Source organism: Papaver somniferum, chromosome 5, assembly GCF_003573695.1.
Source record: "Papaver somniferum cultivar HN1 chromosome 5, ASM357369v1, whole genome shotgun sequence".
Lineage (NCBI taxonomy): Eukaryota > Viridiplantae > Streptophyta > Magnoliopsida > Ranunculales > Papaveraceae > Papaver > Papaver somniferum.
In genome coordinates, this window is record NC_039362.1 from 184,273,153 (window position 1) to 184,345,241 (window position 72,089).

At 34.6% G+C, this 72,089-nt stretch overlaps 5 protein-coding genes across 7 annotated transcripts; all 5 read left to right on the forward strand.

Moving 5' to 3' along the window:
- Positions 1-14,259: 14,259 nt before the first annotated feature.
- On the forward strand, positions 14,260-14,697 carry LOC113280276. The gene has a single exon (XM_026528924.1). The coding sequence runs from the start codon at positions 14,260-14,262 to the stop codon at positions 14,695-14,697; it is 438 nt and encodes a 145-aa protein (XP_026384709.1).
- A 10,458-nt stretch (positions 14,698-25,155) lies between these two features.
- LOC113280277 lies at positions 25,156-25,593 on the forward strand. Its single transcript, XM_026528925.1, has one exon. The coding sequence runs from the start codon at positions 25,156-25,158 to the stop codon at positions 25,591-25,593; it is 438 nt and encodes a 145-aa protein (XP_026384710.1).
- A 16,358-nt stretch (positions 25,594-41,951) lies between these two features.
- On the forward strand, positions 41,952-44,499 carry LOC113280278. The gene is made up of 4 exons (XM_026528926.1): positions 41,952-42,814; positions 43,070-43,558; positions 43,806-44,070; positions 44,137-44,499. The coding sequence occupies exons 1-4, from the start codon at positions 41,952-41,954 to the stop codon at positions 44,497-44,499; spliced, it is 1,980 nt and encodes a 659-aa protein (XP_026384711.1).
- Positions 44,500-44,919: 420 nt separating this feature from the next.
- Positions 44,920-46,277, forward strand: LOC113280279. Its single transcript, XM_026528927.1, has 5 exons — positions 44,920-45,132; positions 45,278-45,382; positions 45,605-45,832; positions 45,922-46,004; positions 46,127-46,277. Exons 1-5 carry the CDS (start codon positions 44,920-44,922, stop codon positions 46,275-46,277), a joined length of 780 nt encoding a protein of 259 aa, XP_026384712.1.
- A 16,104-nt stretch (positions 46,278-62,381) lies between these two features.
- Positions 62,382-67,301, forward strand: LOC113283905. Of its 3 annotated transcripts, XM_026533292.1 has the most exons (6): positions 62,382-62,599; positions 63,059-63,159; positions 63,909-63,986; positions 64,116-64,187; positions 64,905-65,002; positions 66,458-67,301. In XM_026533292.1, the coding sequence occupies exons 1-6, from the start codon at positions 62,576-62,578 to the stop codon at positions 67,072-67,074; spliced, it is 990 nt and encodes a 329-aa protein (XP_026389077.1). In that variant the 5' UTR covers positions 62,382-62,575; the 3' UTR covers positions 67,075-67,301. The 3 variants fall into 3 exon arrangements, with proteins under 3 accessions (XP_026389077.1, XP_026389080.1, XP_026389078.1); XM_026533295.1 differs by lacking the exon at positions 63,059-63,159 and having other exon boundaries at positions 62,524-62,599; XM_026533293.1 differs by lacking the exon at positions 62,382-62,599 and having other exon boundaries at positions 63,058-63,180.
- The last annotated feature ends 4,788 nt before the right edge of the window (positions 67,302-72,089 follow it).

The following is a 72,089-nucleotide window of genomic DNA, read 5'->3' on the forward strand; positions in this document are numbered from 1 at the left end:
GTATAATGAGGATTTAACTTGTTTTGAAAAATTCAAGCTTGGAAACATATTTGATGGCCTTGGTGAAGGCTTTGATACTCTTACTAGAACTTTTTATGCCAATATTTATGATGTTGTTCGTGAAGACATGGAATTCAAGACCATGGTCAATAGAAAAAAGATTCTAGTTAATAGATAATTGATTTCGAAAATTACCGGAATTCCATTGGGTAATTTTCGCCTCCCTAGACCAAGCGATGAACGACCTTCATAAGAAGCTATTTCAAAGAAGCTTTGTGGAAAGAGTGTTGTGTGGAACAAAGGAAAATTTCCTGCTAACCAACTAGACTTTTCCTTATAGTCTTTTGGAAAATTGAGTATTCCTAACCTTTGTCCTTCCACGGTTGAAAACTCTTGTTGGAGTCGTGAGTTTGCGGAATTAGTCTATTACCTTATGATGAAAACCAAAGATCTTGATATTTATGGATTCATTATTCATCAAATGATTGACATGACTTTCGTTGACAATAAGTTAGGCTACCCATGCTTAATTTAACGTATTTGTCGCAACTTCTCCATTGAGCCCATTTGGGAATTCCATTGGAACCCCTAAGCTTGTTCGGCCGTGTACCTTCAGTCGGATGAGGGAATATGCTTGCAAGAGACAAAGGTGTGATACAAGTGATGGCTCGAATGATTCTTCTACGAAGCTTCTTCTCCAATACAAGGGTGTTTGTAAATTGAATACCAAAGTAAATTGTGTCCAAGAACAATTACTTGTGATTGCTACCAAGTATCACGATATCAAAGAAGACATGGACAAGGTTCGTTCCATCTTTATGGCATCTGAAGATGAAGATGATCAGTAGTTTCTTGTTCTTCTTTATGTTGGGATTATTTATTGTTACCTAGGAAACTTCTTATTTTTCGTTATTTTATTTAAGAAGGATTACTAGATTTTGGAATAGCCATTATTGTGATTACACATAGCTGTGTCCAATATTTTTGTCTTGCAATGTTTTTAGATATATTTGTTTAAATTATAAAATGATTTGGAAGATGATGGTTGCAGTATTAATCTTTATGGTTTTATATATTGCAATATGTTATGGAATATGTGTGTTTGCGTCCGTGAACTATTATTGTCCCATATGATATCAAAAGTTAGCTCTTCGTATGTCGATATCCAAGTATTAATAAAATATTGATGAACTTTTGACAAAACAAAAGTTAAGCCTATATTGTCAATTATTGATGGAAGATAGGTTAAAATCTTGTGTTTGCAAATATTATGTCTATTATAAATCGTTATGCAAATAGTGATGAAAGATAGAATGAATCTTTGTATGTATATTCCGCAGTATTGATCTTTCCCTGATCCATATTTTATGTATATACTGCAATGATCCATAAGTTTCTTCATGTGTTGAGCATAAGATGCTTGAGTTTATCATTCTTATGGTTAACTTAGTCGTAACTCCGTAAGTTCACTTATGTCGAGCATAATCTATTAAATTGATCATTTTTGTGTTTAATTTGATTGTGTATTCCGATTAAATTAATCATGGATTTACTTGTGGTTAGTCTAATTGATATTTTTGGATATAGAAAATCATTTCCTTATGGTTTTTGGTGTCCAATAAAATCCTTCTTTTTCATAAAAGTAAGTCGATCTTGTTGTTTTTTTGGGTAATGACATCAAATGGGGGAGAGTTCTTTTGAACTTGCGCTTAATCCGACCAAATGGTATGTGGAGACTTGAACTTATCTATCACTCAAAAGTATATCTACTCTATCTCCTACTCTTGAGACAAAGTCGTAAATATGATAGTTTTCATACATACACATTTGTTATTTCGAGCTGAGTTTACTCGCCTATCTTTTTCTCGAAATATGTGTTGGTAAGCTTTCGCGTTAACCATTGTTCATCTTATCCGTGACGCAAGTCATGATGACATTTCAATGTGAAAATAGATTTAATGACGATAGTCGTGAATAACGATTATAACATTACAAGAATTTTTCATTGATTGAAATGTAGAGTTGAGATTACGTAACCTACTATGGATATAAGCATATATAGTGTGTTCGCATTAGTGTATAAATCCATGTGCCGGAAACCAAGTGTGTCCATTCGTGCATACGGTATTGGCGAAGGAGACAGGTTGGGTACGCGTACTTGCGGAAGTTTTCGAATCGAAAATTTCTGCGGAGGCTTGTTAGTTTACAAACTGGAAAACCGTCACCTTATGTACGTGTACCCGTACGCGTACCCACAGTTTTTTTCGAACCGAAAATTTCTGCTGGGCTTTCAAACCCAATTCCGGTAAAGCTAAGGTACACGTACCCGTACGCGTACCCAAGCTGGTTATATCTCAAATCGGTATCTCATGAACTTAAAACAATAAATCATTAAGGAATGCAATCTTTGCAAACCGTGGCTATATTGTTCATGAATTGATTGAAGTGAATCAAACCGATTTGGTTTCAATTGTGTCTATTATAAAGATCTAAGCAATTGAACAACTCTTGAACTAGTTTTTTTGAAGTCATTTGAACTAGTTATGAAGAAGGTGAATATGGTTAATATGAAAGTTACTCATATGGCTAACCATTGGTCAACCATTTGTGAACCAACCAAATGCACACATTTAGGTACGATTACTCAAACCCAAACGAAAGCATTTCATTTGTGTGTGACAAGCTAAGTTTCGATCTAACTGTATTAGCTTGGAGAAATCAGGTTTTTCATCTAACGGTGAATATTGAATGCTTTGTTATAAGCTAAATTAGATTGCAAATCCTGGTGTGAAAACTATATAAGGAGAACTCTAGCATCTGTGCAAAACTAATTCCCACACCTCCTGTGTGATACTATTTGGTTTTGCTAGAGTCGTTTCTCCTTTAACCGTAGGTTTCTTCTCGAGACCCTGTCGGTTAACGACTAAATACTTCATTGGGATTATGAAGCCAGGCGAAACTACTTCTCTTGTAGTTGAGCGATCTAATCTTGTCATTTTCTATCGTACGAGTTCAATTTTAAGATTGGATTGAGATTTATCTCCGATAGGGAAACATATAAAAAGTAATCACAAACATCTTCGTCTCATCGTTTGTGATTCCGCAACATCTTGTTTCGCTACCATATGATTAAGATTTTTGTGAGGTGATTGATAACTCTATGATGTTCTTCGGGAATGTCCGGATTATCAATTGGTTCATGTTCACCTTGATTTATAAAAAGACTAAACAAAACCTTTGGGTTTATCTGTGGGAGACAGATTTATCCATTCTATAGACTTGTTTGTGTGATACAGATTTGTCTATTCAAGTCTTCGACTTTGGGTCGTAGCAACTCTTGGTTGTGGGTGAGATCAGCTAAGGTAATCAATTGCGCAGTATCCTGCTGGGATCAGAGACGTAAGGAGCGCAACTGTACCTTTAATCCGTGTGATATTTATTAGGGTTCAACTACAGTCCAGACCGAAGTTAGTTTGTAGTAGGCTAGTGTCTGTAGCGGCTTAATACAGTGTGGTGTTCAATCTGGACTAGGTCCCGGGGTTTTTCTGCATTTGCGGTTTCCTCGTTAACAAAATCTGGTGCCTATGTTATTTATATTCCGCATTATATTTTTTTACAAAATTGAAATAATACAGGTTGTGCGTTGTATCGATCAATTGTGAAATCGAACCTTTGGTTGTTGATTGGAAATTGATTGATCCTTGGATATTTGTCTTCTGTACCTTCCAAGTTTATTCCTTGTATTTTATAAAGACTCGCAAATTTCTATTTTCTTGAGTAATCAAATCAAGAGGTTGGATATTAACTCCTCGATATACTTTTATTAAGATTGAGTCTGACTGTCTAGTTGATTCTCTTGAAAAGTATATTGGAGTTAGTCCATACAGATTGCTAATTGAAATATTAGGTGTGGTTGTGAGACCCCTCTTTTTCATCAACAACTGCCAAAGTAATTGTTAAGACTATGCAATCAATACTTCGAATCACAAAGAAATGTATTGATGACGATCTACTCAACTAATCAATCAAGGTTATCATAAAGATAAACCGATTATAGTTGGATCCCCAGCCGATCAAGTTTTGTGCACACCAAAGATTATGAACCAAAATCATGAATCTTTTTCGCCTTCAACTCTTCTTAGATCTTCAATAAGCACCTGCACACAATCAACTTGAATATCTTGTGATCAATCACACACAGAACAGAGTCTGTTAACAATGCATTATCACAGACATCTTTAGATCTATAAACAGTTGAAAGATCCCCGTCGAAACTTCGGTCTAGTTTGAGTGAATCTTATATCATAAGTGAAGATTCTCAAGCAAAAACAAACTAAGTGCAATCAAATTTCAACAACCGTTAGTCAATCAAATCAATCGGAAACTAATAATAAACTGCAATTATCTAGTTTCCCACCAACGGTACTCGTAGAGCTTCCCAATCCCAAAGAAGTCTTTAAAACGAGCGGTCGTAAAGATTTCGCCTAATTAGGGTATTTTCCTCTCCGAATATACGGCTCCACCAGTAACAACAAAACTAGGTACTTTTTCTGGCTCTGAGGATTGGTTTTCTCGAAATGCAAACTTCAATATTTATAGAGCAAGGAAGTTTGGACACCAAGGAATTTCCAAAACCGAAAATATTCTCAAGATATGCAATATATTTCCACATTCGGTTTCCATAATTCCTGGAAATGATTTGTCCAAATAATGACCTAAATCTCTGTAGAAAATCGCCAATTAGTAAATGCACATTACCAATTTTTATTTTCTAAAGATATGCATTTTAATTCCTGTAAATTAAAAGCATATAAAACTAAAAACCTTAATTAAAAGATTCTCAACTTATTTCGATCCGGAATTCTCCTCTAGATATTAAGGAATATCTTTGAACAATAAAAGATATGAGTTACTGCACATCTTCAAAGTATGTCGATATCTTTACTTTGTAAATCCTTTTTCATATTTAAAATCTTGGAATCTGATAAGTTGGGAAACCTACAATAATATACTATAAGTGCATAGTGTCTAACTAGTAGAACAACGGCAAGTACATGTTGTTCCCACGAGGAGTGTGAAAATACTCTACCAACTAATACCAAAACTGAATAATCAACAAGATGATTTTTTAAGGATTTTTCATAAATTCAAACAAGATGAAAAAAAAATAACAAAGACGTAACCAAGAAAATGAAAGGGTTATTAGGGTCTTCGATTTCCACCAATTCAATCATATAAAACTCTACTAATCTCTATTTATTACTCAAGACAAATATCGAACTCAATCTCATGTCTCGGAAGATGGTATATTAAATTATAATATATAGTTTCTCCGTTGTAATCTCCTTCGCTTCATGGGTAGTGATTCTAAAGAATTACCTATCAATCCTAAAGCATATCACGTCAATGATTTTATCAAAGCACAAAATATCAATTGAAAAGCATAAATAATCAAGAAAATCACATGAGCAATTAAACGCCAAGCTATATGAAGAGAAAATCACTATTCAATCAAATCATTATTAGAAATATCATCATAGAGTTCATATAGATAAATTGGTTTCTATATAAACCCTACATGCCTCTAGTTAGGCATGGCTTTCTCAAAAGCCAAAAACAAAAATGGAAAAACGAAAACAAAACTCCAAACCCCTTTTCTCTTTACGGCCCTGTGGTCGGGCTCTCCTCTCAAATAGTCGACACCCCTTCTTATAACCTTCCATTTCTTTTATTTCATTAATCAAAGAATCAAAATAAATTATTCTATGAAAATATCTTGCATGCAAGTTGATGTCGTCATCAGTATTTTTCCCCAAATAGTATTGCCACCTCGTTCTTCCAATGAAATAATAATCTCTCCTTATTTCCAAAATCTCCCAAATGAAGAAAGAGTTACTTTATTTCCAAAATAATCTCACGTGGTAAAATCTTCCTCAAATTAAAATTCTTCACAGGCAAATAAATTATCTTTCCCGGTGGAATATATTTGTAATAAAGTAAGAAAGATAAAATACTTCTCATTTTCAGTTTGCATGTGCCAACCCCATTTTGATTTCAATTCTTTTGCGTTTGTGCCTCGCCCTATGAAAATTTTATGCCTGCTGATATATATGGAGATACCAGGCCAGCTACATTTTGGTCATTTTTTTTTCATTTGTGGTTGCTGATATATGGAAATACCAGGCCAACCTCATTCATCATTGTGTGGTGGATGATATATGGAAAATCCAGGCCAACCCCATTTCATAATTGTGGTTGCTGAGACATGGAAATACCAGGCCAACCCGGCGTGATACATGGAAATACCAGGCCAGCATAATAGTGCTGCTGATATATAGAAATACCAGGCAGCATAATGATCATTGTGGTTGCTGATACATGGAAATACCAGGCCACCACATTTCATCATTGTGGTTGCTGATATATGGAAGTACCAGGCCAAACCACATTTTTCCATTTTCGTCGCAAACACCATTAAGTCTCCATTTTGTGTTTATTCGCTGGATGATCGAATTCACTTGTACTCTACAAAAGCACTAAATAGATTAGTAACTAAAATGATCATAGCTAATATAAATATGGGTAATAAAATGTACATATACATGCTTATAAACACCCCCACATTATATTTTGCTAGTCCTCGAGCAAAACAAGATATTATGCAATTGATTTTTTATTTTTTTTATTCTAAAAAAGTGAAAACCTGCAAAAATATGGATAATTACCCACTCCCCCACACTTAAACATTACATTGTCCTCAATGTTAATTGAGTCATCAACGTAGAAATTAAATGGGAAATACAAAAATAAACAATAAAATAAGAGATAGAGTAGAGGGAACAAATCTGATGGGGTTGACTCCCATGAAGCGAAATGTATTTGTTTCCCACTTGCCAATAGCATGTAGTCTCAAACAAGGTGAGGTTTGGGACCCCAAAAGTAGACATCCAATCATATATAGAGTCTAAAAAGTTGAGGATCATCCCAACTAATCCGGCAGCTGAAAATATGCACCTGCAAATACTTATAAACCTCCAGAAGATGTTTAAATTCATTCCCACTAGAAAATTATAGTGCAAATACATCACTCCATAAGCAACAGGGTTCAGATTGTTTGACAATTTCTATTCGCAAGCACTCTCTAAATCAGGTTTCTAAATCAGCTGAAATGATTTCCGCAGCTAATATTGGTTCAAATTCATCCGAGGAACAATAGCTCAAAGGAGCAATAATATCACGACTCATAACCATTATCATTTAAAACGGTTTCATTATCAATATCATCGACAAAAAAATTCAGAACTTAATGACTTAAGGTCAAGGTCGGAGCTTTCTCGTCTAAATAGAACTAGTCGAGACCTCTGACAAAATTAGAGGTTCTAGTTTGGGTTTCCTTTTTAGTGTCTAGCGTGGTGTGGAGTCTAATAAGGCATTGACTTCACATATAACACTATCATCATCAAAATCATACCCAAAATGAGCTAAGCAAACCTCTAGTGGATCTTCCAAGTGGCTCTTGTAAAAGCTTTGCGAGTGCATCTTTTCACTGGTAGCACTTCAAACTAAGGTACCTGAAAAATTCCAAGCAAACCGCGTAAAAAGAACTAAAATAAAACTAAAAGAAAAATAAAAATAAATTATGTACAGAAAAAAAAATTAAAAATTAAAATAATTAAAATAATAAACTATGTACAAGATATCAATCAGAGAGTATTATGCAACCACTCCCCGGCAACGGCGCCAAAAACTTGATAGGTTGGGAAACCTACAATAATATACTCCAAGTGCACAGTGTCTAACTAGTAGAACAACGGCAAGTACAGGTCGTTCCCACGAGGAGTGTGAAAATACTCTACCAAAACTTGATAGGTTGGGAAACCTACAATAATATACTGCAAGTGCACAGTGTCTAACTAGTAGAACAACGGAAAGTACAGGTCGTTCCCACGAGGAGTGTGAAAATACTCTACCAACTAATACCAAAACTGAATAATCAACAAGATGATTTTTTAAGGATTTTTCAGAAATTCAAACAAGATGAAATAAAAATAACAAAGACGTAACCAAGAAAATGAAAGAGTTATTAGGGTCTTCGATTTCCACCAATTCAACCATATAAAACTCTATTCATCTCTATTTATTACTCAAGACAAATATCAAACTCAATCTCATGTCTCAGAAGATGGTATATTAAATTATAATATATAGTTTCTCCGTTGTAATCTCCTTCACTTCATGGGTAGTGATTCTAAAGAATTACCTATCAATCCTAAAGCATATCACGTCAATGATTTTATCAAAGCACGAAATATCAATTGAAAAGCATAAATAATCAAGAAAATCACATGAGCAATTAAACGCCAAGTTATATGAAGAGAAAATCACTATTCAATCAAATCATTATTAGAAATATCATCATAGAGTTCATATAAATAAATTGGTTTCTATATAAACCCTACATGGCTCTAGTTATCCATGGCTTTCTCAAAATCCAAAAACAAAAATGGAAAAATGAAAACAAAACTCCAAACCCCTTTTCTCTTTACGGCCCTTTGGCCGGGATCTCCTCTCAAATAGTTGACACCCCTTCTTATAACCTTCCATTTCTTTTATTTCATTAATCAAAGAATCAAAATAAATTATTCTATGAAAATATCTTGCATGCAAGTTGATGTCGTCATCAGTATCTTTCCCCAAATAGTATTTCCACCTCGTTCTTCCAATGAAATAATAATCTCTCCTTATTTCCAAAATCTCCCAAATGAAGAAAGAGTTACTTTATTTCCAAAATAATCTCACGTGTAAATATTCCTCAATTAATTATTCACATGGAAAATAAATTATCTTTCCCGGTGGAATATATTTGTAATAAAGTAAGAAAGATAAAATAATTTTCATTTTCAGTTTGCATGTGCCAACCCCATTTTGATTTCAATTCCTTTGTTGCGCTTGTGCCTCGCCTATGAAACAATTTTATGTTGATGATATATATGGAGATACCAGGCCAGCTACATTTTGTCATTTTTTTCATTGTGGTTGCTGATATATGGAAATACCAGGCCAACCTCATTTCATCATTGTGGTTGCTGATATATGGAAATACCAGGTCAACCCCATTTCATAATTGTGGTTGCTCATACATGGAAATACCAGGCCAACCCGGCTGCTGATACATGGAAATACCAGGCCAGCATAATAAGTGTTGTTGATATATAGAAATTCCAGGCAAGCATAATTGATCATTGTGGTTGCTGATACATGGAAATACCAGGACAACCACATTTCATCATTGTGGTTGCTGATATATGGAAGTACCAGGCCAACCACATTTTTCCATTTTCGTCGCAAACAACACTAAGTCTCACATTTTGTTGTTTATTCGTTGGATGATCGAATTCACTTGTACTTTCTACAAAAGCACTAAAATAGTATTAGGAACTAAAATATTGTATCATAGCTAATATAGATATGGGTATAAAATGTAGCATATATAGGCTTATCAGAATCTTGGTTCATCTAACTTTCAAGATCTATGTGATTGATTATCCTATCAAATCACAAATCATGGGTTTCACGGTTCTACCAAAACAAGTTTCGGTTCTACCTCCATATGGGTACTAGGATCGGTCACACTAGATTTCCAAAATTTGGTAGACTAAGTACTAGGAGCGGTTACCACATTATTATGTATTTAACTTGTATTCAGTTGCACAAGTCATAGGATCGGTTACCAATATCTAAGACTTGTTGTACCACTTACAAAGATCGATTCCCCTTTGCTTGTGATCGGTTGCACCTCTTACTAGGATCGGTTCCCTAATGTCTAGAGTTGGTCATACCAATTACAACAAATCGATCATACCATCTCAGGTGATTACTTAAGATCGGTTGCACTAATAAAAGTCATAACAATAAAAAAAAAGTCAGTCCTTGTGAATAGTTTTACCAAGATACATAAACAAGTTATGAGCGGTTATATTAAACCCACATATTGGTAGTCCAAATATTTCCAGTGAATAACAATACGAATAAGCCTAGCGATTTCCATTTCGATTCACAAAATAAGTTTATGAATTGTACTTCCTTTAAACGAATGTAAAACATTGTTTCCTAGGAAAAAATCTTCACCCATGCCCATACATAATTACAACAGGATTCATACGATTATGTCGATGGCTTATATACGAAGTTCAAAAGATAGGCGTTATACTTTGTATTGTAATTCCTTAATACCGTGTATAACTAGAGTATCATCATTCACAGCTTCGCAGTTATGTTTTCAATATGCACGACTTGAAAGATATGTTAGGAATGAAACAGTTCAACTCAAATATTACTAACCTCAAGAGGAAGGATGATGTCGTCATTGTAGCTCTTTACTTATTCACATTCTTCAAGTCTTCAAGTATTCGCGTAATACTTGTAAGCCTCATATCCTAATAACTTTCTAGTAAACCTATACGAAGCTGACTCTAGTAAATAATCAAGCGACTCTTTAAATGAGTTTTGGTTCACTAAAATATGACAAACAAACTTGACATACCAACGCTTGGTGGGTTCAACCGAGTTATGCTCAAACAAAGTCTGATACCAAGTGTGGTCGTCTATGGACAATAGTCGAGACAATACGAAAACAAGTTATACACTTGATAAATAATTTCGGTATAAAACCGATTGATTATTGGATCACTTATCAAGTGTCTTGGATTAACGTACAAGTGTATTTACTTTATTATAATAAACAATTAAAATGTTGAAGTAAAATAAATGACATAAACAATATTTTGTTAACGAGGAAACCGCAAATGCAGAAAAATCCCGAGGTCCACTCTATTTTTGAATACTCTCATAATTAAATCGCTATATGAAGAACATAAGCCAACTTCATATAGTTGAGGCCAAGTAAACTACCGCTAGTTACTTAGTTTCCTCAGTATCCCTGCGTCTTCGAATTTTTGGTCATGCATGTGAATCTCAAGACAGAAGTCACTATCTCAAGTTGTTTTACTCCTTTTGATCGTATTCCAAACAACAACGGAATGAATTATCACAAGATATATTTAGATCTAACAACAGTTCTAAAGATCCCTTCGATACATTGATCTAGTTTGAGTGACCCTTATGTCAGAAAATAAGGATGCTCTTAAGAATAATAAAACTAGGTGCAATCAAAGTTTCAACAATTGTTAATCAATCAAATCAATAATCGAAAACTAAAATAACAATGCAGTTATCTAATTTCTCACCAACGGTACTCGCAGAGCTTGATCCCACAAAATTCTTTAAACGAGCGGTCATTAGATATTTCACCTAATTAGGTTACTTTCCTCTCCAAATAGACGGCTCCACCAGAAACAACAAGAATGGAGTTTTCCTGACTCTTACAATAGTTTGAAAAAAATGCAAACTCAAGTATATATTGACCAATGTTGATTGGGCAACAAAGAAATTCCAAAACCAAAAATATTCTCAAGATATGCATTAAAGTAACTAATTTCGGTTTTCCTATCTCCAATAAATGTTAACCAATATTTCCAAAATCTCTCTTAAAAAATTTCTATTATTAGTTTATCACATAATAAACCTTTTCCAGAGGTTATGCTTTAATTGCCGGTAATTTAAACATATAAATTGAAAATCATAATTAAATGCTTTTCAATATTTCAATTTTGGATTACCTTGAGCATCAAGGAATATACTTGAAAAATTAATGATAATAGTTGTGCACATGTTCAAATGATGTCACAATCTAGAAGATTCCTATCTTTGCAAACCCTAGTTCAATATTCACGCAAAACATAAAGAATTATGCGAATATTGGGAAATGGGTTTTGCTCTTGGAACCAGTTATGCGAATATTAAAAAATCGGTTTTGCTCTTGGAACCAGTTATACCATGACTCCCAACTAAGTTAGGATCGGTTGTACCATGTTTCCCAATATAGGTTATCAATGGTTATACCATGCTTCCCGAAACTAGTTAGGATCGGTTATACCATGTCACACAATATAGGTTATGACTGGTTATACATGATTCCCAATACCAGTTAGGAACGGTTATACCTTTCCACACAATACAGGCTATGACTGGTTCTACCATGATTCTTAATATAAGTTAAGATTGGTTCTACCTTGTCATATTGCATTGGTCATCAAATAATATTCAATGAAAAACTTGACCAAGTACACTTATGATTTCCCTTTCAATTATGAAACAAGTTCATACATATACTTCCTTAAATCAATGTAATAATACATAGTTTTCTAGGATAAATCATACTTATATCCCACACATAATCAAATAACTATATACATATATTGTGTTGATATCGTATGTACGAAGTTCAAAAGATAAGCGTTATACTTCGTGATTCAATATAATTCCTTGACACTTTGATCATAATGATATGACCAAGACTAATCACTAGAGTATTAAATTAATATAGCTTCACATGTTAATTATGTTTTTTATATAAAACGGCTGCAAAGATACGTTAGGGATGGAAACAAGTCAAGTCATTATTACTAACCTAAAGTGGAAGGATCGTGTCTTCGTTGTAGTCATTAGTTCTTCACATTCTTCAGGCCTTCAGAGTAATATATATACTTGTAAGTTTCAACATTCCTAGACTTTCTAATCTAACCTAAACGAAGTTGACTCTAGTAATTAATAAAGTGACTCTAGATGAGTTTTGGTAATAAAATATGACAACCAAACTTGACATACCAACACTCGGTGGGTTCAACCGATCTATGCTCTAACAGAATTTAAGAAAGAAGAATTATAGGGATAACAAGGGAGGTGAGGCCCAGTTTTTGAAAGCCACCACCACATAATTTATTGGTCCTGGTTATAATTCATAGTCACTATGCATATGTGGGTTCGCATTCATCCAACCATATATGTATCCAAAGATGTTTGTTCTTAGTTGAATACTTGTATCCATCGTATACCTACACCACAACTTAATGCAACTAATAGGGTTCTCACATTCGAATATTATTTTACAGAATGATTGAGGGAATATTACTACAGTCAAATTGTGAAGAATAAAAACGGTATCAAAGATACTCATTCCATGTAATGTTAATTTCTGAAAATTTTTACTTTTGATCATGTTTCAGGTTCATTAATGGATATTACAAAGTTAATGGATATTGTGTAGTTATCTTTAATTAAGGTCAGCTTGATCTTAAATGGAAACAAACCATTAGACAAATAAAAAAAAAATAATATGTTTGAAATATTTATCCAATCCCAACAGTTTCCAACATGCCATATAATTGATGAGCGTACATGTATATGTTGTGCATGTAAGGCGCTAAATCAATGTTCTAGTCATTTTTCGAGTAAAAAGTGAAAAAAAAATTATCCTACATGAATTCACCATAAGATATTGCATGGAAAACCTAGATCTTTCTCGAATCCAGTGTAGAGTCTCTGGTCACAAAATAAACCTAATCACGTTTTTCAAACACATATTATGTACCTCAATTACATTATTTAAGGCCTTCGTTCAATAGCACATTCCCTTTATTTGCGTTAGAGATTTTCAAACATCTTAGGCCCTCCTTTTTGTCCACTTTAGTGTCGACAACTTCCTCTTTTGGACAATCTTATATGGAGACTCTAGATATGTTTCTCTTATTAAACTCTAGATTCATATAAAAAATAAGCACAATCAGAGACATAAAACACCACCATCTACCACATTGAATATAAACAGTTGAAAATTAATGGTCGGATTTTAAGTCGGTAGATGGTGAGGTTTGGTATAATGAAATATGCTCATTTTTGGTAGGAATCTAGAGCTTAATAAGAGGAACATATCACCAAAAAAGTGGGTTTAATTTCATTATCATTTTGACTCTAAAAAAATGGTTTTATCTTGTGTAGATAGTGTACATATAATTGTTCATAGATCATTCTTTTTAAAGAGTTACAACATGAGGATGCACGCCCAAATGTATTGTTCCACGGCATGATGTTTCTACACTCAACAGGAAAGAAAAAATAAAAAGAATAAAAGCAGTAAATCTTCAATAGATTCCCTAATGAATGCACCTCTTATCTCATATTTAATGCAAAAGAGAAGGAAGAAAATTCTCATTAGATTTTGATAAAATTTATGAAGAAATCATAATTATATTTCATTTTCCAAATAAAGGCGTGTATGTAAGATATATATATATATATATGTTGTGTGTGTACAAATAAGGAGATACATACATAGATAGAATCATCTTCAAGTAAAACAGAATGGCTAGTCTTAGAAATAGCAGCAACAGTGTTTACATATTTGCTTACTTCCTTCTGTTTGCAGTATTATTTCGTGAGTGTTCATCCTCAGAAGAAAACTTTGGAAAAGTTCGTGTAAAAGTTATGAACCAACTTAACAATGGCCAAAATTTGTGGTTACACTGTTGGGTGCAAAGAGGATATAGAAAAATAGAACAAACTATTCCTGATAACCAATCTGTGACGTGGTCATTTGGTCTTACATTTATCGGTAAAACTTACTATGATTGTGATTTTGGATGGAATAAACAAGGAATTATGATTTATAAACGTCAACAAGTCTATAACGAGAGAGTAGATGGATACTGTGAAGATGATATTTGTAACTGGGCAGCACGTCAAGATGGAATTTATCGACAGAATGCTGGTTGGGGCTGGAGCCTTGTTGTACATTGGTAACAGTTGAATAATATAATTTAAGAATAAGAGTGGAAATGCAAAATTATTTGTGCATTGATTCATGAGAAATAAAAATAAATAATGTAGTGCAATTGATTAATAAAAAGATACAATTTCAACTCGTTTTTTCATTTTTATGGCATTCACTAGTTTTCCTAGAGGTTAGATATGGTGTCCAAAGGAATTTGTTGTTATGGTTTTTTTTACTTTTTTAATTAGTAGATTTTCGGCACACTGTGGGTCTCTTACGCATGTAATGCATCTTGCAAATCAATTGTATATCTATTAACTAAATTGAATACCTTGCATGCATGGTAGTGAGGCAGCATAAAAGAAACATGTAAGTCCTGCTCTTGTTAAAAACATACTCCCTCTTTTCCGTTTTAGATGATGTTTTTGGAGTTTTCACGCAAATTAAAAAATAGAGATAGATATGAAGATTTTTCATCTATACCATTGAGAAAAGGCTTCAAAGAGTAATTACTATTAATGCATTTAAAAATAAACTTATAGTTTCAAGAAAAATTGTTAGGGTGTTATTGGAAGTTTTGTGGAAAAATATGAAAATTGTGGAACAAAAAAATAACCCAAAAACATCATCTAAAATGGAACAAAAAGAGTATTTATTTTCAATAAAAAGTTATTTTTTTATTCGTTCCATCTTTATGGCATCTGAAGATGAAGATGATCAGTAGTTTCTTGTTCTTCTTTATGTTGGGATTATTTATTGTTACCTAGGAAACTTCTTATTTTTCGTTATTTTATTTAAGAAGGATTACTAGATTTTGGAATAGCCATTATTGTGATTACACATAGCTGTGTCCAATATTTTTGTCTTGCAATGTTTTTAGATTTATTTGTTTAAATTATAAAATGATTTGGAAGATGATGGTTGCAGTATTAATCTTTATGGTTTTATATATTGCAATATGTTATGGAATATGTGTGTTTGCGTCCGTGAACTATTATTGTCCCATATGATGTCAAAAGTTAGCTCTTTCATATGTCGATATGCAAGTATTAATAAAAGATTGATGAACTTTTGACAAAACAAAAGTTAATCATATATTGTCAATTATTGATGGAAGATAGGTTAAAATCTTGTGTTTGCAAATATTATGTCTATTATAAATCGTTATGCAAATAGTGATGAAAGATAGAATGAATCTTTGTATGTATATTCCGCAGTATTGATCTTTCCCTGATCCATATTTTATGTATATACTGCAATGATCCATAAGTTTCTTCATGTTTTGAGCATAAGATGCTTGAGTTTATCATTCTTATGGTTAACTTAGTCGTAACTCCGTAAATTCGCTTATGTCGATCATAATCTATTAAATTGATCACTTTTGTGTTTAATTTGATTGTGTATTCCGATTAAATTAATCATGGATTTACTTGTGGTTAGTCTAATTGATATTTTTGGATATAGAAAATCATTTCCTTATGGTTTTTGGTGTCAAATAAAATCCTTCTTTTTCATAAAAGTAAGTCGATCTTGTTGTTTTTTTGGGTAATGACATCAAATGGGGGAGAGTTCTTTTGAACTTGCGCTTAATTTCCATATCTTTGTGGGGAGTGCGGCTGTGGAATATTTTAGGGGTTATCTTGTATCTTCATAAACTCCTTGATGAAAGCATTTAGCTTCGGCTATATGATTGCATCTAAATTAGTTGGTATGTACTTTTCTTTGGTCTTGAAGCATCTCCGTGGAAATTTCATTAGGATCCCGTTTTCGTACCTTTGCCAATTTTATAGACAAAAAGGGGGAGAATTAACATGTAGTTCACACTACAAATACATATGGTTTACGTTCTTTACGGGCCATTATGTAAGGGGGAGTGGTTTTCATGTTGAGATGAAAGTATTCACTAAGGGGGATTGATACATATCACCATAGTATTATTTTCGAAGTTGTGATATAATAACTTTGATATTGTGGAATGATACTATGACACTGTATAACAATGATCGAAAGATTTTGTTTTCTCATTGTAATGGCTACGGAACTTCAACAACTATGATGCTGAATTGAACATCTATGGAATCATGGGAGTACTTGAAAAGACGAAGTTTTTGAGTAATGTTGAAGAACCAAGGAGATCAAGCATGTGGACGAGAAGCTACAAAGTTTTATTTATTTTGTAATCCATATGTATTGATAGTTTTTCCACTAAAATTGACAAAGAGGGAGATTGTTAGAGCATTGCTCGGTCGAACTCGCATACGTTGCTATCTCAAGCATGTTTTTCAAGTTTAGTTGTCAAAACTATATGTCTTGATTTCTAGACTACTTATAGTTGAGTCTCGGTTAGGATAGATTAGTGTAGTTGAGCTCCAGACTCCATGGAGATTATCTTACGAAGACAAAGAACTACTCAAGGAACCAGTGGAACTTCATCCGACCAAAAGGTATGTGGAGACTTGAACTTATCTATAACTCAAAAGTATATCTACTCTATCTCCTACTCTTGAGACAAAGTCGTAAGTATGATAGTTTTCATACATACACATTTGCTATTTCGAGCCGAGTTTACTCGGCTATCTTTTTCTCGAAATATGTGTTGGTAAGATTTCACTTTAACCATTGTTCATCTTATCCGTGACGCAAGTCATGATGACATTTCAATGTGAAAATAGCTTTAATGACGATAGTCGTGAATAACGATTATAACATTACAAGATTTTTTCATTGATTGAAATGTAGAGTTGAGATTACGTAACCTACTATGGATATAAGCATATATAGTGTGTTCGCACTAGTGTATAAATCCATGTGCCGGAAACCTAGTGTGTGCATTTGTGCATACGGTATTGGCGAAGGAGACAGGTTGGGTACGCATACTTGCGGAAGTTTTCGAATCGAAAATTTCTGCGGAGGCTTGTTAGTTTACAAACTGGAAAACCGTCACCTTATGTACATGTACCCATACGCGCACCCACGAGAGTTTTCAAACCGAAAATTTCTGATGGGCTTTCAAACCCAATTCCGGTAAAGCTAAGGTACACGTACCCGTACGCGTACCCAAGCTGGTTATATCTCAAATCGGTAGCTCATGAACTTCAAACAATAAATCATTAAGGAATGCAATCTTTGCAAACTGTGGCTATATTTCTCATGAATTAATTGAAGTGAATCAGACCGATTTAGTTTCAATTGTGTCTATTATAAATATCTAAGCAATTGAACAACTCTTGAATTAGTTATTTTGAAGTCATTTGAACTAGTTATGAAGAACATGAGTATGGTTAATATCAAAGTTACTCATATGGCTAACCATTGGTCAACCATTTGTGAACCAATGCACAAGTTTAGGTGCGGTTACTCAAATCTAAACGAAAGCATTTCATTTGTGTGTGACAAGCTAAGTTTTGATCTAACGGTATTAGCTTGGAGAAATCAGGTTTTTCGTCTAACGGTGAATATTGAATGCTTTGTTACTAAGCTAACTTAGATTGCAAACCCTGGCTTGAAAACTATATAAGGAGAACTCTAGCATCTGTGCAAAACTAATCCCCACACCTCTTGTGTGATACTAGTTGGTTTTGCTAGAGTCGTTTCTCCTTTAACCGTAAGTTTCTTCTCGAGACCCTGTCGGTTAACGACTAAAGACTTCATTGGGATTATGAAGCCAGACAAAACTACTTCTCTTGTAGTTGATCATGAGCGATCTGATCTTGCCATTTTCTATCGTACGAGTTCAACTGTAATATTGGCTTGAGATTTATCTCCGATAGGGAAAGATATAAAAAGTAATCACAAACATATTCGTCTCATCGTTTGTGATTCCGCAACATCTTGTTTCGCTACCATACGATTAAGATTGTGTGAGGTGATTGATAACTCTATGCTGTTTTTCGGGAATATAAATCCGGATTATCATTTGGTTCATGTTCACCTTGATTTATAAAAAGACAGAACAAAACCTTTGGGTTTATCTGTGGGAGACAGATTTATCCATTCTATAGAATTGTTTGTGTGATACAGATTTGTCTATTCAAGTCTTCGACTTTGGGTCGTAGCAACTCTTGGTTGTGGGTGAGATCGGCTAAGGGAATCAAGTGCATAATATCCTGCTGGGATCAGAGACATAAGGAGCACAACTGTACCTTTAATCCATGTGATATTGATTAGGGTTCAACTACAGTCCAGACCGAAGTTAGTTTGTAGTAGGCTAGTGTCTGTAGCGGCTTAATACAGTGTGGTGTTCAATCTGGACTAGATCTCGGGGTTTTTCTGCATTTGTGGTTTCCTCGTTAACAAAATTCTGGTGTCTATGTTATTTATATTCCGCATTATATTTTTTTATATAATTGAAATAATACAGGTTGTGCGTTGTATCGATCAATTGTGAAATCCAACCTTTGGTTGTTGATTGGAAATTGATTGATCCTTGGATATTTGTCTTTGGTACCATCCAAATTTATTCCTTGTATTTTATAAAGACTCGCAAATTCTATTTGCTTGAGTAATCAAATCAAGAGGTTGGGATATTAACTCCTCGATATACTTTTATTAAGATTGAGTCTGACTGTCTAGTTGATTCTATTGAAAAGTATATTGGAGTTAGTCCATACAGATTTCTAATCGAAATATCGGGTATGGTTGTTAGACCCCCTCTTTTTCATCAACAACTACCAAAGTAATTGTTAAGACTATGCAATCAATACTTCGAATCACAAAGAAATGTATTGATTCCGATCTACTCAAATAATCAATCAAGGTTATCACAAAGATAAACCGATTATAGCTGGATCCCCAGCCGATCAAGTTTTGTGCACACCAAAGAATGTGAACCAAAATCATGAATCTTTTTCGCCTTCAACTCTTCTTAAATCTTCAATAAACACCTGCACACACAATCAACTTGAATATCTTGTGATCAATCACACACGGAACGGAGTCTGTTAACAATGGATTATCACAAACGTATTTAGATCTATAAACAATAGAAAGATCCCCGTCGAAACTTCGATCAAGTTTGAGTGAATCTTATATCATAAGTGAATATTCTCAAGCAGAAACAAACTAGGTGCAATCAAAGTTCAACAACCGTTAGTCATTCAAATCAATCGAAAACTAATAATAAACGCAATTATCTAGTTTCCCACCAACGGTACTCGTAGAGCTTCCCAATCCCAAAGAAGTCTTTAAAACGAGTGGTCGTAAAGATTTCGCCTAATTAGGGTATTTTCCTCTCTGAATAGACGGCTCCACCAGTAACAACACAACTAGGTACTTTTGCTGGCTCTGAGGATTGGTTTTCTCGAAATGAAAACTTCAATATTTATAGAGCAAGGAAGTTTGGACACCAAGGAATTTCCAAAACCGAAAATATTCTCAAGATATGCAATATATTTCCACATTCGGTTTCCATAATTCCTGGAAGTGATTTGTCCAAATAATGACCGAAATCTCTGTAGAAAATCTCAAATTAGTAAATGCACATAACCAATTTTTATTTTCTAAAGATATGCATTTTAATTGCTGTAAATTAAAAGCATATAAAACTAAAAACCTTAATTAAAATATTTTCAATTTATTTCGATCTGGGATTCTCCTCTAGATATTAAGGAATATCTTTGAACAATAAAAGATATGAGTTACTGCACATCTTCAAAGTATGTCTACATCTTTACTTTGTAAATCCTTTTTTATATTTACAATCTTGGAATCTTGGTTCATCTGACTTCCAAGATCTATGTGATTGATTATCCTATCAAATCACAAATCATGGGTTTCACGGTTCTACCAAAACAAGTTTCGGTTCTACCTCCATATGGGTACTAGGATCGGTCACACTAGATTTCCAAAATTTAGTAGACTAAGTACTAGGATCGGTTACCACATATTTATGTATCTAACTTGTATTCGTTTGCATAAGTCATAGGATCGGTTACCAATATCTAAGACTTGTTGTAACTCTTACAAGGATCGATTCCCCTTTGCTTTTGATCGGTTGCACCTTTTACTAGGATCGTTCCCTAATGTCTAGAGTTGGTCATACCAATTACAAAAAATCGATCATACCATCTCACGTGATTACTTAAGATCGGTTTCACTAATAAAAGTCATAACAATACAAAAGTCAGGCCTTGTGAATAGTTACACCAAGATACATAAACAAGTTATGAGCTGTTATATTAAACACACGTCTTGGTAATACAAATATTTGCAATGAATAACAATACCAATAAGCCTAGTGATTTCCATTTCGATTCACAAAACAAGTTTATGAATTGTACTTCCTTTAAACGAATGTAAAACATTGTTTCCTAGGACGAAATATTCACCCATACCCATACATAATCACAATACATTCATACGATTATGTCGATGTCTTATATACGAAGTTCAAAAGATAGACGTTATACTTCGTATTGTAATTCCTTAATACCGTGTCTAGCTAGAGTATCATCATTCACAGCTTCGCAGTTATGTTTTCAATATGCACGACTTGAAAGATACGTTAGGAATGAAACAGTTCAAGTCAAATATTACTAACCTCAAGAGGAAGGATGATGTCGTCATTATAGCTCTTTACTTCTTCACATTCTTCAAGTATTCGCGTAATACTTGTAAGTCTCATATCCTAATAACTTTCTAGTAAACCTATACGAAGTTGACTCTGGTAAATAATCAAGCGACTCTTTAAATGAGTTTTGGTTCACTAAAATATGACAAACAAACTTGACATACCAACGCTTGGTGGGTTCAACCTAGCTATGCTCAAACAAAGTCTGATACCAAGTGTGGTCGTCTATGGACAATAGTTGAGACAATACGAAAACAAGGTATACACTTGATAAATAATTTAGGTGTAAAACCGATTGATTATAGGATCACTTATCAAGTGTCTTGGATTAACGTACAAGTGTATTTACTTTATTATAATAAACAATTATAATGTTGAAGTAAAATAAATGACATAAACAATATTTTGTTAACGGGAAAACCGCAAATGCAGAAAAATCCCGAGGTCTACTCCAGTTTTGAATACTCTCATAATTAAATCACTATATGAAGAACATAAGGCAACTTCATATAGTTGAGACCAAGTAAACTACCACTAATTACTTAGTTTCCTCAGTATCCCTGCGTCTTCGACCTTTTGGTCATGCATGTGAATCTCAAGACAGAAGTCACTATCTCAAGTTGTTTTACTCCTTTTGATCGTATTCCAAACAACAACGGAATGAATTATCACAAGATATATTTAGATCTAACAACAGTTCCAAAGATCCCGTCGATACATTGATCTAGTTTGAGTGACCCTTATGTCAGAAAATAAGGATGCTCTTAAGAATAATAAAACTAGGTGCATTCAAAGTTTCAACAACTGTTAATCAATCAAATCAATAATCGAAAACTAAAATAACAATGCAGTTATCTAATTTCTCACCAACGGTACTCGCAGAGCTTCTTGATCCCACAAAATTCTTTAAACGAGCGGTCATAAGAGATTTCACCTGATTAGGTTACTTTCCTCTCCAAATAGACGGCTCTACCAGAAACAACAAGAATGGAGTTTTCCTGGCTCTTACAATAGTTTGCAAAAAATGAAAACTCAAGTATATATTGACCAATGTTGTTTGGGCAACAAGGAAATTCCAAAACCAAAAATATTCTCAAGATATGCATTAAATTAACTAATTTCGGTTTTCCTATCTCCAATAAATGTTAACCAATATTTCCAAAATCTCTCTTAGAAATTTTCTATTATTAGTTTATCACATTATCTAATAAACCTTTTCCAGAGGTTATGCTTTAATTGCTGGTAATTAAAATATATAAATTGAAAATCATAATAAATGTTTTTCAATATTTCGATTTGGGATTACCTTTAGCATCAAGGAATATGTTTGAAAATTAATGATAATAGTTGTGCACATGTTCAAATAATGTCGACATCTAGAAGATTCCTATCTTAGCAAACCCTAGTTCAACATTCACGCACAACCTAAAGAATTATGCGAATATTGGGAAATGGGTTTTGCTCTTGGAACCAGTTATGCGAATATTAGGAAATCGGTTTTTCTCTTGGAACCAGTTATACCATGACTCCCAACTAAGTTAAGATCGGTTATACCATGTTTCCCAATATAGGTTATCACTGGTTATACCATGCTTCCCAAAACTGGTTAGGATCGGTTATACCATGTCACACAATATAGGCTATGACAGGTTATACATGATTCCCAATACTAGTTAGGAACGGTTATACCTTGCCACACAATACAGGCTATGACCGGTTCTACCATGATTCTTAATATAAGTTAAGATTGGTTCTACCTTGTCATATTGCATTTGTCATCAAATAATATTTAATGAAAAACCGGACCAAGTACACTTATGATTTCCCTTTCAATTATGAAACAAGTTCATACATCTACTTCCTTAAATCAATGTAATAATACATAGTTTTCTAGGATAAATCATACTTATATCCCACACATAATCAATTAACTATATACATAGATTGTGTTGATATCGTATTTACGAAGTCAAAAGATAAGCGTTATACTTCATGATTCAATATAATTCCTTGACACTTTGATCATAATGATATGACCAAGACTAATCACTAGAGTATTAAATTAATATAGCTTCACATGTTAATTATGTTTTTTATATAAAACGGATGCAAAGATACGTTAGGGATGGAAACAAGTCAAGTCATTATTACTAACCTAAAGTGGAAGGATCGTTTCTTCGTTGTAGTCATTACTTCTTCACATTCTTCAGGCCTTCAGAGTAATATATATACTTGTAAGTTTCAACATTCCTAGACTTTCTAATCTAACCTAAACGAAGTTGACTCTCGTAATTAATAAAGTGACTCTAGATGAGTTTTGGTACTAAAATATGACAACCAAACTTGACACACCAACACTCGGTGGGTTCAACCGAGCTATGCTCTAACACAATTTAAGAAAGAATAATTATAGGTATAACAAGGGAGGTGAGGCCCTATTTTTGAAAGCCACCACCACATAATTTATTGGTTCTGGTTATAATTCATAGTCACTATGTATATGTGGGTTCGCATTCATCCAACCATATATGTATCCAAAGATGTTTGTTCTTAGTTGAATACTTGTATCCATCGTATACCTACACCACAACTTAATACAACTAATAGGGTTCTCTCGTTCGAATATTATTTTACAAAATGATTGGGGGAATATTACTACAGTCAAATTGTGAAGAATAAAAACGGTATCAAAGATACTCATTCCATCGAATGTTAATTTCTGAAACTTTTTACTTTTGATCATGTTTCAGGTTCATTAATGGATATTACGTAGTTAATGGATATTGTGTAGTTATATTTAATTAAGGTCAGCTTGATATTAAATGGAAACAAACCATTAGATAAACAAAAAAATAATAATCTGTTTCAAATATTTATCCAATGCCAACAGTTTCCAATATGCCATATAATTGATGAGCGTACATGTATATATTGTGCATGTAAGGCACTAAATCTATGTTCTAGTCATTTTTCGGGTAAAAAGTGAAAAAAAATTTATCCTACATGAATTCACCATAAGATATTGCATGGAAAACCTAGATCTTTCTCGAATCCAGTGTAGAGTCTCTGGTCACAAAATAAACCTAATCACGTTGTTCAAACACATCTTATGTACCTCAATTACATTATTTAAGGTCTTCGTTCCATAGCACATTCCCTTTATTTGCGTTAGAGATTGTCAAATATCTTAGGCCCTCCTTTTTGTCTACTTTAGTGTCGACAACTTCCTCTTTTGGAAAGTCTTATATGGAGACTCTAGATATGATTCTCTTATTGAACTCTAGATTCGTTTAAAAAATAAGCACAATCAGAGACATAAAACACCACCATCTACCACATTGAATATAAACAGTTGAAAATTAATGGTCGGATTTTAAGTCGGTAGATGGTGAGGTTTGGTATAATGAATTATGCTCATTTTTGGTAGGAATCTAGAGCTTAATAAGAGGAACATATCACCAAAAAAGTGGGTTTAATTTCATTATCATTTTGACTCTAAAAAAATGGTTTTATCTTGTGTAGATAGTGTACATATAATTGTTCATAGATCATTCTTTTTAAAGAGTTACAACATGAGGATGCACGCCCAAATGTATTGTTCCACGGCATGATGTTTCTACACTCAACAGGAAAGAAAAAATAAAAAGAATAAAAGAAGTAAATCTTCAATAGATTCCCTAATGAATGCACCTCTTATCTCATATTTAATGCAAAAGAGAAGGAAGAAAATCCTCATTAGATTTTGATAAAATTTATGAAGAAATCATAATTATATTTCATTTTCCAAATAAAGGCGTGTATGTAAGATATATATATATATATATATATATATATATATATATATATATGTATATATATGTTGTGTGTGTACAAATAAGGAGATACATACACAGATAGAATCATCTTCAAGTAAAACAGAATGGCTAGTCTTAGAAATAGCCGCAACAGTGTTTACATATTTGCTTACTTCCTTCTGTTTGCAGTATTATTTCGTGAGTGTTCATCCTCAGAAGAAAACTTTGGAAAAGTTCGTGTAAAAGTTATGAACCAACTTAACAATGGCCAAAATTTGTGGTTACACTGTTGGGTGCAAAGAGGATATAGAAAAATAGAACAAACTATTCCTGATAACCAATCTGTGACGTGGTCATTTGGTCTTACATTTATCGGTAAAACTTACTATGATTGTGATTTTGGATGGAATAAACAAGGAATTATGATTTATAAACGTCAACAAGTCTATAACGAGAGAGTAGATGGATACTGTGAAGATGATATTTGTAACTGGGCAGCACGTCAAGATGGAATTTATCGACAGAATGCTGGTTGGGGCTGGAGCCTTGTTGTACATTGGTAACAGTTGAATAATATAATTTAAGAATAAGAGTGGAAATGCAAAATTATTTGTGCCTTGATTCACGAGAAATAAAAATAAATAATGTAGTGCAATTGATTAATAAAAAGATACAATTTCAACTCGTTTTTTCATTTTTACGGCATTCACTAGTTTTCTTAGAGGTTAGATATGGTGTCCAAAGGAATTTGTTGTCATTGTTTGTTGTTTTTTACTTTTTTAATTAGTAGATTTTCGGCACACTATGAGTCTCTTACACATGTAATGCATCTTGCAAATCAATTGTATATTTATTGACTAAATTGAAGACCTTGCATGCATGGTAGTGAGGCAGCATAAAAGAAACATGTAAGTCCTGGTCTGGTTAAAAACATACTCCCTCTGTTCCGCTTTAGATGATGTTTTTGGAGTTTTCACGCAAATGAAGAAATAGAGATAGATATGAAGATTTTCCATCTATACCATTGAGAAAAGGCTTCAAAGATTAATTATTATTAATGCATTTAAAAATAAACTTATAGTTTCAAGACAAATTGTTAGGGTGTTATTGGAAGTTTTGTGGGAAACTATGAAAATTGTGGAACAAAAAAATAACCCTAAAACATCATCTAAAATGGAACAGAGGGAGTACTTATTTTCAATAAAAAGTTATTTTTATATTTGTACTGTCACAGAAACAACAAAACCACACATACTACAAGATGATGTCAAGCTGACACATTATTCAGATATCGGTGATGGTTACAACCTTGCTCGTACTCATGGTTAAATCATATGTATACACGAATAGAGGACCTCCCGTATTAATTACTTATGTATCATGGCTAGTTTGGTTCCTATAAAAATTATTTGAGATATACACAAATTTTGTTCCCAACTAGAAGAATGATAAGCGGCATCTAGATTGGATGAAACTACCAATTTACCCTTTATTAAATATTTATGCTACCAATTTATCCTCATTAAATCTTAATACTAAAACATAATCGTCTATTATATTTCATTTCCATTAGATTTTCGTCTCCACAATAACTGATTCTTCTTCTCTTGTTGGATGAACTTTCCGACAAAAGCAAAAATGTTTACCTATCCATTGCGATCAAGTTGTAAATGCCATAATAGAACCAGAACGAGACGGAGATCGAGATGGTGTAATGCGGCGATCATGATAAGTTAGAGTAAACAAACATCTTATGTCTTTGACTCTCTATAAGCAAAAGTATACTTCCCTTGCACAATTAAATTCTTCTTTTTTAAGAAGTAGACGGTAAGATAATGTTCCTTTAAAACCTGGCATTGTTAGGGGCGACCCCGAAAGAATTAGGGGCGACTTTTTTATACCGATCGAAGGAAGATGGCTACGGGGTGTCTTAAAAATAGAAATTGTCTATATTAACCTATATCCTTTGTTTTCATAATCGTAATATTACTCTTCTTCTTCTTAATTTGCCATCGTTTTAGTTTTGACTCAAACAAAATATCGTCGATCAAACTTTAGGGTTAATTGTTTAGAATCAAAACCCTAAATTCATTGACCTTAAAATTGAAACTTAGAACATTAAAAAAAAATCGAGTTAAGCAAACAAAATGGATAAATGATAGTAGTTGTGATCCCAAATTAGGATTTGATTGTTTGAAATAAAAAAATTAATCGGAGATTTTTCTAAGATCTACAGTTGTTGAAACATAATCGGTACTGATTTTATCTACCGATTCTGGTTGACGTTCTTCATTTCTTAATATCCACCCGTGTCTACTGATTGTGACAACAGAGAAATTCAATTTCTATTGGTTTTTGAAAATTTTGAATTTGGGTATGCTATTGTTCATCCTCTCCTTTTGAATAGGCGAATAATCATTATAAAGATCCAGAGTTGAAATAATTGTATCAAAGGTTTCTCATCTTCATCATAATCTTCGTCATTCATAGCAATTTCGGAATTTTTTTGGTTTTGAGGCCATACCTCTTCCTCATCCATGTATTCTCCGAGTTGAGCAATGTGATTCCTCGGGATATACATAGTCCTTTGAAGTTCTTGGAGTGTATCTTCAATCTTTTTGTTGTGCTCATCCAGACTATTCAAAAATTGGTGATTAGATTTTCCAGATTAGAAGCATAACTATCCTCCCATCCTTATCATTGTTCATTTACATGCCCTTCATAAGGTTATTGACATGTATGATAATATCCGTAAGGTTCTATGGAATATTTATCATAGCCAAAAGATTGGTTTTGATTATACCCATAGGATGGTTGTTAGTTGTCATATGAACGAGATTGAAAATCAAATTGATTACCACTGTTATATGTTTGATTTTGTGCTTCGTACATGTTATTTCCGTAAGGAAACATGACGACTCACAAAAAAGAGAAAATCAAAAAAAAAATCTAAAAACAAAAAAAAACAAAAACACAAAAAACAAAAAAAAACAAGCTAAACAAATTAAAAATCAATTATCAACTGCTCCCCAGCAGCGGCGCCAAAATTTGATGCGTGTCGTAAGTGCAACAAATTATTCGATATATTTCCCACTAAATAACCGGTAATATAGCTGTAATAAGGATCGTTCCCACATAGAGCTGTGTAACTGATAGGTTATTTGATCAACAAAACTATAATAAAATAAAATCACAAAAAGGGATTGGTTGTTTAAAGTAAATAAAAAGAATAGCAAATAAAAGAAAGCAAAGATAATTAGGGGATCATTCACCGCCAGTGAACAAAAACTTGATTAAAATACTTGTTTATTCCTTGTCAAATTTCTATTATCACCAACCGTAAAATAACAATAAGCTCTGTTATCCCCGGAATTCTTGTTGTCACTTGATACAGAAGCGCTCGACTACAAGATTCTATCCATCTGAGCCACCTTGAATAAGCTCTCAGGGTGTAACCTAGTCGGATGCATTACATTTTGTGAATTAGATTGATCCTAGCATCAGATGCATACGCTCGGTCTACTTACTAGTGTCATCTCTATACACAATCAAGTAACGGAATCCCTCTGTCATATTTTGCGATGTACTACTTGTGAAAAAAAATTGAGTGACAATTACGTGTATCACCAACTCTAATACTAGTAGAAGAATTATTATTAGGTTAATTTTAAATGGCCGATTAAACAACCCAGTAATAATTCTTAGACGATAAAAACAATAGGGACAATCGACAAGAAACATCAACTTAAAAATAAACTTGTAAGAAGAATTAGAATTCCACTACGAAAATTCAGGACTTTGAAATCATCTCTAATCAGTGAAAACTAACTACACATAGATTTACTCAAACCCATAAAAAATATATATAGAAGAGGAAAATATCTAGGTTTCCCCTTCAAAGGGTAAACCCTAAAATATAAAATAAATAACTTTTATATCCTCTCTATTTTTCTATTTTTTCTCTCGGTGTAAAAGTTGAATATAGGCCTTCAACTACGGAGAACTCTATAACTTGGACAACTAACATAGTCCAAATTTAGGACAATCAAACTTTTGATCATTCCCATCTTCACCCGCCATCAATCCCAATGTTATGATCATTCCCCTTTTCAGCATTAAGATTGTGTCACGCCGTGTCCCAAAACTGGACAAGCCGGCTGTGGCAAAGTCCTCAACGAACCCTACTCCGCGTGAAAATCTGATTAGACAAGGACTGCATATTCGGTGGACAGAGTTTCTGGCTTTTGGAAGTCATGTGTCTTTGATTCGGTATTTCACGAAGTAGTTTAGAAAAATAGCTACGGACTCTGATTGGCTCCAACTCTAATGGGGTTTTCGTGGGCAGACGAGTCTTCTCAACAATGAATTATACGTCTAACTTGATGTTGTAAGCAGCACCGAATTGACATTTTTTAACTGCTGCATAAAGTTCAAAACTCCAGCACAGTATAACTGCCAAAAAAAGATTAAAAACTCCTTTAAAATGCAAATAACAATTTCAAACACACAGATTGGAAGGTGAGGTAAGTTTTTCGGTTCACATCGATTTTCCTAAAAACACCCAAAGGAAAAGGAAAGATTCCATACCATAATTTTCATTTTTGTGTTTTATGTGCTCCATTTCCGCCATACCATAATCCAGACAAATATTTCGATAAATGAAATGCCAAAGTCCAGCAGGCCACCAATGCCATGATCTGCTTTTTTTAATCGCTCGAGAGATTTAGGCGTAAGTCTGCCTTGCCCCAGATGAGGAGATGAAGATACTGGACGAGAAGGATTGACAGGAAAATCCTCTACATGCAGACCACCATCTAGCATGGACCTCTGAACTAAGAACATTTGACTTCACAAGTACCAATTTGATACGAACTCTACAAGATTTGGATAACCATATAAAAAATTCATGAATAGAATGAGGAAACAAATACTCACACGTAGAAAAAATTCTTGATTAAAATTTGATACGAACATTTCAAATAACATCTTACAGACTACAAGTTAACCCCTTTTCAACAGATCATTGCTACGTCTATTTGCCCAACCCTCAAATCTGTACAGAGTCGGGAGAAAGTGGTTTACCTGCAGTCCTTCAGATGATAAAATGCATCTAAACTTGTGGTAAGAAACATTAAGTATGTATCTACCTTCCAAGACACGATATAAAGACATCACGTACAGAACCAAAACCTTAGCAACGTAACACAGTATCAGTTCATTTAAAAATTAGATAACACAGTATCAGTTCATTCAAGATTTAGATAACCATATACGGACATCTGAAGTGCTTTTTAAGAATCCTGGAATCATGATTACGAAGTAAACTTCGTCATTTGCCACACTCGAACCAACCTACAGTTTATGTTCGGGAACATTAGTACCTTGTCTAGGAATTCGAACGCCAAGTACAATATATAGATCCGGCTTACACAGAGGATGCTAATAACTAATAAGTAATAATACACAACCGAAGATTCTCAATACAGAATCAGCACCTTCTCTACTCTGAACCAACAAGGTTGACCTCGCCATGTGTAAGAATTGTCCATCATATCATCTAGAACAAGAAAATATGCCTGCAGCTGGAAGTATCAATCAATAAAAGAGTTCATATTCCTAGCTCTACCATACTCAGACGAAGAAATAAATGTGATATTAGTGTAACAACGAAGTGTTTGTCGTAGGAGGTGTCTGCAAACTATACCCGTTCAATGCACCAGCCAAGCGCGGGATCGAGAAAATTTTCATCCTTAGACAAATCCTTCTTTCAAAAACTTGTAGCTATCAATCATAGAGAGCCACAATTCAGCTTCCCTGGAAAAATATGTTTCAGCCAATCTCATTAAGAAGCTTACTAAAGTAAGATTGAACGTCAGATTTAACTCAAACCAAATATGATTCAAGAGTTTTATAACTACAGGTACATTTGTAGTTCAGCATCTGAAATAAAAAGAAAAGAAGATCAAAACCCCACACGACAAAATGAGAAACAATGAGAATATGCTCCTGTAGTACTACTACACATCAAACCCCGACCCACTCTCATAAACACTAAAGAAAAAGAAGCAAATATCATGTGATGATTCAGGTCAATTATATAAGCATGCAATCATCGAGGCATTCGAAGGATAACTGCACTAGGATATATGATTCCATCTTTTCCTTTGTGGCCCTCCATCCGACTTCCAGGATGCCCATCTAAAACCACTCCATCTTTTAATTTCAAGTTGCAACAATCCTGCGAGTGCAAGTGATGCGAGTCATCCTATATACAAGCTGAAGTTCAATGCCGGAGTTCACCAACCATTGAAAATATCTAAGTTCCACTTTATAAAGAGACTATGACTAGATGCTAAAAGCAGCCATCATCAGTATAAAGAATCAACTATCTTAAAAGTCACACACATCCAGTGCCAACCATTTCAAGGGAAACTATCATCATTATAAAACAACCAATGACTTATAGTCCAAAAAAGTGCAGTGGAAAAACAAGAACAACTCCTTAAGTTATTCAGATACAAGCGTAAAAATACTCCACAAATCCAGTGGAAGCACTAGCATATTCCATGCATTTGAAGTACGATATAGACAGATTAATCTCATAATTTAACAACATTGGTCCATAGATCAAAACCCTAGCTTTAATATTTGCAATAAATGTACTGAATTTCCAGGTTCTAACCACAAAACAAAAAGAAAAACAGATGAACTTGAGCTGAAGAAACTCAAGTACTTCCTCTGCATCAATGCAATTCCAATTCTACCAGTATTTTAGAGTGTCCTAGAAAGCATGTGCGAATTAAGTTCCATGATACCAGCAGCGGCGAAGCTAGAAACAGGACTAAGGGGAAGCAAAATTCTATTAGGGGTAGCAAAAATGTAAAATTAGGCTTAGGAAATTAGGATTGGAAGCCCAGTGTGGAGGGGTCGCAACTGCGCACCCTTGTTGCACACTGGATACGCCACTGGATACCAGAGCTTTACAAATCAGAGTTGTAGCACTGAGATATCAGTTTCTAGCTCTGACAAGCATCATTTTATTTTCCCTGTCATAGGATGGCAAGTCAACCAACAATAGACTCTACCAAACCAGACAATATGTAAGATATTTAACCTAAAATGGTGTTAAGTTCATAGCATCTGTAAAACAAAATTTCCGAAGAGAGTTTACTAGTAAACTGTTAATATTTCAGCCTGACAGACCATCAGTATGCAACTCCTGCAAACTGCATATTAACTATGGAATACAACGATAACAAGAATCTAGATCAGTCCGAGGCTGCTGAGCTTTCCACTCGTTATCTGATTCACAAAATCAGCCTGAAATTAGAGTCCGAAACTAGTGTTTGTCGTTTGATCCAGATCGACAATTTGTCAAGGTTCGTAAGATTTTTAAATTTATCATTCTAACACTAAGTGTAATCTGCAAAGCTAAAACTAGACAAAATATGCATATGTAGGCTTTAAGAGCCGATTGGTAAGTCCCCTGCTCCTGCTCAAACGTCATGTGGTGGTATACTCTTGAAACACACTAAACATTCCCTATAATTTGGTGTGTATCAGCTTAGGCTTCAATACCAAGACAGCCGAATAAATGATCTAATCTTTAACACTGACTGGCCACAGGTCACTTGAGAGTTGAGACCAAAAACTATTTCATCGCAATAATTTAAAAGTAATAGTTAAAATCCAAATAGTATACAATTGAAAAGGGGGACGAAAATGACACCAATAGAAGGTCAAACAGAGTACTTAGAAGGTTCTAACACTTTTGTGCATATAAATAGCTCCCAAGTGTGTATCAGATTGATTTTTCTTGCAATTTCTTTATACTTTACACGATTTTCTTTAAAAAGCAGGGTGGCACCCTAAAGCATTTGCTTTCAATTTGTCTTCAGTGGTAACTTTTTCCCATTGGGAAGTGTCTTTCTTATCCTGTATTTAAATGACCTAAGCTTCTATGAATAACCACTTGCTGCTTGTCGTAGACTAGAGGTCTAGGATGGAGACGCTGAATAGAGCTTATCAACCTTAAATTGGGTAATTAGCAGCAGCATATTATAACATCATCAGGTATATGAAAAAGGGAACAAGTATCATAAACAATTGAATGATCGAAAACCAAAACAAAGGAAAAGTCAAAACACATCCATTTTGTATTTGATACTAAGCTTCATCAAAGACTTACTTCTGAAACAAGCAGACAAACTTATCTCACCCTGCCAAGTGAAGTAAATTCCATACTTAAAGTTATTCTTCTCGAACAACATACGCCCCTGTAAAGCAATTTCAGTTCCAATTCAGTACAATCACAAATTTAATCCCTGCCAAATAAGAAGCCAATTTTACGACAAAAGCACCAACAATCAAAACCCAGTTCTAAATTCAATCAATACTGACTGACATTTAGGTCTAGAGATCTAACTTTTACAAAATCCCTAATTTTTGCCGTCATCTTCCCCCCAATTTCATATCACAGAAAAAGAGAACTCATAAGAAGTTACCTCATCAAAGAAGAAGGCAAAGATTGAAAGTAGCATCGGCAGAATCAACTCTGGACCGTCTTCTTCATCGTCATTCATATTTTAGGTCAAATGGATAGACATGAGTAACAGAAAACTTAAACCTAGATAAACCTAATCGATTTTAAACTAGGGCCTTGTCTTGATGGCTTATTTTGAAACTGAAACCGTTGCACTCACAGGAGTGTCGATGGCGGAATGAACGAGGTATAGAGATGAAGAGGTGTTGTTGTGGGACGATGGAGCGAAAGGGGGATTAGATTTTGTCTCGAAGAGCATCTCCAACCGTAACTTGGTGTGCATTTTTTGTGGAAGTTGTTTTTTCTCATGTAAAGATGAAATTTTCCTTAATTTGGGGAGAGGAAAGAAAAACATCTCCAACCACGAATCGTGTTTTTCTAGTTTTGAATTTTTTTAAATGTTGATCCAAATTATATATCATAACCATTAATAATGATGAGTAGGATGTTTCTATCCTCCAGGAGCATCTCCAAGAGAATGTGGAAAATTTATTTTTTAGTGACACATAGGATTTTAGATCTTCATTTTAACTAAATTCATTTCTAACAGCGGGTCTTATAACATAGGAGGAATGAAATATTGATTTTGAAGGTTTCGAAGAAAGTCTTATCTTGTCCTCCGGAATGACCTCCATGTCATATTTTTTATTTTTAATAATAAACTAAAAAACAATTAAACAGTTAAGATTTCATCACACAAGATTTTCTAAGGGTCAAACCTCAATATTGCTGGAGATGGTATACTAGTCTTGGGGTCCTATATTTACTATATGTACAAATTCTTTTAAATAAGGGTCTGGAAAAAAATTCCACGTAGGATTTTTAAACCCGCTGTTGAAGATGCTCTAAGAGAATAGCATTGAGGATGTCTACACAACTACCTTACACATCATTTTTACATTCTCATTGGAGATGATTTTTTGGTTAAATCCTTGAAAATCCTACGTGCCCTTATATTTAAGTCCTGAATTTTCGCCAAGTCAATGATATTTTGACTAGTCTCGATTATTTTTGGGCACAAAAGGTAATTTTTTTATTTTTTATTGAGGGGTATAATTATAAAAAAAAATTTATAAGAAAATTATTTTTGTGAATTGTACAAGGCTTTGGTTGGCAGCCTAACTACGAGCTGGGCACCAACCCCTTTTTGTTAAAGATTATAATTATAATCATTTTTTTATTATAATTAGAGAAATAAAATGAATTGTGATATTTAGAAATTGGGTCTTGTTAATTTTTATACCAGGATACATGATACATATTAAGCTCTAGAAAAACAAGGTGATACTTTTTCAGTTACTCAAACACCAACCATATTATTTGAGCTAAATCAAAACCATATCCAGGAAAAATGAAACAAAAACTCTGTTTCAATTTGAAATTGTTAAATTTAGTTTTCATTACTCTTTGCATTTCCAATCTCGCCCTTCATTATACACATATGCATATAAATTTTTCTTTCTTCTCTCGTAATTCATTTCTTTTTACTCCTTTCCTAACACCACCACCACCTCCAACCGCCGCACCACCACAAACCACCACCAGTTTTAGATTTAATACCAACACCTCATTCCCTTCATCCTCTTACATATCCACCAACACCTCCTTCTTTTTTCTGCTACTACCATTTTACTCCGCCACCAATAGTACCTCCGCGACCACCAACTGGTTACGATGTTCAGATTTGACATCAACACCAGATCCTCCATACCCTCCTCCTCCTCCCCTTTGACCAGCAGCAGCACCTTCTCCTCCTCCTTATGTACCTCTAGCAAACCCATAACCATCTCCATCAACACCGCCTTCTTTCCTTCTTCCCTCAACCCCACCAGCAACACCTCTTCCTCTTCCTTTTTTCCTCCACCACCATAAGCAATAAGTTGAATTGACTAGTAGTAATACGATTGAATCTGAGAATGAGCCGAAATTGTTCAGGTATTTGATTATTATTACAAAATCAATTAGTGAAACCAAGATAGTTATGGTGGCTAATTGATCTCATGGTGGAAATGAACCATTGACGGGGATTCAATTTCATCTACTTATTGTGTTGCGAGGAACGATCAATTTTAATGATAATTTGAAATTGATAAATAATTAAAATCTTATTATTTCACTGATTTTTTTAATTAAATTAGATATTGGATCTTGTTTTGTTGTGATTTTTGTTGAAACTGGGAATTGAAAATCAAAAAAAAAAAGATTAAATTTTTCTTTTTGGCGTTAACAAATTTGTTGGTGGAATGGTATTAAGTGAATACTGCGAGGTTTCAGATTCATAGTGTTTATATACGATCTCTGAAGTGGTTACTTGTATTTTGCCTTAGGAAGGTTTATCAACCTGGCGTTTTGTTACTCTATTTCTCTCAACATATAATGGTAGTATATTACATCAAAAAATCAACAAAAAATGATAGTATGCTCACAATATTTTGTTTTGAACCATTTTGTGACAGGTTTAGTGGTCGAGAGGACTTCTCTTTGGCTCGTTTTGGTAGTGTCTTGGTATTTCGGGGCTTTTGTTTTTCACTTGGATGGCCGTTGTTAGCTAGTACCCTTGCTAGTAACATGGACTTATATAAGACCACCATTAGGATACAAATGTAACATAAATGTCAATCTCAAAATTGAGTGGTTTGGGAAACTAGTCTTGGAATCAATCCTTTGGGTTTCAATAGACTTAGAATTGTACAATCTAATATGTGCTAATTATACAGTGGTTTGGTAACCTGAGGATTCTTGACATGGCGGAATTCAAGTTTTATTTGTGAGCTGCCAGTAAGATCCAATGTTTGTTAACCAGGGTTTTACTACACATCACCAAAGAAATCAAAGATGTGGATCAACATCGACAGTCTCTCCTATAGGTAGATTTCTATTTTATAATGAGTTCTAAGCAGCTGACATTTAATTAAATTTTCTATTGATTTTTCCACTTGTGAGACATCTTTTTAAGTTTATTGTTGATCACAGCTTAAAAAAAAAATTATCTGCCATTATGCTGACATTGTTTAAATCATAAAACACGGTAATGTTCAATATGTCTATTTGGTTGTACTGTGTCTAGATGCTTATCGAAAGTTAAATTTTGTAGTTCTCATTTCACGGTGAACTGAATTGCAAAGAGTGGTACGTGGTGTGTTGCTTTTCTTTTTCGTAAAAAGCTTACGGAAATTTGGATATGCTTGTTTACGGATATAGGTATCTTGTGAGAAAAGCGGTAGCAAAGACCATCTGTGCAATCAAAGTTTCAAAGAAGGATTTTACAAAATATGCACTGGCAAGAGTATAATTTTATTTTTATAAATAATACTGCTGGCAGAAGGATGCGATTTTTATAAAGAAATTGACGGTGCAACCAAAAAATGGAACTGCACAAAGCTTAAGAAGTGTTAGATAATTTACCAATGTATGAAATACTCAAGAGTACATTTATAATGAAACCAATTTCGATTTCATCTAATCTTGGTTGAACCGATTTTGGTTTCATCTAATTCTGTTTTATATTTTTTAACACTTTACCCATATGTTGAGATTTTGGTTTCATCTAATTTTTTTTTTGATTTTGTTTCATCTAAGTATTGATACCACATTATGGTGGTGAATGATTGAGTGACCGGTGTAGGTGGTCAGTGTTGAATGAGTAGTGCAGTTGGTGATTAAGTCAGTAAGTGGTGATGGTGGTGAGTGGGTTTTTCATTCCTTCTTATCTTAGCTTATATAAGTGCATTTTGAGCATTATATTGTACTTGATAATTTGGCCAAGTTTTTGTCTCAATATATAGTTTTGAGTTTTCATTGTAGGCAGGTCAGAATTGCGGATGGAGTTCAATGAGAATTGAACAATCAACGACATTTGTCTTGTTCGTGAGCTATATTAGCTTGTCGTGTTGAGATCAAAAACTTATAACACAAGGTTATTTAATATAATCTACCTTAGCAGTATTTATATTCCACAAAAATTTCTAACAAATGCATGAGACTGTATAGTTTAAGGTTTTGGACATTCTTGTTTGCGTTAAACTATTTAATTGTCGTCTGGACTTGTATAATACCTCCAGTAATTTCTCCTACAGTTATACAACAAGTACACATCTTTTCAGTGGAGATGATGAAGAGGTATTTGCACGAAACCAATTTTGGTTTTATCAGTATTTTTTTCATTTTGATGAAACCAATTTTGGTTTCATCTAATTTTTGCTAATTTTTTTAGTTTTGTTGGTTTTTGTTGAGATGGCTTTAGTATTACTGTAGTAAGTCATGTTGAAAGGTTTCAATGAGATACCCTATTATTTCCAGATGTTCATTATGCTGAAACATCATTGTCAATATATATGGTCGATGGCCATATGAGTTTTATTGTTGGAGGCAATATTCATGGTTTTCAAATTTAAAATGTTTTGTTTTCTGGGTGTTAGGCTTAATCCCTTGTTCAGAAGTCTTGTTTGGTGAGAATGTTATTGGCCTGTGATGGAAATATATACACCATCACAATAGTTCTTAGAAAAACTTTGAGTCCAGAAAGTATTGAAAAAGGCAAATTTATGATGAAACTAACTTTAGTTTCATCTAATTTTGTTGAAACCGATTTTGGTTTCATATAATTTTAAACTTTTATCGGTACCAACATTGTTGGTGACAAATAATTTTCTACAAGTATTGGTTTCATCTGGATTTGTTTTATTTTCTGAGATTTTATCGCCGAAACTAAATTTTGTTAGTGACATTTTTTGTTGAAACCAATTCTGGTTTCATCTGATTTTCTTTCATTTTCTACGAAACCAGTTTTGATTTCATCTTATTTTCAAGTTGTTGTCAACGAAACCACTAGCGATGTAATTATTTTATGTTTTGGTGGCGTCTGGTTGATGGCGGTGGTGGTGGTTGGCGGCGGCGACGATGGTCGGCGGCAGTGATCGGAGGCGGTGCTGGTCGGAAGCGGTGGTGGTGGTGGTGTGATGGTTGTCGAAGGCGGCATTGGTGGCCAGAGGTGGTGGTAGTGCTGGTGGTCGGCGGTGGTTGGTGGTCAGTGGTGTTCGGCAACGGTCGATCGGTGGTGGTGTTCGGCAACGGTCGATCGGTGGTGGTGGTGTTGCTAATTGTTGGTGGTGGGTTTTTATTGGTGGTGACAATTTAATAAAAATTAAATGTCGCGTTGATTCTTGTTTTTGTTGGGATGATTTAAACTAGAAGGGTAATATAGACAGTTTATATTAAATGGGTTTTTTTTACATCATTTAATTCATTGGAGTTTTTGTGTTTGGATGGTGACAGCTCTGGGGATGTAACCCGCGCGTTAGATAGGATGAGCATTAATTTCTAGCACACCATCATATTGATTCTACGACTTTTTGTGTTGGGTTTAGCAGATTTTCTCGAAAGTGAAATAATCTCGACAAACTAAATCAATTTAATCAATGCTTACAAAAATTCTTTAACTGTCCCTTATGGGAAAATTAGGGGGAGACCGCAAAAAAATATTCTCATTGTCAGGCCCACAATTAATTTTGGATACCGTGACACCCATAAATATTTCTGTGACACCCATAATTATCCGAAATTATTAAAAATGTTTGCATGACGGTTTATGCATCCGCATGACGGATTATGCATACTATTTTTTCAGAGATAACTCGTTATGCATCCTAATTTTTCAGGGGTATAATTGGCAACACAACTTGGATATAACATATATAAAAAACCGCGCCTTGGAATTTAACAAATTTTATATCGTTGGAAATCTTTTAAAGAGAGCTATGCAACGAGTACAAACAACAATATCAAAATTTTGTTTTTCACGAAAAAATCGGAGATGATCATCATTTTAGGAAAAAGTTTCGAAAACTGACTACATATTCATTATGCAGCCTCCAAAAAAGATGCATAACACATTATGCAGACACATAACGAATTATGCAACCATTTTCTTCATTGCATAACAAATTATGCATCTGTATACAAAGTTATGCATCTATAACAAGTTATGTAGCCATTGTTTTGGTTGATTTTAGTGCATACATAAAAAATTGATGCATAATGCATTATGCAACCATATTTTCGGATGCATAACAAGTTATGCATCAATTTCCTCGATGCATAAAAGATTTTGCAACAATTTTCTTGATGCATTATGCAATCATATTTTCGGATGCATAACAGGTTATGCATCAATTTTCACGACTGCATAACATGTTATGCAGATATTATTGTAAGTGCATGACAAGTTATACAGTCTTTGTTTTTGTTGGTTCCAACAATAACAAAAAAGTTGATGCATAACATGTTATGCAAACATTTTCTGGACTACATAACAAGCTATGCAAAACTTTTCAAACTGCATAACAGGTTATGCATCATCCATTTTCATAGATGCATAACAACTTTTCGAAACCGATTGGAACAATAACTTTTTGAAACAACAATTGAAGGTTCAGATTATAGATCCATTTTCAGCCAATCCAAGTACACCATTTCAGTTTATTCATCCATAGCCCATTACATATCCAGATGCTCTCACTTCCCTGTACGTCCCAATACCGACACCAATACCATGAGCATCTGTAACACCATCTTAACCACAGAATCATCACGCACCCTTGCATCCATTTCAGACCATTTTCCTCCATACCAGGCCTTCCACAGTAACCAACACCACTAGCAAATCTGTATGTTCTCAACAACAACAAATGCTTCATCTCCAGAATCTGTTCTTAACTGACTTCTCATCACCATCTTCAGTAACACCCACACAATGACCATCTCCATCTCAGAAACATCCTCTGCAGCTACAAAAGGCCATCATATGCTTCATACCAAATCTCCAGTGCCAACCAACTTAAACTGCATCTGCTTAGCTTCAACACCATTATTTTACATTCTCTTTGGCAACAACATCAGTACCATCTCGACATCACCAGCTTCAGTAAAATGTCTCAGCTGATTCTCATCACTGTCTCATACCAAAACCCATTCATTCAAATTGATTGCACCATTGAACATCTTTCCCTAGCCATCCAAGTTCAGTCCCATCAAAACCTGCAGCACCAGTGCATGCTCACTGTAACTGCATCTTCTGTTCTTTCATAGACCATCAGAAGCAACATAACACTTCCATAACCTTCTCAACATTAATAGCACAACCTGCAATTCTTTGTTAACAACCACCAGCAAAACCTCCAATCGAATCCATTGCAAGACCATCTTCATTCCCTGATTTCAAACCTACAGCAACATCACTTCCTCCAACCGTTGAGTCTCTTCACTTTCTGTAGCTTCTTAACCAGATTCAAACCAAATCAGAACTCATCTATTTTGCAGCCAATCTCAAATTCAAATCAAACCCATGACTATCATCACCTTTATCCCCTCAAACCCTATCTAATCACACAAGTTCTTCATTAAATTTCTCCACATAATCAAACATCTTACAAACCCTAACTTCTCTGTCCTCAACCAATTCAGCTGGATTGACACCCAATTTCTCAAATTCACCGTGTCAGTCTTAAAATCGAAGAGACCCATCTACGAATTTCATCGATTATTCCCTGATTCTTGCATCAAGAATTCTTTGGTTCCTCATCTCTTTCTCATCACAGACACACAAATTCATCTCTCCTTCCTTCAGTATCCACCAACACAACATCTTCTCTGGTTTCTCTTCGACTTCACGTGAAGAACAAGCTCAACACTGTAATGATTACCGAGTAATTAACGGAGTTATTCTTTCTTTTCCTCGATTTCTTTTTTTATTTAACCTCGATAAAAATAGAGAAGAAGGAAAGAAGAAAGAAAAAGAAGGTGAACATGTAAAACTTTGGGTCCGAGAAAAAACTTAATATCAATAATTTTGGGTCCGAGAATAATTTTTCTTCAGAAAATGGTTGCGCGCATTTAGATTTCTGAGCGTGGTTTTCATAGTGGGAGAAATATGAAAAATGGGTGTGACTGTAATTTTCACTTATTTAATTATTATTCTCTCGGTTTAATTATCCTCTCTCTCCCACAACTCTGAATCATATTTTTTTTGCGGGTTTTTTCTGCTTTGCGAAAGTAAACAAAAATTAGATTGTTCGTCCCTGGTTTTCCATTTTTATTTTTATTTTAAGCAAGTCTCCAAAATATATTGCCTCTCGTTCTAGGGTTTATCAAGTGATTTGTTTATAGAATTTTACACTTTCTTTCTTTGCGACATAAGGTTCACTATAATGCCGGAAACTGTGACCTTCACTTGGAGATGAAATTGAACCCACTTAATAGTTAATAATTTAATACCATGATGTTTTTATAAGAACATACAGGGGTTTCAAAGAGGAAAAACCAGAGAGTTGTGGAAGTTAGCAGGGAAGATGCGGATTTTGGATATGGGATGTGACTTTTTTTATGTTCAAATTCGAAAGGCCTGAGGATTTCAAACACGCTCTTCGTGAAGGTCCGTGGTTCATCAATAGAAGAAACCTCTCTTTGAGAAGATGGACAACAAATTTCAAGTCATCTGAAGCATCAATTCATAAAACGGTGGTATGGGCTAGACTATCGGAGCTTCCACTCGAGTACTTTGATAAAGAAGTATTATTCAAGGTGGCTGCAAAGCTGGGAACTCCAATTAAGATTGATAACACAACTGAGTTTGTTTTGAGGGGAAGATTCGCAAGAATATGTGTTGAGATTTCAACTGATCAGCCTTTCATACATGCCGTGAGGATTGGCAACATGGTGCAAAAGATTGAATATGAGGGAGTTGGATTAATTTGTTTTCATTGTGGTAAAATGTCCCATAGGAAGGATCAATGTCCAACAATTATTCGTCCTAATGTTGTTAATTCTGATTCTGCGGATACAGTAACTGGAAATGAGTCTGTTGATGTTTATGGTCCATGGATATTGTCGACAAGGCGAAGTCGCAAGGCACAAAATAAACCAACTGGTCTAGTTCGTGAACAGAATCTGAAAGGGCATAGGGCTGGAGTCTTTAATAGCTTTACAATTTTACAGGTTGAGGATGTTGATGGGTTATTGCAGGAAATGAGTAACAGAAGGAATGGTGATAATGGGAGAAATCAAAGGTCATTAAGTAGAAATGTTGATTCTCCTAATGGTGGCCAGAATGTAACTGCTGATAGAATTACTTCTCGTGCGTTAAATGTCAATAATAGCAAGGATAGTGGTATTAAGTTACAGAATCCAAAGAGCAAACAAGTTACTCGATCATTTCATAGTGACGCCTATTCCTCATCACCAGTGGGGTTACAGATGGTGTTATGATGGACATTAATTTGGAGCATAAAAACAAGAATCAAGTTAATACTAATGCTAGGATAAATAGTAAGGAAAAAGAGGTGACTACTCATTCTTTGTTCACCAAGTATGCCAAACAATGGAACACCAAATAGAGATTCTCAATATCTTTTCACTAGAGTCAATAATGCCATCAGTGGAGGAGTTTGTGAGGGATCTGCTAGTGTATAGAGCCCAACAAGAGCTGAATGAAATGGAAACAGACTTGATGGAGATATTAATGGAACAAATATTAAGAGGGGATCAACTAATCCAGCTGACAGAGGAGATAGAGGAGCTTTACAATCAACTCAGTGCAAATCTTCCAGAGATAGTACACATGCCAAACCAAGTGAATGTGCATGGGTTTTTGGAGCTGATCAACAGCATTTTGAGGACAATCCGACTTTCAAGGTCCAATTGGAACCATCAAGAGCCGATAATGTTTCTCGAAGAATGGAGGGAAGAGGAAAATTGCGACTCAAAGATGTGGTCAGAGGCAACAATACTGGAGGTCATAATGGCTCCACTAGTGGAGACTCCAGCCCTTGTAAGAAGCCCAAAAGGACTGTGGCAGTTCGAGATGCAGATTTTTACCAGGTTGGATTTGTATCTGAGCGATCGACGAATGTTCAAGACAAGACTTTGCCCAATGATGTCGATGGACCAACAGTCTGCAGAGAATTGGACAGACTTCCAGAGTTTGGCTACATGTGCTTAATCCAAGTTTGGCTCTTCCTTCTTCTTTTTCTATGAAGATTTTGTCTTGGAACTGTAGAGGCCTTACTAGGCCTTCTTTTTTGCGTGTGATGAAGAAGTTAATCAAGAGGCACAATCCTTCAATGGTTGCCTTTCTTGAAACTAGGACTTTGGAAGATAGTGTTGCTGACATTGTGAGTAAATCATCATTGTTGATCCACACGGTTTCTCTGGTGGTCTTTGTTTGTTATGGGATTCTAGTGAAGTTGATATTCAAGCTACTAGGAAGTCTAGATGGGCAATTCGTGCTGTTGTTACTTCCAAGTTTCAACATCCTTGGATTTTGTCCTCCGTGTATGGGAGTACAAATAAAGTTTGTAGGAAGAGAATATGGAATGAATTGGCCATCTCTGAAATTCCTAATGCAGATTGGTTGGTGTTGGGTGATCTCAACACTATTGCTGAAAGTCAGGAGAAGCTGGGAGGTAACAGGCCATCTATTAATCAACTTTCTGAGCTTAAAGAGGTGATGAATAATTGTGGGCTCATTGATCTGGGATTTAATGGTCTAATATTTACCTGAAACAATAAGAGAGCTGGTGCGGAGAATATCAAAGAGCGTATTGATAGGGTTGTTGCTAATACAAATTGGCAAAACAGGTTCCATAAGGCCCAGGTATACCATTTACCCTACTATAATTCTGATCATAGGGCTATAATTATCGATTTAGATCCTAAAAGCAATTTTAATTATAGACCTTTTAGGCTTGAAGCTATTTGGACTAAAGACCCTAGATATGAGGTTGTAGTTGAGAACTCTTGGTCTCGCAATGGTGGTAATTCCATCAGTAACCAATTCCTGGATAATGTAGCTAAAATCCAAATTGAGTCTGGGAAGTGGAATAGACATGTTTTTGGTAACTTGTTTAGACAAATTGATGATGCCCATGAATAACTTATTTTGAGTCAAAATGAATTTGACAATTGGCCATCTGAGGATGCCAAACTTAGAATGACTAAATGTCTCATTGAGTATCTTAGATTACTAAAGCTTGAGGAGATGTATTGGAGATAGAAATCCAGAGTTTCTTGGCTTAAAGATGGAGACCTAAACACTAGGTTCTTTCACACTTCTACTATTATTAGAAGGAAAATAAATTTTATCATTATGCTTAAAGATAGTAGGGGTAATTGGAAGAGTAAGGATATTGAATCTCATATTGTGGATCATTTTTGTAACTTGTTTAACTCTTCTTCTTCTGCTGTGACTGATAGTGAATTAAGCTCTTTGTTTCCTCCCATTATCATTGTTGAGGACAATTCACATCTTAACCGTGATGTCAGCATAGATGGGATTAAGCAGTCTACTCGGTAAATGGGTGCTCTCAAAGCCCCTGGTCCTGATGGACTTCAAGGTATCTTCTATACGAAGTATTGGAAGTATGTGGGTGATAGTGTCGTTGTTCTGGTAAGAGATTTCTTTTCCAATGGTCAGTTAGATGCTAGACTCAATAAGATATTCATTGCTCTTATATCCCCAAAATTAGTAACTCCATTTGCATCAAAGATTATAGGACTATTAGCTTATGTAATTTTAGTATGAAAATTATTACTAAAATTTCAACTAATAGACTTAGGCCATTTTTAAGTAAAATTGTTTCTCAAAATCAGCATGCTTTCATTCCAGGAAGATCTCTGTTTGATTCTACTATCATGTTACTCATTCTTTTAAGAAGAAAAAAGGATTTAAGGGGTGGATGGCTTTAAAGTTAGATTTTGATAAGGCTTATGACCACATTAGTTGGAAATTTCTGGAAAAGCTTCTAACTTGCACTGGGGTTTGATCAGGTTTTTGTTGGATGGATTATGAAGTGTGTTTCTTCAGTTTTCTTCCAAGTGCTTATAAACGGTTCTCCTAGGTCTAGCTTTATGCCTACGAATGGCTTAAGACGAGGGGACCCTCTGTCCCCTTATCTTTTTATTTTGTGTCTTGAATTTTTGACTAGGCTCATTAATGCTGGCATTGATAATATGTCTCTTTCTGGTTTTACTATTGCTAGGGGGGTCCAATGATTACTCACTCTCTTTTTGTTGATGACAGCATCTTCTTCCTGAAGGCTTCTTACAAGAATGCTCTAAATCTTATAGCATTATTGAACAAGTTTTGTTCTTGGACAGGAAAAATAATAAATAACAACAAGTCCACTCGGCTTCTCTCTGATAACCTTGGAAGGAGCTTCTCCCGTGGTATGGCAATGCTCTCATGGTCCAAGTATCTACTAACCCATGTAAGTACTTAGGTATCCCATTGCAATGGGGTAGAATTAGCGAGAAAACTTATGTGGATTTTGTTGACAAAATGAGTAATAGGCTTCAGGGTTGGAATTATAAGAATCTTAATTTGGCTGGTCGAACTACTTTGTTGAGTGCTTGTGTTGATCCTATCTATTATAATGTTATGTATGTCGTCAAGTTGCCTAAGAATTGGATGAATAAACTAGATAAGTTTAGGAGAAATTTATTCTGGGGGGTGATAAGGGAAGTAGAATAATCCATAGTGTGAAGTGGCCAACTTTTTGTAGACCTAAAGATTTAGGTGGTGTTAATATTAGAGATCTGGAACTTAACAACTTAGCCCTTCTTGCTAAGATGGCTTGGAAGGTTTCTATGGATCCTAATAGCACAGTGGCTATGTTGTTAATAGCCAAGTACCGTAAGCAGATTGGTTTTTGAGACATATCTCCAAGTTCTGGTGTTTCGGCTAGTTGGAGAAGCATCCTTCAAGGTAGAGATGCAATTAGAGACTGCCTTAGATGAAATATAGGATATGGGACCCAGATTGATTTCTAGAGGGATCATTGGATTGGTGATTCTTCCATAGATTCTTTATCCAGTCGTGACATTACTGATCTCTCTAGTGAACCAGTAAGCTCGTACATTGACTCTGTCACTCTTAATTGGGATATTGTTAAGTTGGAAAATATTATTAATTCAGGCATTGTTGATTCCATTAAGTCCACCCCTGTTAGTGATAGGATTATATGATATGGTATTAAGTCTGGTAATGTCACTGTTAGGGATGCTTATAGGTATATTCAGAAGAAGAACATTGGGGAAGAGACTACGAACAAGGACTGGAAATTTCTTTGGACTCTTAAGTTTCCATTCAAATATAAATTCTTCTTGTGGAAATTATGTCACAATAAAATTCAGGTTAACGAGTCTCTTTACCGTAAAATAATTCTGACAAATCCAGTGTGTTTACTTTGTAACAAGGATATAAAAACTTGTATGCATTTGTTCTTTGATTGCGCTGCAGCTACGCCAATTTGGAAGAAGATTATAGAGTGGACATGGATTCAGGTTGATATGGATCACTTCTCCCCTAGTTTTCTTAAGAATCTTTGTTCTTATGATGGTACTATTGGTTCCCTGACTTGGAAGGATCTATGCCCTTTCATCTTGTGGGGTATTTGGATCCATAGAAACAAGTTTATTCATGAAAGAAATAGATTTAATGGGCTTTGGGTTTTGGGTTTTGACTGAAGCTATAAAAGCTGTTAAGGAGTATTGTAAGTTCAACTCAGGTTTGGTTATGGAAGACAAGGCCAAGGAGGAGATTTTAGTTGCTTGGCAGAGTCCAAGCAATGTGTTTTTTAAATTGAATACTGATGGATCTTCTAATGGGTGTGGTTTTGCAGGGATTGGAGGAATTATTAGAGATGAGTCTAGAGCCTTTGTTGCTTGTTATGGCAAGCACATTTTTAAAAACAACAATAACGTTGCTGAAGTATGGGCGATCAGAGATGTTCTACGTCTGGCTGCTAATTTGGGCTTACGTTGTGTGGAAATGGAGAGCGATTCTTGTTTCGCTGTTCAACCATGTCAAGATGAAGTCGCACCCCATTGGGACACCTATGGCCTCATCAGGTAGATCAAAGAAATCAAAAAATCTTTCAATCAAGTGAAGTTTGTGCAAAGATATCGAGAAGACAATAATGTTGTTGATCTATTGGCGAAAAAAGGAACTGCGAAAGAACATGAAGGAGTCTGGATTAGGGATATATATGCCTAATTTCATAGATAATTTATTTCATAATGATGTGATGGGTGTTACTACACCAAGACTTTTTTTAAGCATTGTTGCTAAGTTTTTTTGTTTTATTTTGACTTATCAAAAAAAAAAAAAGCAAAAATCCAATCTCTAATAAAATTAAACCACAACATCTAATGATATAAACCAACTTAAACCAGGGATTATCTCTTTCAATAACATCTTTCTCAACCCCATATTAAATTAGAACACACAAACCAAAATCAACATCAAAAATATTTTTTGATTAACGTGTTTTTGATTCCATATGACAAATACTGAACTTGGAGAAAATTTGGTCTTCTACCACACAGATCTTCTAGATAGAGAAGGAACATAAGAAGAAGATAAATAGAGTGTTTGTGAGCCAAAAAATTAATACTCCAATAAGAAGAAGGAAATGATATCGTGGGCAATAAGAAGTAGATGATGAAGATGGAAAGAATTGATTTTCTTCTTAATGTCTGTGGAATAATAAGGAGAAGATAAAGATGGAAAGTATTGAGTTTTTTAAAAGAAAACAATTAATGAAGTTTTACCTACCCGTAAGTAAAAGTCAATGGAGAAAACTCAAGAAAGTTAATTCTCACATTTTATTCTTGTCTACAATTAAATAAGATTAATATTTGTAAGGGTAAAAGTGGAAACCACACTTCCTAAAAACAATAAAAACAAATTTCTATAAAGTTTCAGATATCCAAGAAAATTTGTAAATCTTAAGCAAAAATAATAATATTTTACTCTTCCTTAACATGTATCTGGGGATACAAGTTAACAAGAGCCTTAGAAATTTAATTCAAGTGTTAAATATGTTCAATTGTTGGTATTGTAGTGATAAACCAAATCCTCAACATGTTACAGGGCTTACGTCCCATGGATGTGCGGTCCAACTAGAGTCTTAGGGTTGTATATAAAGGAAACTATGTAATGCTTCTACCCCAATATCCTAATAATATTATTCTTCTCCTTCCTCTTATCTTTCCTTATTTCATCTGTAATTCTCCTTAAACACGTTATCATGCACGAAGCTAAACCGCAGAGCTAGATTAATCGGTTGATATTTTTTCGCTTTTCGTTGGAATCAAATCAGATAAGATGGATTTAATTTTTCTTATTTTCTTTTATAAAAAGGCATCATTGGCTTCTTTTCTTTTTTGGATTTGATTTTGGCATATCCTCCTGAGTTTGATTGTGTGTACTAATTGTACTGTGCATGGAGAAAGGAAATCTGTCTGCGATGGAGAAAGGAAATCTATGAATTGTAAAAGAAAATATGTCCGCGATCGAGAAAGGAAATATGTGAAAGAAAACCCGGTCCACCCAACCTGACCCGGTTTGATCCAACCCGACCTGTTCCATCTGTGTCTTGTTCTGGTTTTGAGGCGTGCGCGACCAAGGATGTTTTAAAGTGTATACAGCGGGAACCAAAGTCCGAGGTATGTAACTAATGTGGCTTTTACACTGAGAACTTGGTATTATTTATTTGTTTTTATAACATGACTAGTTGTTTGTCTTAAGTTAAGTCCATATCATATAAACAATCAATTTAAACTATGATTGTTAATCCCGTTCATTAAGAATTTTAGTCTTAGTCTTAATTGTTTTCTTGAATATGACAGTGGATATAGTTGAATGGTTTATTTTGTTCAATTGGTTGTATCAACTCGATTCCAATGTTTTATTTTAAATTTAGAAGTACTTGAGCATCATTATTGCGTACATGATATTTTCTCGCGAAATCTAAATGTTATGTGGGATGTAATTTGATTGGTTGTTGTTATAATTCATAGTCCCTATGTACGGGTTCGCATTCGTGCATACATGTATCCAAATATCTTTGTTCTTAGTTGAATAATGGTAGCCGTCGTATACCTACAACACATAATGAAACAAAATTTCCCACTCGGAATTGTCTGGTTTGTCTAATAAATATCAGAAAGAGGGGATATACTATTTAAACAATCATTATTTTGGTGGTTGTATATGAGTTCTACGTGTACATGACAACTTAATGCAACTAATGTGGTTCTCTCATTCGAATATTATTTTACAGAATAATCAGGTGAAGATTACTACAGTCAAATCGTGAAGAAAAAAAACGGTATCAAAGATACTCATTCCATGTAATGTTAACTGCTGAATTTTTTTTACCTTTGATCATGTTTCAGGTTCATTAGTATCATCTTGATCTAAAATGGCAACAAACCATTAGATAACTAATAAAAAAATAATATGTTTGAAATATTTATCCAATGCCAACAGTTTCCAACATGCCAGATAATTGATGAGCGTACATGTATATGCAATGCATGTAAGGCGCTAAAGCTACGTTGTAGTCATTTTTCGAGTAAAAAGTGAAAAAAAATTATCGTGCATGAATTCACCATAAGATATTTCATGGTAAACCTAGATCTTTCTCGAAAAAGTTTGTTGATGCAGTGAAAGTAAATTGCTAAATATGCACGACTTGCATACGGGAAAACAATAAAAAGTAAAGTTCATATGCATCTTATGTACCTCAATTACATTATTTCAGGCCTTTGTTCCCTAACACATTATCTTTATTTGTGTTGGATATTTTCAAACATCTTAATCCCTCTTTTTTGTCCACTTTAGTGTCATCTTCCTCTTTTGGACAATGTTATATGGAGACTCTAGATATTTTTCTCTTAATAAACTCTAGATTCATTTGAAAAATGAGAACAATCAGAGACGTAAAACACCACTATGTACTACTTTGAATATCAACGGTTAAAAATTAATGGTCAAATTTAAAATCGGTAGATGGTGAGGTTTGATATACTGAATTATGCTCATTTTTGATAGGAATCTAGAGTTTAATAAGAGGAACATTACATCAAAAAATTGGTCTTAATTTCATTATCATTTTGACTCTAAAAAATATAGTTCGATCTTGTGTAGATAGTGTACATATAATTGTCCATGGATCCTTCCTCTTTAAAGAGTTACAACATGAGGATGCAAGCCCAAATGTATTGTTCCATGACATGATGGTTGCTTTAGATACCCGAACCCCATTTGGTGTAAACTCTACACTCAACAGGAAAGAAAAAACAAGAAGAATAAAAGAAGTGAATCTTCAATAGATTTCCTAATGAATGCACCTCTTATCTAATATTTAATGCAAAAGATAAAGAAGAAAATCCTCATTAGATTTTGATAAAATTAACGAAGAAATCATAATTATATTTTTTTTTCCAAATAAAGGCGTGTATGTAAGATATAAATATAGTTTTGTTGTTTGTGTACAAAAAAGGAGATACATACACATATAGAATCATCTTCAATTAAAAAAGAATAGCTAGTCTTAAATATAGCAGCAACAGTGTTTACATATTTGCTTACCTCATTCTCTTTGCAGTATTATTTCGTGAGTATTCATCATCAGAAGAAAACTTTGGCAAAGTTCGTGTGAAAGTTGTGAACAAACTTAACAATGGCCAAGATTTGTGGTTACACAGTTGGGGGCAGAGAGTATCAAGAAACATGCAAAAATCTATTCCTGACAACCAATTTGTGACGTGGTCATTTGGTCTTAAGTTTATCGGTAAAACTTACCATGATTGTGATTTTGGTTGGAATAGACAAGGAATTATGATTTATAAACGTCAACACGTCTATAACGAGAGAGTAGATGGATACTGCTAAGATGATATTTGTAACTGGGCAGCACGTCAAGATGGAATTTATCGACAGAATGCTGGTTGGGGATGGAGCCTTGTCGTACATTGGTAATAGTTGAATAATATAATTTAAGAATAATAGTGGCAATGCAAAATTATTTGTGCATTGGTTCATGAGAAATAAAAATAAATAATGTAGTGCAATTGATTAATAAAAAGATACAAATTCAACTCGTTTTTTCATTTTTATGGCATTCACTAGTTTTCCCAGAGGTTAGATACGGGGCCAAAGAAATGTTGTTGTTGTTTTTTATTTTTTTTTTAATTAGTAGATTGTTGGCACACTATGGGTCTCTTACGCATGTAATGCATCTTGCAAATTAATTGTATATCTATTAACTAAATTGAAGACCTTGCATGCATGATAGTGAGGAAGCATAAAAGAAAGATGCAAGTCCTGGTCTTGTAAAAAACATATTTACTTTCAATAAAAAGTTACTGAAAACGCGGGGGTATAACAACCACACTTAATATTTCGTTTGACAATCTGTATGGACTAAAATTCAATATAATTTTGAGAGCACCAACTTAAAAGTGAGACTTAATCAAGAAGGACATCAAAGGGCTTTATCTCTTTCTCAATACAATCAGTAAAATAGAAACCCGTGAGACTGATTATTATGAGAATAACTCGGATGGTACCAAAGACCAATGTCTGAGTGTGAATCAAGTTCTCTCCAACAAACAAGGTCGGATTTATCAACTGTGATTGAACTACGCACAACCTGTGATATTTCAATTATATAAACAAAAATAAAATGGGAAAAGAAATAACACAGACACCAAAAAAAAAATTAACGGGGAAACCACAAATGCAGAAAAACCCCGGACCTAGTCTAGATTTGAACACCATGATGTATTAAGCCTCTACAGACTCTATCCTACTACAAGTTAACTTCGGACTGGAATGTAGTTGATCCCTAACCAACTCTCACATAGATTAGGGTACGGTCGCATTCCTTATGCCTCTTGAATCCCAGCAGGACTCTGCGCACATGATTCCATTAGGTAATCTCACCCACAACTGAGAGTTGATACAACCCAAAGTCAAAGACTAGCTTGTAAATAAATATGTATCCCATAGATAAGTATATTCTGGTTGTTGTTTCAGTTTAAGATAAATCAAAGTGAAAAGGAAACTCAACTAATAATCCGGCCTTATACTCCCGAAGAGCAGCCTATAAATATTACTCACCTCATAATAACCCAACTGGTTAAGAATTTTTTTTATTATGGAATCACAAGAGTCTGAGATGAAGAAATGTTGTGATTACTTTTTATATCTTACCTATCGAAGATAAATCTCGAGTAAATCTTAAAGAAGATAAAACTCAGTACGATAGAAAAGGTAATATCAGAATACGCAACTACAGAGAAAATACTTGGATCTGGCTTCACGAATCCCAAATGAAGTATTCAGTCATTAACTTAATAATGGTTTTGGAAAACCCTAGTTTAATGGAGAATCGACTCTAGTTTGCAACTAGGACGCACGAGAGTGTCGGGATTAGGTTTCCCAGATGCTAGAGTTCTCCCTTATATAATCTTTCAAATCAAGGTTGCTTATAATCAAAGTTAAGATAGCTTAGTAATAAAGAAATTGTATTCACAGTTAGATGAACTCATGATTTAAGATTCAAGCTAAGTGTGCTTAGAAATTAAGCAATCAATCTCTACCGTTAGATTGTATTATCTTGATACACACAAATGAAATATACCTATATTTAGATATGTATAAACCGTACCCCAAATGTGTATACTTTGTTGGCTCAATAATAGTTAACCGAAGTTAGCCACATGAACACTTATAGTCTAGCGACATTCATCTAACACTTCCAGATCAGATATGATGATCAATCAATTACGATAGATAATCAAATGAATCTAAATGTGCTTTGAGAGAGTTGTTCAAATGTTCATCATCTCATTGAAATACATATGAATCATTTGAAACATATTCGGTTTGGTTTGTAATTGTAAAAGGTACTTATACAAAAACCAATTCATGAACATAATGCCACAGTTTGCAAAACAAGTTCGCATACTTTATTTCATTAAAGTTCCAGGGACTTTAGTTCGCAAACGAACCCGAGTTCATGAGTATGATTTTCATACTTACCGATTTTAGAACCTAGCCCCTGTGTTCTGATGTAGTTTTTTAAGTGGTAAATAAAGTTCGTTCAACTCGGACTTGTTTAGACTCAATTTCAGACTTAATAATAGAAAACAATAAAACTAAAGAAAATATATACACAAGGTTTGTCACAATGTCGAGAGATTACTGAGACTCAGGATTCCACCAAACCTCATACCATGTGGTTCAAAAATCAATTCTTAGACAATTATATTGACTCTAATTCTTTTCCAGGGTAGATTTTAAAAAGATTAACTGTAAATCACTAGCATGATGTATCAAAAGAACTTAGACCAAGCTTACATCATCATACGACTTCACAACTAATTAAGAAAAATCATAAAACGATTAAATTAATGCAAAAAGTCATAAAAAGAATTAAATATAATTACCACACGTATGAAATATGGCTTCCTCCGTCATCCCAGTGTTGGGGTTTAGCTCCTCATATTAATCATGATCTCAAAATATGTGTTTGTTGCTCAAAATATGATTAAAAGAGTGAAAAGTAATAACACAGACTGTTTGGAACAGTGTATTGGTGTTGCAAAACAGCTGTTACAATGGAACTGTTACAGAAAAGCTGTTACAATGGAGCTGTTACAGAAAAGCTGTTGCTTTGTCGCTGATTTAAGACTGCCCTGAAATAAGACTGCCCTGAACAACTTAACGTTCTTCAGCTGTTAAACATCGACACTTTTTTGCGACTGTCTACCGAGGGTCAATGTTCTTCAGCTGTTCTTCTTCTTCAACAGCAGCAGCAGCAGAAACAGAGTTTGGTAAAGCTCTGATTTCTTCTTCTCTGGCTCTCCTTAAGTTCCCATACTCTCGACACCTCTTCTATATGACCCAAGACATCAATTTATATCAAAAGTACCGATTAAATCTCTACCAAATCTTCCAAAATCTCTTTCCTTCTCTTCACGGCCAAGTTGCGACAATTTCTTGTTTTAGGATTTCTACGCGTTTCTGAGCTTTCCTTTTTATTCTAAACTCTTCCTTAGATAGATACAAATCTTTGGGAAGGTTTACAGTGTTTTAATCACTCTAAAATTCCCTAAAACAGGTCACACATGTGACTTTCCATATTTTCTTGTTGTGAGAAAAATCCGTCGTTTGAGCCCAATCTAATCGATTTAAATGCCCATATCAGATTCCTAGACCCATAAGGAGTCTATCCTGTGAAAATCAGAGGTTTAATCGACCTCAAACTCTTCCAAATCACGATTGCCAAAACTGCTCTTTAACTACACTTTTTTTCCCGCCAAAACCTGATTTTTGAATGTTGAAGATGGTTTCCCCTTATCCAGAGTACGGGTGCGATTAGCAGATGCCTGGAAATGGGATGCCCCTTAGTAATTAGGTTACCCCTTATCCAAAGTGAGGGTCCGAATAGCAAATGTCCTCCCATGAACGCAAAAAACACTTTTCGAGCCAATTTCGCCGCAAAATCTTATTTTTCCAAAAACACCTACAAAGACATAAAAATCCAAAATAAATACAAAATGGAGCACTAATAATATATACAATTGAGATTATATCAGACACAAAAATGTGTCTATCATGTTCTCAAACAGAGTACGCGACCCACGGTTCCAGACTTCATCTTAGTCATGTCGTTCGGAAACAGAGTATGCGAACCACAGTTCCGGACTTAGCCTTGTCTAGACGTTTGCAAACAGAGTACATGAACTACAGCTCCGGACCTTGACATTAAACCCGTTCGCAAACATAATTTGCAAACAAGAGTTCCGGACCTGAAATAGAACTTCACAGTTCACATACATAATATACATACTAGGACATATCCAGACATTATAGTAGTTCTAAAAATCCCATTTAATCATTGAAACATCCTTAGAAGACAACAATGGTAATCTTACACATACCACTAGATTCAAGAAATTTTCAAGTGATTAATCGATCAATACGAAACTTCCCAAGGTAACATCAAATGATTGTCTCGCACAAATCTTGTAAGATGTTCGAGGTAATTTTCACATGATCATCTTGACTTAATTATTTAGTTTCCAACAAATAAATTGTATCCAGCTAAACTCGTCAAGTAGATGATGAAGTTTAAGCTAAAGTTAAAATATTCCAACATGTATTTCGAGAAATATATAAACGAGATAAAGACGGCTCGAAATTTCAAATGTGTACAATGTAAAAGTTTATATAGCTATATGACTTAGTCTCTTTTATAAAATATAATAGAATATACTTTTGAGTGATAGATAAGTTTTAGTCTCCACATATCTTTTGTTGATGAAGTTCCTCCAAGATATTTAGTAGATCATCTTCTTCAATTGGTTAACATCGTGAAGTCTAAAGCTCAACTATACACTTCTATCCTAATCCGAGACTTAGCTATAAGTAGACTAGAAATCATGTATATAGTTTTGATCAACTAAACTTGACAAACATGCTTGAGATAGCAACGCTTGCGAGTTCAACTGAGAAGTTCTCTAAAAATCTCCCCCTTTGTCAATTTTAGTGACAAAACTGTCAATACATATGGAATACAAAATAAATAAACTTTATAGCTTCTGATCCATCATGCTTGATTTCCTTGGATCTTTAAATTCCTTGAATTCTTCGCTACTTCAAGTTCTGCATCTATTCTGAATGTGTTCAACTCAACATCATTGTTGTTGAAGATCCGTAGCAATAACAATACGAAAACGAAAGTTCTCAATCATTATTATATAATTTCATAGTATTATATAGAATCAAAATCCAATTGCATCACAACTTTGAAATAATACTATGGTGATATGTATGACTCCCCCTTAGTCAATGCTTCCATCTTATAATGAAAAACACTCCCCCTTACATAATGATCCGTAGACCATATGTATGTAGTGTGAACTACCAAATGATTCTCCCCCTTTTTGTCAATATAAATTGGCAAAGGTACGAAAACTATGGGATCATAATGAATTCTAAAAAGATAATTCATGACTAAAAGGAGACATATCAACTTTGTTTCGATGATTTTACATAGTCGAAACTTAGTGTATTTATCAAGAAGTTCATTAAGATACAAGTTAACCTATGGCCTTCAAATTCCACAACCGCTCTCCCCAAAAAGATATGGCAATTAAGCACAAGTTAATTTAAGAACTTTCCCCAATTTGATGTCATTCCCAAGAGAAAAACATGAGCGGCCTTAATTTTACGAGAAAAAAAGGATTTCTTTGGATATTTTGATACTTCACAGATCTGAATATAAAAAAACAGCATAGATACAATACAACTCCTAGAAACAAATACGGAATTTAAACAACAATTCACTGGAACTTCAAGTTTTCATTGCCTAAAAGATATATATAGATCCAGGGGCAAAAAGCTAGAGACCTAATGAACCAAAACAACACCAATATACTTCCGTAAGTGTTGAAACGTTGCGATGTCTAGAGGTTTGGTGAGAATATCAACCAATTGTTATTCTGAAGGCACAAATTCTATGTTAATAATACCATTTTCATAGAGATCTCTAATAAAATGGCACCTTATGTCAATGTGCTTAGTTTTTGAGTGATCAACAGGAATCTCAGTGATGCGAATCGCGCTTGAGTTATCACAAATGATCTTCATTGTGCCAGTGTCAATTCCATAATCAGCAAGCATTTGTTTCATCCATAGAAGTTGAGTACAACATGAACCTGCAACAATATATTTTGCTCCGCATGTTGAAAAGGATTTTGAGTTTTGTTTCTTGCTATGTCATGCCACAAGATTTAATCCCACATAGTAAAATCCCATTGATGTACTTTTATTGTCTTCCACACATCCTGCCCAATCAGCATCTGAATAAGCAGTAAGATCAGTATTAGTATCAAAAGTATAAGATAGACCATAGTTGATAGTATGTTGAACATATCACATAATGCGTTTTGCAGCAACAAGATGAGATTCCTTCGGATTTTCCTGAAATCGAGCAAAACAACCAACACTAAAAGCAATGTCAGGTCTAGTATATGTAAGATATAAAAGACTTCCAATGATCAATCGATAAAGTTTCTGATCCACATTGATTCCTTTCTCATCTTTGTGCATATTACCTGTAATGGGAATATGAGTAAGTTTTGGAGTAGACTTATCAAGACCGAACCTTTTTACAAGATCCCTAACATACTTTTCTTGAGATAAGTATATTCAATCCCTATGTTGTTGAATTTGTAATCCTAAGAAGAATAATAATTCACCAACATTGCTCATCTCAGATTCCCTTCAAAGAGAGAATTGAAAATACTTTGCAAGTTTCTTAGAAGTCGATCCATAGATGATATCATCTATATATAATTGAGCAATAACAACCTCCTTCCCACTCCGTTTGGTAAAAAAAACGTTTTATCAGCTCCACCTCTCGAAAAACCTTTCCTAAGAAGAGAAGTGCTTAGTTTTTCGAACCAGACACGAGGTACTTGTTTTGAGCCTAAAGTCATGATCAGGAAATTTTGAACTTTCAAATACTTCAGGTTGAGCAACATAGACCTCTTACTTTAAACATCCATTTAAGAATGCTGATTTTACGTCCATTTGAAATAGCTTAATCTTGAGAAAATAAGCATGAGCTAATAATAATATAATGGACTAAATGTCTGCCACAAGATCAAAGGTCGCGTCGAAGTCGATACCTTCAATCTGTGATTATCCTTGAGCGACAAGTCTAGGTTTATTTCTGACGATTGTGCCAAATTCATCCAACTTGTTCTTGAATATCCATTTAGTACCAACAATATTTACATTAGAGGAACAAGGTACTAGTTCCCATACATCTTGTATTTGGAATTGATTGAATTCTTCATGCATTGCATTCATCCAGAAAGGATCGTTAAGAGTTTCATCAATGTTTTTTGGTTCCACTTGCGATAGATAACATCCAAAATTGCAAATATTTTGAAGTTGTCCTCTCGTCTTAGCAGTATAATCTTTTCCTCCAATAATACTGTTAGTATCATGATTCCTTTGAACCCATAGATGTCGTGGTGGTGCAGTTCAACAGGAATACCCTGACTAAGGGTTTTCTCCTCGTCACTAGAAATGTCAGGATCTGTAACAGTTGGTACAACTTCTACTGATTCTGAGATTTCTTTGACTTTCTTAATTGTCTCCGTTGGAGGAAATTCAACAGGAGGGTCATCATGACGGAAATCGCTCAGATCGTCAATGATAACATTTACTGATTCCATCATAATATGGGTTCTGATATTGTATACTAGAAAACCATGACTGTCAGATGCATGGCCGGAAAAATATCTTCATATCACTTGGAATCAAATTTCCCTCTATGTTCTCGATCTTTCAGAATGTAACACTTACTGCCAAACACTTTGAGATAGTGTAAGTTGGGCTTCTTACCGTACCACAACTCATAAGGAGTATTTAGGGTTTTAGACCGTAAGTAAACACGATTGTTCAAATAGCATGCTGCAAAAACAACTTCTCTCCAAAACTTCAACGATAAGTTTTTGTTATGGAGCATTACCATTGCCATTTCCTGAATATTTCTATTCTTTCTTTCTGCAACTCCATTGGCTTGTGGAGTTGTGGGTGGTGAATATTGTTGAATAATTCCAGTTTATCACAAAATTCAAACACTTTGGTGTCTTTGAATTCGGTTCCACAATTGCTTCTAATTTTCTTTAGCTTGCGACCCTGTTCATTCTGGATTTTATTAACAAGAATATTGAACTCACTTAAGGATTCATTTTTATGGGCCAAAAATGTCACCTATGTGAATCTGGTGTGATCATCTACCATAACTAAAGCGTATTTCTTTCCAGCAACAGTAGGTTGTTGAATACAACCGAAGAGATCCATATGAATTAAATCAAGTGGAGCTTTAATGAGAATATATTGAGATGATTTATGTGGAACTTTTGTTTGTTTACCCTTTTGACAAGCACCACAGACACCATCAATCTTAGCATTAATTTTGGGAACGTCTCTAACAAGTTCTTTGTTATTGATCTTAGTTAGAAGGCGATAATTGATGTGACCAAAATGCTCATGCCAAAGATGTGTAAATTCCATCTTAGTCAAATTACAACACTTATCAAACTAAGTGTCCAAAAGAGAACAATTATTTTTACCACGAGTTCCCAGAAAAATTACTTTTCCAAACTTGTCTACAATATCACATCCATTTTGCACCGAAGACAACCTTATGGCCCTTGTCACAAATTTGACTAACAGAAAGAAGATTAGAAAACATACCTTTAACATATACGACATCATAGTTTTCAGGAACACCTGGTAGTTTGATCGTCCCCTTTTTGCTGATGTAGTAACAACTCCCATCGCTGAATGTTACAGGTCCTCCTTCAAAATCGTTCTTATTCACAAACCATGAAAGACCACCTTTCATATGCCGGCTACATCCACTATCGAGGAACCATTGAAAAGGTGATGTTGATTTTTGCGAAAAAGCTCCCATAGTAACACTACTTCCCAGTTCGGTTTTCCTGTTAGTTTTGCACATCTTTTTAGAGAAGTAAAAAGTTGTTCAGCTTTCTTGTGTTGAGAACTAGCAAACTTTTTAATTTTCTTAAAAAGCATGCATGTATGTTGATAATGATCACAAGAACCACAAAACATACATGAACCAACATGTTTAAACTCATCATAAATATTTTGAGTCACATCAGATTTTACAAAGCCTAAACCCCGTTTATCTCCTGACTTACGATAATCCATCAGGGAAAAATTAAAGGAGTTTTTCAAATTTATTGAAGATTCTTTGACAGACTTCAAATCCTTACGTTGTGCAATGTCTGCAATAAGATCAGTACTGATCCGGATTTGTTCATCTAACTTCTTATGGAGATTAACTACCTCTTCAGAGCACTCACGAAGATCGGAGTTTTTCATGTAAATTTCGCAATGAAGTCCATCAATTTTCCTTATCAATCTTTGTTTCTCTCGACAAAGATTTTTGATGATTTTTTCTAAATCAAAAACCTCAACCTCATCGATGGTTTCTAGAACACCCTCGGAGTTGGGTAGATTTGAAACTGGTGAAGCTTTAACTGAGATATTACTTTCCATACTAATTGTATTTGTTTATTTTTTCTGATGCAAATACTAATTGGATTGCTTCAAACACATATTTATGAGGTCTTAGCGTGTTTGCCTACTCTAATACTAATTGGATTGCTTCAAACACAGACCTATGGATTGCTTCAAACACAACCTGTTGACGTCCATTTTTAGTTCAGGGCTAAAACCGTAAAACCTTATATTTATGTACCTTCATTCTGTAAAGAAGTAGAGCCATTTAAAGTTGATGAGTGCCTATGCCTCTCTGCTTACATATGTATTGAGTAATTCAGTATCTCTATATACGTAATTTATTAGAATAATATTAGTGCATGTTGCAATAATCCCACATATTCTACAAATTTTGTTATATTAAACTCAAGCTCCTAGATGAATTATTCACTAGTGTAAAGCCTAATGAGTACTTACTTATGATGTGTTCCCAGCTAAATTCTTAATGATGACATGACATGACGATTAATGATTCACTCTTAGCTGAGTATCATGAATCTTCAGAAGTGTCTGAATTAAGATATGCATTAAAATACCTACGCAAGCTGTGGCAACAAGACTAGAGTTGCACTACTTGTAAGAGTAAAAAAATAGTAATTTGTATTAATGTACAAAATTCACCTAAGTTGACTAATTTTGTGCTAATTCACAAAATTTAATTCTTTAACCTAATTTTATGTCAACTCACAAACGTCAAACAATTAGTTTTTTTGCCCTAAAATTGAACCGACACGATATCTCGATCCACTCAAATTTCACATACCAAATTTCGCACTGATGTCTTTTAGGGGCAAATTTCACATACCAAATTTCGCACTGATGTCTCGATCCACTCAAATTTCACATACCTCTCAAATTTCACATACCAAATTTCGCACTGATGTCTTTTAGGGGCAAATTTCACATACCAAATTTCGCACCGATGTCTCGATCCACTCAAATTTCACATACCTCAACTTTCACATACCAAATTTATTAACAAAAGCTGATGAGTGCCATCAAGGATATGCTCATCCAACATCAGCGGCTTTGGTTTGGGCATCTCCAACGAAGACCACCAGATGCTCTGGTTTGCTTAAGACGCATCCAACGTGTAGAAGGAAGGATGAAGTGAAGAGGCCGTCCGAAACTAATCTGGGACGAAGCTATTATATGGATTTGACCCAAAGGGGCTTGAAAAAAGAGTTGGCGCTTGACAGAAATGGGTGGAAAGCAACGATCCACGTGACCGAGGTATGTGAACTGACCCTCTTATCTTTTGGCTGTCTCTTTAACAGGATGACGGAGCATCACGAAACTGGCCCTTTACGACCTCAACAAATGAAACCTAGAGAAAGAGCCAACAGTCGATGGAATTGCTCGAGGTATGTATACGAGGTACCTGAGCTGACCATGTTACTTCCGATTACCTCTCAAGTACGAATATGTAAACCTCAAACATGTAAACCACCATTTTTGGCAGAATTGGGGGACTCCTCCCGTAGCTCTACAACTCGCAGGATTGTGCAGGGGGAACCATCCCTGTAACCCTATAGCCAGGATATGGAGTAAATAGATGTATTGTTACAAACGTGTAATCCCATTGAAATAATGACTACTGCACCCTCTATACCGAAAACGAACGAGACACAAAATGTGTCAAGGATTTTTCTTGTATTCGGACAAGTCATGTCTAGGCCGCAAGCTGACGCAAGAACTTTTTTGCCACACTTTTATGAAACAATTCTTTACGAGATAGTCTGTAACCAATCCTGGACTTGTTTTGGGACAAATGGCTTCGGTTCCCGTTCTGGTCTTTCGGGGGCAAGTCTCGAGCCCCTAGGGATGGTTGGAGAGATAAGCCGATGCAGCCTTATATCATTAACCAACCTGACGTTGACTGCTAGAACACGTTGCTATCATCGAATTCTGGATAACACTGGGAGGAGAAGAGGTTAGAAAAGGAAAAACAAAATCAACTTCTCCTTCTTCTACTCAAAACATTGGTAATAATAATTCTTCGGATTTCTAGGGTTTCGTATATCTGACTCTTGAATTCAACATGAGTATGACTCAATTCGCAATGGTAATTACTCCTATCTCTCTCTTATATCAATAATTCTCTCTTTTTAGGGTTTGTTTGATTTCATATTTTATTAGCATAATTGACTCGTAATTTTGTTTTAAGGACTAGGGTTTCATCAAAGAGAGAATTTTAGATGAGATATTATTGAATTTTTGAACAAATTCTGATTGAATTTCTGGAATTGGTTTCAACTTTTGAATAGTAAGTAGCACTTCCGTTTTTGTACTGAAAGGTAATGCTGAACTTCTGGATAATCAATGAATAACATTACTAATTATTTGAAAATTACTTAGTTGCCAAGAGATTTTGTGTTGCAGTTTCTTCTAGGCTGGCGTTTTGATAAGTGGTTTCTTTTGAGTTGGTTTGGGAACTTTGGATAGATATGTTTGTTTGTAAGTGCAATGCGATTAGTTCTTGATTTTACTTGTATCTGATGTGTATAATCAATGTTATATGTAGATAGAGGAGTTGGCTTTTCTTATTAAAGACAATTTACCATGCAAGCATCTTGTTCTTTCCATTGAAGAGGTGTTGGTGGATTTTCTTCTGAACGATACCAGGTATCTGTGAGGATTGGGAAGGTTTGTTTTGTTGCACGATGTGTTTTTCCGAATATTGACTTGGTTGAAACTTAGCTCTTTTTAACATTCATTCTACCTTCTGGTATCCTCCTTGTCAAGGCCTAACTCAAAATAAATGATGATTACCTGAAACAATCATAAAAATGATAAATTTATTTTTAGAGAAACCTGATTAATTGGGGTGATGCACAAGTATTACAGTCTTGGCGGTGATGAGATGACAATGGGAACTATCAACCATCTAAGAAAATATTTAGTACACATCAACAGCAGTTTATGATAAGCTCAAAGTATACGGTTAAGCATTTGTCAGAATTATGTTATTAAATATGCACTTCTAATGTATATGATGTCTAACGGAAAACTCTGCATAACCTTTCTGTGTGAAGGTGGTTTGTTAGATTTAATGTTTTCATGTTGACAGTGGTTTCTTATACACGTTGATTCAGTTTCACAACCACTATGATGTATTATATTTCCTGGTTTCAACCTCCCATTTGTGTCCAGTTGTTCCTTAACTTTTCATCAGTTGAATAGAGACTAGCTATGCCATAAAGTCACGGCAGAGTAAAGCAATAATTTATAAATTACTTTGGTGTATTATGTTTATCTTTCCCCGTGGCGTATAATGTTGTGAGTGACGGAATCATCGCGGAGTATGCTTAAATAGTTAATAGTGACTGAAATATTAAGAAAGTACAAATTGAAATGAATGAGTATGATTGCAGCCCAGATGGTGTCTTGGAGTTGAAACCAATGAACCCATACAACCGCCTTCTCTTGCATCGTCTTGCTGATATTTTTGGGTAAGTCCGTGTGGTGCTAACTTATTGAAGCTTCAATAGGTTTCTGTTTCACACGTCAATTTATATATGTTTGACAGTATTTCTCTCCTCGCAATGTAATGGCTTAATTGGGATGATATCATGTGCTAGATTTGTACATGTATCTGTCGGTGAAGGAGATGATCGCCATTTAATCTTGGAGCGTTGCCTAGAATCGTCAGTGTAAGCTTTTCTACATTATACCAAGCACTGCTTTTGTAATTTCCTCGTTTGGTTATAATGTTCAAGTTTTTAGAAATTTCAAGAGCACCTGGCTGTAGAACTTTGATCTGGAAATTTTAAAGCTAAGACGAACTATATTGAAGCTTGATTTCTCTTGCATCTTTTTTGCATAGGAAGGTTATTTGGTGTGCATTTAGAGAAAATATTACCAGAAAATAACCTTGAAGAAAGAAAATTAATCTTGTAATGTAAAATATAGCACTAAAACAGGAATGTATACCTTTTCGACAATTTGGATATCCTAACTGAATATGCATATCCTTTCTTAAATTTGCAATCTTGGGTTCTACTCAATCTGGTTCTCTAAGATGAGCTTATTAGGCTTTGTTGAATGGTCATCTTTTATATGTTTTTGAGTATGCTAATACTAGTGCTAACTGCTAAGTTCTGGTTTCTGCATAAGGTTGGGTTAGTATCATGTTTAGGTTCAAGTCCTGTTTTATAAGGAGCTGAAATTCCAACACCCTGAACTTTCAGTTTGGACTTAATGCCTGATTGATATATAATGCATGATGTTGAATGTTTATTTTGTTTTCTATTAAGCTCAGTACTTTTCCGTTAGCTATAAAGTATATAAACACAGTTGTTACATTATACGATGCTTTTCTTGTTTCACTCCTATATTCAAAGTAAAGTCTTTCATTTCTCTAATTGCAGACCTCCAATTCTTGTTAGTGATATTCTGTGGCAACATGATGAGTATCCCTCTCCAACCGAGTCACATCAAATCTTGAGGAGGAAAGACACTTTACCTGGTAAGCTCTTTGCATTTCAATGATGCAGACTGAAACTTAGGTATTATTTGGAAGTATGGATATGATCATATGAGACATGTATAGCTACTCTCTAAAGATTGTTACTTTGATTGAAAACCATATTCTTTAGACACGGTCCTCAATTGGAAAAAGTATCTCTTCATAACTCACTTTTAAGTGAAATTTTTGAATACATCAAGGTACTACTTTATGCATCTTTAACTTTGAAGATGAGGGAATGGTAACTGTCTAGAAAACATTGAGCAGGACAGTTTTATGGCTAGGTTATGTCACATACGGTAGTTACGTTATATGATATATTTTAGAACTGGGAAATAGTTTACTCTACTAGTATCCCTTTTCAACCAAGCTGTTCCTTGTTATCTGGGATTTATATGATTCTGCTAATTAAGTAGTAATCTGATCCTTGATTGAGGACCGTGTTATCTGGGATTTATATGATATATTTTATGATTCTGCTAATAGATTGAGTAGTAATCTGATCCTCTATGATCCATTTTTAGCTTTAGGCTCATTGATCCGTTAAGGTATAGGCCCATCGAAATACCTGATCTGTTAGGCCCATCGAAATACCCTATACCCTGGTTTACATTTAAGAGAATTACTACTCCAAGTAATTATGGAAACTGATTTCTATTCTTAGGAGGAATACTTAGGGTGCTGTTTTTGGAAGATTACTAACATAGGGTAGTTTCCTTTTCTTGGAATGACTAGTACTGGTGTAGTCCTAATCTATAAATAGAGTGCAATTAAGTGCCTGTAGAGGGAGGAAAAAACTAGAAGAATACTAGAAAGAGAATTCAAGAGGAAAAATAGTAGAAGAAAGATACAACGGCTAGGGTAGAAAACACCTTGAAGGAACGTTGTAAAACTCTTTCGCTTAAGCAATAAAGATAAAGTTTTATTGCATACTTGTTAGTACTTATCTATCATATTGGGGTCTGGAATTGATCACTCTACAAACATGGCTAAAAGAAAGTACGTAGAGTTGAAGGAGCTGGAGATAGATATCATGACAGAGATACAAGAGATGAAAAAGGAGCTTAAGTCAGAGTTAAGCAAAGAGATAAAGAAGGGATTTGAGGAGTTGAAAGAATGGTTAACCCTCACATGTTCTGGACATGTTCCTAACTTAGATGAAGAAAAATCTACGCTTCAATCCAGTAAGATCTTTGATGTTTCTACTATTATCAATTTAGTTACCATATTCAGACTTTCATATCATTATATGTTATGCTAAATTTTTTTTGGATTTTCCCTTTACACATATAACAAGCGTGTGACAGCAAAGTCATTCCTCTGTTTCTCATATTGTTTCCTCTTAATGCCATGCCATTTAAGTAGCTCAATTGTTCTAGTCTACTTGTCTAATCTGCTCTTCTCTGAAAGTTTGCACTGAAATATACTTTTGTAATGTTTGTGTTTGCCTCGCAGCCTCCAAAACCAATACTGTTTCTACTAAATCCTCTCTCGAAGAGAGGGAAGCAGCTTATTTGGCAGCCCGCCAGCGGATCTTTTCAAAGGATGATAGCGAGGTTAAAGAATTAGTCACACCAAAGCCACGAAACATCCCTGTGGTTGCACGTCGAATGATAGCTCATGCACTGGGACAAAGGGTTTCTTCTTCATCTGCTGGGGTCACTCCTTCAACGCGTAACGAACCCAACCAAAAAAATCAGGAATTGAGTGGTAGTGAGAAAAGCGTGGGTCATCAAAATCTTAACTTGAGAAATTCACGAGAAACAGCTGCAGTTTCCATCCAAGAACTTAGCTCACAAGACAGGAAAATTGTTGATAAGTCGCAGGTGACTCATGCTGCCACTAGTGAGAGGAAAATTCAGAAGAAACCAGCAGGTAGTGATAATTCTGTTAATTGTGTTCCACCGCTGAATGGGAGAATGCGTCAAGCTCCATCCGATGACAATTTGAAACAAGAACATTTAGGAGCTGCAAAAAGGATGTTTGCTCATGCACTACGCTCAAATGGAACCAAGGAATTAAATGGTCTTATTATGAAAACCGATACAGCAATGCCAATTGAAAAAGACTAGTCACAAGTCTCTAAGGGAATCTCAAAATCTTTTCAAGTAATCTCATGTGACCCTCTTGAAAAGCAACATAGGTATTTTAAGATGGCACATGGAATCACCAAGCAAGACTCCCCGACTTACTGGGCCATCTACATCAGCTCTAACAAGGCTTACCAGTGTTCCTCGCAGTGTTGGTTCTCAGGGGCGGAGCCGAGTTTTGAGAATAGGTATGCACCAATAGGCACATATTTAAGAGGGTGAAAATGGGCAAAAATAGCTCGAATTGGGCCCAGAGATAACTGGGCTGGGTAGGCAAATCGCACACCCAACTTTTCATGTGGCTCCGCCCTAGTCACGCGCTCTTTAGAATGGCTATAAATATTTGTGAGGGTTGCCAATAATTAGTAGTTTTGAGTATTAAAATGTATGGGACAGGCTATATCTATCTATCAAGTTGCTCTTTTTATACACAAAATTTTGTGTTGGAAAATGGACTCTCATATGTCTCATCATCTATGTAAATTTTGGTGGGAGGAAATTCTTGGTCCTAACAATGAAAACTTTATGTGCTTGGATCCGAAGGCGGTCCTGGCATTCGAATGAGCTAAATGATTTAGCTATGATAGTTAGAAATGCCTAGAAACTGATTGAACAACCCAATTCTTTATTAGGAAGTGCTCTAAAGTCTAACAGCTTTTAGCTCGGCTTGCATAATGGCTATTAGATGGAGGTGTACCTCTATTTCTCTGCAAGTGCCACTGGTCAAAGCCTCTTAAACTTATGTTTGTTTTACCTTTCTAGCTACTGTTTTTTTATGTTTTAACCGAGGCGAATGTGTCAGAAGAAAAAAAAAATGTGTTAGACCCGAGCTTGTTGCTAGGCTACCAACCAACTTTTTGTAATCTGTTTTCTTTTTGGTTTTTAATAAAAGGAATCTAAAATTGTAATTAGTAAATATAATTTCCATTTTCTACCCCTTTTGGATGGAATTTGAGGATCCATTTTCAACCCTTTCTTTACAACTACAACTCGATTGTGAACTTTATTGGGTGATTATGTATTTTGTATCGAAGACAAGAAGTTGTAAATCTCGAATTTGTTTGGGGAAAAATTGATCGTCTGATGGGGCGTGGCAGAGGAAGAGAAATCAAAGCTTGTTCTTGGCCTAACAAAGCACAGTAACAGCGTGTCCGGTTCAAGATTTTCAAAATTCAGGAATTAGATTTTTGGGGTAAACCAATTCCTAGAATTAAATTCCATGATCAATAAACTTATGTTTGGTTGGGTTGATTGAATTACGTGGTAATCTAAACTTATAATATCACTTAAATACCTTTACTCTTTAAAATTCTAAACCTGAGCCAAACGAATCCAAAAATCAACGAATAAATTTAAAGACTAGAATTATAAGTGAATTCAATTGAAACATACAAAACATGATCAAGTAGAAATTGAATTCAAATCTTACTCAATATAACAACTTAATCTAATTGGATACTATGTTAAACTAGGTGAACGAAATACTAAATATTTTCATATAAACACTTAAAAGAAGAAAAAGGAATAAAATTGACTTTTTACTGAATCAAAAGGGAGAATTTTAGAGCACAAACCGTTAATTGCAGAAGAACTGAAATTACATTTTGAAACTCTTTTTACTGCATCTCCGGTTGTTCAGGATAAAGAACTTATGGAACTAGTTCCAAAAGTTATTTCTGAACAAGATAATGCTGATTTACTTGAAATCCCTACTGCTGATGAAATTTGGTTAATCGTTAAGGCTATGAAAACGAATAAGTCACCGGGACCAGACGGTTTCCCGGTAAGTTTCTTCAAACTTATTGGAATATAGTTGGGAATCAAATAGTATCATTATACAAGAAATCTTCAAGACTGAACAGATTATTCCCAAACTTAATGAGAACTTTTTGTTCCTAATCCCTAAAATAAAAAACCCCAAAACACCTAATGACTTCAGACCAATAGGTTTAAGTAATACACCCTATAAGATTTTGTCTAAGATTTTCGCAAATAGAATCAAATTTTACCTTGAGAGAATGATATCATCTTTTCAGTCTGCTTTTTTGTCGTCAAAACAAATTGCAGACAATATCGTTGTAGTCCATGAAGTCATACATTCTCTAAAAAAAAATGAAAACAAAAAATGGTGTCCTAGGAATAAAAATCGGCATGTCAAAGGCTTTTGAAAGAGTAAGTTGGGACTTTTTGATGCAAACTTTAACTGCTTTTGGCTTTAGCAAGGATTGGTGTAGCCTAATACACCAATGTCTTTCTACTGCCTCCATAGCAGTCTTACTCAATGGTTCTCCAGGGAACTTGTTCACACTTTCTCGTGTACTCAGACAAGGAGACCCGCTCTCTCCTTATCCGTTCCTAATTTGTATGGATGTTTTCTCCAGATTTCTGTCTGCGAAAGAAAAAACTAAACACATAACAGGTATAAAAATCTCCAAGAATAGTATTCCTATTTCTCATTTTCTTTTCGCAGACGACTGTCTGCTTTTCTCTAAAGCCAGCCTAGTCAGCTGCAAGAATTTACTTAACATCATTTCTCAGTTTAGCAATGCCTCAGAACAGCTGATAAATTTCTCAAAGTCAGGGATCTTTTTCAGCAAAAAGATTCACTCCAAACATTAAAGAATAATGATAAGGATGCTCAAAATTAAAAAAAAAAAATTGCATCTCTGACACCTATCTAGGAGCACCTTTATTTGTTGATAGATCAAAAATAAAACTTTCTATAACGTTGTAACAAATATGGAAAATAGAGCTCATAGATGGAATGGCACAACTTTGGTCCAAGCTAGCAAATCAGTTCTAATAAAATCTGTTTTATCGAGCCTTTCTATTTACCAAATGTGACGTTTTTCCCTTCCTAAGAAAATAACAAGCCAGATAGATGCTATCCAAAGGGAATTTTGGTGGAGAAAGCAAAAAAATAAGAAAAATTTCTACCCGATTGGATGGAATTTTCTTTGCAATCCCGTAGAACTAGGTGGTTTAGGGTTCAAAGAAGCCAACAAGATGAACAAATCAATGATTTCCAAACTTGCTTGGAGATTGGCAGCTAACGAAAATTGTCTTTTAGTATCTGTTCTAAAGGAAAAATACTTTAAAAATACTTTTGTTTTCTTTTCAAAAAAGCACTATAACTCTTCTTGGATATGGAGGTGTATTTTACAGGGAGTATCTTTGATTCATAAACATAGTTGCTGGGAGGTAGGAGATAGTAAATCAATAAATATTTGGTCAGATAAATGGGTTCCAGGTATGAAAAATAACCTGTTAACACATTGTGGATCTAAATTAAACTCTTTAACACTTGTATCTGAGTTACTCGACTCAAATACGAGGAAGTGGAATGAACTGAAAGTTAGGAATAACTTTCATAATGATATAGCTGAAAAAATTCTTGGTATTAGAATACTTACTAATTGTCAAGGAAAGTTGAAAAATGATACACTTAGATGGCTCCTCACAAATGATTGAAATTTTACAGTCAAATTCATGTATCTAAAACTTAAGAACCCATCTACGATACCACACAAGACATAAATTGCAGCTTTTTGGAAATATTTTTGGAAATTGAATATATCTCAAAGGATAAAAAATATCTCGTGGAAATGTCTACACAATGCTCTGCCAGGTAGGAAGAAGCTAGGTCAATATATGAAACATATAGAAATGAAATGTATTTTCCGTGAACATGAATGTGAATCCCTGAAACACCTGTTTTTTATTGTCCTTACGTTAAATCAGTTACAATGTTGCCCCCTGTTGTAGGAATAAGTTCTAATAATGATGGTCAATTCTCTTTTGCACAAATGTGTGAAAACTGGATCGCAGGTATACATAGTAGTGGTGAAATAAAGATCATGGCAACAAAATGCTGGTTGATTTGGAAAGAACGATGCTCAAGGATTTTCGAATCAAAAATAACCACTAGTATTCAATTGTCTCTAGCTATACAAATACATATCAATTTCTGGTCTCCTCTGAAAACCTCTATCTTTGACAATAGATATGTTGCCCACTGTGATGATCAAAATCAAACTGACCTTAATGAAGTAGGATGGAGAAAACCTCAACATAATCAATCAAAGATCAATTTTAATGCCTCTTAGACTGATAACTTTTCTTTTGCTGGTTATGGCATGATTTTGCGTAATGAAACAGGTGAAGGTGTGCAAGCTAAAGCTGGGTCCATCAGAGCCTCCACTGCAGAAGAAGCAGAGGCTTTGAGCTTGCTGGAAACTGCTTATTGGGCAAAGAGCATGGAGTTAAGTAACTTTTGGGTCGAAGGGGACTGTCAACGGCTCATTCTTTTTTCTCAGAACAGGGACAACAACATGTTTTGGAGAAACCAAGCCATAGTTTCAGAGGCAGTGTGGATTCTTCAAACCTGTAACAATTTTCCGGGGTTTGCTTTCAAGAACAGAAAATGCAATGAAGTAGTTGATGCTCTAGCTAAAGAGGCACGTAGAAAAGGGATAAATAAAGAAGTATGATTGCAGATGGCTGTTTTCATTTCTATCTTTTTACTTTATGATATTCGTTTTTCCAATTCTGTTCCGAACTGTAGTTCTCTTAATGAGGGTGCTAGTATGTTGGTGGAAGCCAATATCTCAATGTTTTGTGATGAGATAAGGGTAACCAACACAGTAGACAACTCTTTGTAATCTTTCTTGTTTCAATATAAGTAACTTTAAAAAAAAAAATCCAATTGGATACTATTGCAACTTCCTTGATTACTCTACTGGGTTTTAGGGTTACAGAAGGTGAGATTGATTTTTGGGTTCAAAACAGGAGAGATCAGATTTAGGGTTTTAAAAATGATCGGTTTTTCTGGTTTAGAGAACAAAGATTGGGTTTAAGCTTTCGAAAATGTTACATGATTTCGGAAGAGACGGAGGTTTTACATAGAGATGAAGACCTATAAGAAAAAATCGCCATGACATACTCGAGTTGGATTTTCTTTTCCTCTCTCACAGTACTTGAGAGATGGAGAAAAACTT

Bases quoted from the DNA above. Each gene is read 5' to 3' on its own strand.
- LOC113280279 (XM_026528927.1), top strand. From the start codon at position 44,920: ATGGGTGCTCTCAAAGCCCCTGGTCCTGATGGACTTCAAGGTATCTTC. The intron at 45,133-45,277 runs GTAATTTTAGTA...CATTCTTTTAAG, and splicing joins TTATAGGACTATTAGCTTAT to AAGAAAAAAGGATTTAAGGG. The intron at 45,833-45,921 runs GTAAGTACTTAG...AATAGGCTTCAG, and splicing joins CCAAGTATCTACTAACCCAT to GGTTGGAATTATAAGAATCT.
- LOC113280277 (XM_026528925.1), top strand. From the start codon at position 25,156: ATGGCTAGTCTTAGAAATAGCCGCAACAGTGTTTACATATTTGCTTAC.
- LOC113280278 (XM_026528926.1), top strand. From the start codon at position 41,952: ATGTTCAAATTCGAAAGGCCTGAGGATTTCAAACACGCTCTTCGTGAA. The intron at 42,815-43,069 runs GTTACAGATGGT...AAATGGAAACAG, and splicing joins TATTCCTCATCACCAGTGGG to ACTTGATGGAGATATTAATG. The intron at 44,071-44,136 runs GTGATGAATAAT...TGAAACAATAAG, and splicing joins AACTTTCTGAGCTTAAAGAG to AGAGCTGGTGCGGAGAATAT.
- LOC113280276 (XM_026528924.1), top strand. From the start codon at position 14,260: ATGGCTAGTCTTAGAAATAGCAGCAACAGTGTTTACATATTTGCTTAC.
- LOC113283905 (XM_026533292.1), top strand. From the start codon at position 62,576: ATGAGTATGACTCAATTCGCAATG. The intron at 62,600-63,058 runs GTAATTACTCCT...TGTTATATGTAG, and splicing joins GTATGACTCAATTCGCAATG to ATAGAGGAGTTGGCTTTTCT. The intron at 65,003-66,457 runs GTAAGCTCTTTG...TTTGCCTCGCAG, and splicing joins GAGGAAAGACACTTTACCTG to CCTCCAAAACCAATACTGTT.